This window comes from Carlito syrichta, unplaced genomic scaffold (assembly GCF_000164805.1).
Source record: "Carlito syrichta isolate Samal-C Ts95f unplaced genomic scaffold, Tarsius_syrichta-2.0.1 Scaffold314525, whole genome shotgun sequence".
Lineage (NCBI taxonomy): Eukaryota > Metazoa > Chordata > Mammalia > Primates > Tarsiidae > Carlito > Carlito syrichta.
The window spans coordinates 1,118,550-1,172,607 of NW_007258621.1; the positions used below are offsets into that span (position 1 = coordinate 1,118,550).

At 48.0% G+C, this 54,058-nt stretch overlaps 1 long non-coding RNA gene across 1 annotated transcript; it reads right to left on the minus strand.

The window, feature by feature from the left end:
- Positions 1-16,356: 16,356 nt before the first annotated feature.
- LOC110596824 lies at positions 16,357-40,182 on the minus strand. The gene is made up of 2 exons (XR_002482741.1): positions 39,843-40,182; positions 16,357-16,934 (listed from the first exon to the last, which is right to left on the minus strand). It is a non-coding gene; the product is annotated as an uncharacterized LOC110596824 (long non-coding RNA).
- Between the last annotated feature and the right edge of the window lie 13,876 nt (positions 40,183-54,058).

The following is a 54,058-nucleotide window of genomic DNA, read 5'->3' on the forward strand; positions in this document are numbered from 1 at the left end:
GGGCTCGGTGGCTCAGCCTGTAATCCCGCGCCTTTGGGAGGCTGAGGTGAGTGGTTTGCTGAGCCCGCGGGTTCGAGACCCGCCTGGGCAGGTGAGATTTCATCTCTACAATAAAATCAAAAAATTAGCCGGGCGTGGTAGTGCGTGCCTGTAATTCCGGCTCTCGGAAGGCTGAGGCGGAAGGATCGCTGGAGCCCAGCAGGTCGAGGCTGCAGTGGCCGGGAGCGGCCACCCACTGCACTCCAGTCTGGGCGACAGAGTGAGAATCCGACTCAAAAAAAAGAAAAAAAAGAAAGATGTCCATTATTTCCCATCCAAGTTCACAGCTCCTCTGAACTGTATCCATAGACTCCTTGTTTCGAGTGAAATAGTGTCAACTGCCTGCTCTATATGACTTTCTTTGCTATTGACTCCACATACTTACTTCTATTTGAATTTTCAGAATTATTTTTATCTATGAGCATGCACATGGTGAACAAATTAATCAAATCAGAGAGAAAGTTCTACAATAAGGTGTTCTCTCTCCACTCCTACTCCTTCCTTCCTTCCTTCTTTCTTTCTTTCTTTCTTTCTTTCTTTCTTTCTTTCTTTCTTTCTTTCTTTCTTTCTTTCTTTCTTTCTTTCTATCAAGTTCTCACTCTGTCACCCAGGCTGGAGTGCAGTGGCAGGATCACGGCTCAGCTCAGCCTCGAACTGCTGGGCTCAGGCAACCCTCCTGCTTCAGCCTCCTGAGTAGCTGGGACTACAGGCAGGCGCCACCATGCCCAGATAATTTTGTCTCTGTTTGTTTTGAAGAGGCAAGGTCTCACTATGTTGCCCAGAGTGCTCTCAAACTCCTGGGCTCAAGTGACCTGCCTGCCTAGGCCTCCCAGAGTACCAGGATTACAAGCATAAGCCCCATGCCCAGCCTCCTTCCTGCTTTTATTCTGCACCCCAGAGGCTGCTGTTCTTAAGTTTTCTAGTTGTTTCCTCTGTGATTTCTCCAAATTTCTAAATATCATGCTTATACGTGGTATTTATTGATTTACAGAACTTAGACCTTATCTCATGACATTCCTTACCCTGTCCTCCCAAGATAGGCTCATCCCTATTTTTAGTTCTTCTACATTGATTACCTTGGCAACTTTAAGGAATGCCTTTATGCTTCTATTTCTTATTTCATCCACTGTAGATAGTAAGTTTTGACTCCACACTATTTCAGGTGAGATGTTTTCAATTTCTTTTCCTCTCCCTGCTTCCTTGCGTTGTCAAAATGTTGACAACTGTGGTTTTTGATGCATAGGATCTGTAGACCTAAATAATCACAAGCTTCTGGAAAGCAAGGACCTGGTTTTGTTTCTTTTGTATCCCAGTGGTCCAGTGCCTGGCACTAGTAGTCTCGGAGGAAGCCTGTGTCCTGTGTTCTGTCCCTTAGTGATAGTTCGTACCCCCTAACCTGGCTGACTCTCTGGGAAATGAGCCCCTTCTCCACAGCCACCACTTGACCAGAGGAGGGAGTAGGGCTGACGCAGTTCCACTCATCCCCGCTGACTGACCAAAGCACAGACTGTTCTCACCCGTGAGCCATTCTCACCCATGACTATGCACTGCAGGTGTTTTCGCCAGGTCTTGGGGTCTGATTTTCCCATTAGAGCTTCAAGGATGTGTCTTCAGGGAGACTATTAATGACGGTCTGAATCATTAGCTTCCCTCCCACTGGCATCACTAGATTTTCACTCAGGCATAAAATGATTCTAGGAAAGGAAATAAGTTCAAATTTCAGAAGGCAGAAGGCTTTTTACTATCGCCAAGTTTGATGACTTGTCTTCAGGTGCTGTTCCCAGTTCCAAAAAAGAACCCATTTCCTCTGAGAGAAATCGCCAGGGAGAGAGAAGACACTAAAGCCTTTTCCCTTTGCTCAAGCCTCTTTGATGTGTCCAAGGCTCCCGGTACTGTAGGTTGAAGTCCAAACTCAAACTCAACCCAAGACCAGGGCCCTGGACCATACTCAACTCTCTGCTCCTTTCAGCTTCACCTTGCATAATCCAGCCAAACAACCATGTGCAATTCCTCCAGATCAGCATACTTTCTCTTGCTCTTGCTTTGCACATGCTGTTCCTTCTGCCTGGAAGACTCTTCCCACACAGCATCCTCTATTGGTCTTTTCTGCCTCAGCACAGATATCACTCTTGCCAGAAAGTCTTCCTGTCCCTCCCAGGTCTCGTGCCCTCCCAGCGCCTCTGGTACTCATAGTCCATGTCATGGATTGACATGATCTATTTACCTGCTGGTCTCACCCCTGGAATGTAAATTCCTTGAAAGCGGGCTCCATATGATATCTAGCATTAGGCCACAATAGTGCCTAGCATCATGCTTCAAAGTTAGAAGGTGTTTAATAAAGATGTTTGTGGTGGGTATATGAACAGCTAGATGTATTAGTAGATGGATGGATGGTTGGATGGATGGTTGGATGGATGGATGGATGGATGGATGGATGGTTGGATGGATGGATGGATGGATGGATGGATGGATGGATGGATGGATGGATAAGAAGATGTATCCATGTATGGATGGATGGATGAATGGTTGTTTGGATGGATGGATGGATGGATGGATGGATGGATGGATGGATGGATGGATGAATGATTGGATGATTGGATGGTTGTTTGGATGGATAGAATGTATGGGTGGATAAGAGGATAGATCAATTGTTGGATGAATGGATGGATGGTTGTTTGGATGAATGTATGGGTGAATAAGAGGGTAGATAGATGCTTGGATAAATAACTGGAAGGATGGGTTAAATACATAAATGGGTGAAAAGGTTAGTGGTTGGAAGGTTAGAAGATGTATGATCTTTTAGTCCCTGATAAAGTGGGTAAGTGCCATCAAAGCACATGCCATGGAATGACAATTGGACATGTGGCATGTAGCCCTGAAGTTAAATTCATGCCCCAACTTTTCCTAGCTGTCCCAGGAATCCATGGAGGGTCTTTCACTCAAAACTGTCTCTGATCCTTCCTGGAACTTGTACTTTTATGGAGTAGATTTGGAGCTCTGAATGTTGCATGTTTATTATCAATGGTATAAGCAGGACTTTCTTTGAATGTATTATTCAGCAACAAACATTTCCTATATTATGCTCCAGCAACTATGGCAGGTGCTACAGATATGGAGATGAAAAAATCACTGCCTTCCAGGAGCTTAGAGTCTGGGAAAAGTGGTGGGAATAAATGTACACTCAGCTAATAATAACTCAATGGCACTAGCAGTAATCACTGCTGCCATTTATTGAATTCTTACTAATAGTATAATATGTCTTAGCTGGAGAAAGAAGAGAGGATGTCCCTGAATGGAGAGAGTACAAAAAAAAAATAGCATAGCCTCTTGTGTGGGTAGGTACTATGAATTTCATTTCATAAATGTAGAAAGTGAGACTTAGAGGGGTTAAGTGAATAATTCAAGGCACATAACTGATAAGTGGCAGAGCCTGCCACCAAGACCCAGGTTTTAACCATTCCATGGCCTCTGATGTAGCATGCAGCAGACCATGAGAGAGGAACAAAGAGTGGTTTAAGCCATGTACTATAGGGAAACAGAAGGAAGAAAAGTTAACTCTTCCTGGAGGAGTGGTGGAGACTTTAGCCACAAGGGGACATTGGAGTTTGAGTGGGATATTCCATGTACTTTAGAGTTGTTGCTCACAGATTTAGAGACTCTAACGGTTGTCTAATGGTCTCTGAGACCTCAGTGCCTGGTTTGCAGAGGGCTCTGATTGAGGATAGGGAGTGCATTTCTTAGCTAGATTTCCTAGAGGAGATCATCTTGCTTGATTTCCCAGAGGCTGCATGGTGCCAAAGATGGGACCCAGCTTGGGATCAGATAGGCCCAAGCTGGAATCCCAACCCAGTGCCAGCTGTGGGGCAGGCAGGTGACAGAGCTCAGTGTTTGTCACCTAGTTTGAGCTCTATGAACCTCGGTGTCCTTATCTAGAAAATGGGAGTGATGATGCCTACTTAGGCCAGTTGCTGTAAGTACAAGGATACTGTGTGTCAGCCCGGCACATAGTAGGGTTCTGTAAATGGTAGGTCCCTTCTCCTGACCCCTAGATACAAGAATCTTGCTCAGATAATTCTCACAAGAGGATCCCTTTGAAAACAGGGAACCTCCCTGAGAATCTGATAACAGTGAGAGTCACCCTTACAGAAAAGTGCACACATATCCTGAATTGTGCACATCATCTCAGGAGGTTTGCAGACCTCTATGAGTCCAGACCAGATCTCTTGGTTTTAGGGTTAAGGTTTGCATCATGCAGTTGCTCACATTTGCATTTTAGTGATTTTGGAAGCCCAAGGGCAACAAGATTTGAAAGTCTCTGTATAGGTCAAGTGAGAAAATGCTCTAAAATGTTTGTGAAATGATAAAACAAACAAACAAAAAACCACTGTGTGGCCATTTCCCATGTTTCTGGCACTGTGCAAAGGCCTTTATGGGTATCAGCATTTTTTAACTCCTCTTCAATTTAAAAAAAATTAACTTTTTTGGGGGTTGAGTTCTTTGAGTTTCTTGTAGATTCTAGATATTAGCCCCCGTAGGATACATAGTTGGCAGTTATGTGCTCCCATTCGGCAGACTGTCTATTCACTCTGTTGATTGTTTCTTTTGCTGCGTAGAAGCTTTTTAGTTTAATTAAATCCTACTTATCTGTTTTTGTTTGTGTTGCCTGTACTTTTGAGACCTTAGTCATAAATTATTTGCCTAGACCAACGTCTAGAGGAGTTTTCCCTAGGTTTTCTTCTAGTATTTTTATTTTGGGTCTTACATTGATCATCCATCTTGAGTTGATTTTTGTACATGATGACAGATAGATATCCAGTTTCATTGTTCTGTATATGGCAATTTAATTTTCTCAGCACTATTTGTTGAAGGGGATATATAGGTGGCTTTGTTTCTGTGTTCTCTATTCTGTTCCATTGATCTATGTGTCTATGTTTACATCAGTGCCATGCTGTTTTGGTTACTATACTCTTGTAATATAATTTGAAGTCAGATAATGTGATGCCTCCAGTTTTGTTCTCCACGAATAGACACTTTTTCAAAAGAAGACATATAAATGGCCAACAGATATTTTTTTAAATGCTCAACATCATTAATCATAAGAAAAATGTAAATTAACACCACAATGAGATATCATCTTACCTCAATCAGAATGAATATTATTAAAAAGACAAAAAAACCTGGCTGGGTGTGGTAATCATGCCTTTAATCCCAGCACTTTGGGAGGCCAAGGTGGGAAGATCACTTGAGGCCAGGAGTTCAAGACCAGCCTGGACAACGAGTGAGACAGTGCCTCTACAAAAATAGAATTTAAAAGATTTAGCCATGCATGGTCGTGTATGCCTGGAATATCAGGAGACTGAGATTTAGCCATGCATGGTAGTGTATGCCTGGAATATCAGGAGGATGATCACGAGCACAGGAGTTTGAAGATGCGATGAACTATGATTTCATTATTGCAATCCAACCTGGGCAACAGAGTCAGACAATGTCTAAAAATAAAATAAAATAAAATAAAGACAGAAATAACAGATGGTGGCAAGGATTTGGAGAAAAAGAAACTCTTACATACTGTGGTGGGAATGTAACATAGTACAGTCTCTATGGGAAACTGTATGGAGATGCTCAATGAACTAAAAATTAATCTACCGTTAGATCTAGCAACCCCGCTACTGGGTATCTACTCAGAGGATAGCAAGTCAACATATCAAAAAGATGCTTACCCGTGTATGTTTGTTGCAGCACTATTCACAATAGCAAAGATATGAAATCAACCTAAATGTATACCAACAGATGATTGGACAAAGATGTGGTATTTATGTATACAATGGAATACTATTCAGTCATATAAAAAGAATGAAATCATGTGTTTTGCAGCAGCATGGAAGGAACTGGAGGCCATTATCATACGTAAAATAAGCTAAACAGAGACAGTCAAATATCACATGTTCTCACCACATAAGTGTTAAGAAATGTGTACACATGGACATAGAGAGTAGAATGACACACGATGAAGACTCGGAACGGGGATTGGGTGGGAGGGGGTGGATGATAAGAAATGACTTGGTGAGTACAATGTATGTTATTCATGTGATGGGTACCCTAAGAGCCCTGACTTAACCACTACACAATCTACGCATGTAACAAAATTGCACCCACAAATTTGTACTAATAAAAAATGGATTATATGTATTTAAAGTGTACAAGATGGAGTTTTTTAGGGTTTTTTGTTTTGTTTTGTTTTGCTTTTTTGAGACAGGTTCTGACTGTCGCCCAGGTTGGAGTGCATTGACGCAGTCATGACTCACCACAGTCTCAACCTCCTGGGCTCAGGCCATCCTTCGGTCTCAGCCTGCAGGGTAGCTGAAACTACAGACATGTGCCACCTTGCCTGGCTAATTTTTTTATTTTTTGTAGAGATGAGGTCTTGCCAAATTGTCCAGGCCAGTCTGAAGCCCCTGGACTCAAGCAATCCTCTCCTTGGTCTTCAAATGCTGGGGTTACAGGCATAAACCACTACGCCCGGCCTAACATGATGTTTTAATATATATATATATTGAAATGGCTACTATATTCAAGCAGATTAACAAATACATCGTCTCTCATAGTTACCTATTTGTGCGTATGTGGCAAAAGCACCAAATCTCTACTCTTTGAGCAACAGTTCCAAATATGCAACTCGATTAACCGCAGTCCTTGCATTGTTCATGAGGTCTCTAGGCTTCTTCATCCTCCATATGTGCTACTTTGTTTCCTTTGACCTACATCGCCCTATTTCCCACCCCACCTGCCCCTGTTTTATTCTCTATCTCTGCATATTTGACGCTTACTTTTTTTAGACTCCACAAGTAAGTGAGATCGTACAGTATTTGTCTTTCTGCATCTGGCTTATTTCACTTACCATAATGTCTTCCAGGTTCAGCTACATTTGCATTTTTTAACAATCAAGGCAATGCCCCCCATAATCCCCATTTTACAGATGAAGACACTGAGGTTCAGAGGAGTGAAATTTCTTGCCCCAGGATCATTCAGGAAGTGGCACAACCAGGATCAGAACCTGGGTCCATTTAATTCTAGAAGTCGTGTTCTTGATGTGAGGGGATTCAACTAGGGCCAGTTATCACTCACACCCCAGAGATAAATGTAGTAAGACGGCTCACAGGCCTGGATCAGAAGCAGAGTGAATGCAGTGGGTCTCCCCATTGAGGGCCCAGAGGTGGCCATGGTCTGCTCCAGTGTTTTTACACAGCCTGTGGGTGGCTGCTGAGCTGGACTTTCTTGAGTCCATCACTCTCAAAGTCCTTCACAGTTTCCAGAGCAGGACACTCCACGCTGGCAGTGTGTGAGTTGCTTTTCTCATAGCGGCAGAGAGAGGTGAGACAACACCCTTTGTGACAGCACTTGAGTATCCAATAATTGGATGGCTGGTCTCATTCCTAGAATTCTGAAACTGTCTAACAATGAGAGGAACCAGTGGGCTATGGAGTCATCACTAATTGGTTACCCAATGGCTTTGTCCCTTGGAAGGAATGCGACAGCGGGTTTTCTCCACTGTGACTTGATGGACAAAGAAGTGCCAGGCTGACAGCCCGGCGGTGATGTCCTCCCACACACAAAGCCAGAAGACCCACTGAAGTGGGTGGCCTCAGGCCAGGGCCCCTCCTGGGAGCTTGGCTGCCAGCCACAGGGTGTTCGCCTGAACAGTCAGCTCATGTCAATTAGTACCTTTGCCAATGGCCATCTCTACTGCCATCTCCTCCCATGGGGATATAGGGGACTCATCAAAGCAGAAAGGCAGAAGAGGTGGCTGTCCCTGCCCAGAAATGTCCCAAGCCTCCCCATCCTTCTCAGACCTGGAAGTGCTGTGTGACACCAGATAGGGGATTAGCATGTCTGGGTGCCCATGGCCTCACCCCTGAAATGAAAGGGCAGTGGAATGTGGGATACCTGCCATCTCGGATGAGAGACATAATAATTTCCTAGGACTGCCATGGCAAACTGCCAAAAACTATGTCAAAAGGCAGGCATTTTTTCTCTCACAGTTCTGGAGACTAGAAATTCACATTCAAGGTGTCCATAGGGCCAATTCCCTCTGAGGCCATGGGGAAGAATCTCCCCCATGCCTTTCTCTGCTTCTGCAGCATCGGGTGTTCCTCAATGCGTAGGGGACCCTCTCGCCATGTCTTCACACCATCTCCCCTCTGTGTGTGTTTGCCTCTCACATGATGGTCTTTTTATAAGGACACCAGTCAGATTAGATCAGCAGCCACCTACTCCAGTATGGCCTCATCTTAACTAATCGCATCTGCAAAGACCCTGTTTCCAAGGGAGGTCCCATTCTGAGGTAGTGGGGTAAGGGCTTCAACCATCGAAATGGGGGTGGGGAGCACAGCTCAACTCGTAACAGGAGGGGACATTCTAGCAGTTTAGGAATGTGTAAGAATGGCCTTGGAGTCTTGTCATCCCTTCTAGAAGTGGTCAAGAAATACTCTTCCTCCTCCTCTTCCTCCTTTTTCTCCTCTACTTCCTCCTCCTCCTCCTCCTCCTCCTCATCTTCCTCCACTTCTTCCTACCCGTCTTCCATCTCATCTTCCTCTCCTTCCTCCTCTCTTCAAATGGGTGGAGCATGAAGTGCTTGGGCATTTTGAGGCTGATTCCTTGGTATAAAAGAAGTCACCGTCCCACCCAGACCAGGGAATCGAATAACCAGAGACAGGTGAGCAAGAGGAAACTTCTGGGAGTTCTGGATAAAAAAGAATGTTTAATTTATTTTGTCTTTTTAAATAAGAGAATTCAAAGCCTTCTTTTTTGTCTACTTTAGTTTCCCCAGAGCAGCAGCTCTTAAATCTCTCCATGTGTCAGATTCACCCAGGGACTTAGTGAAAAAAAACGGAGCGCTGGGCTCCGCTTCAGAGATGCTAATCAGGACCAGCTACACAATTCCACACAAAATGTAAATGTGGAGCCCCTTGTTCAAAAACTAATAAGAATTTCAGAACAGGGACAGCAGAGGTCGGCCCTGCAAGGGATCTGTGAGCTCTGAGCAGCTGCACAGGGCACAGGCTCGTGATTTTGCTTCAGAAGGACTTGGTGGGGTCCTGGACTCTACATTTCACCAGGCTCTTGGGCGACTGTGAGGCAGGTAGCCACAGGCCATTCCTGGATATGCCTGGCTCCTTCCTCTCCTGCCTCTGGAGAGGGGTGTGGAGACATCCTCAGGACACATATTTGTGCCCTGGCCTCTCAGCCCTTCACAACCCACAAGACCTGTGGGTGGGTTTGACCTATGGCCACTCCAAAGGGATGTCAGGAAGGTCCAGCTTTTTAGTGAAATTTTGCTGTGTAGGGGGATGGGTAACAGCTGGCGTCCCCCATAAAATCAAGTCAAGCAGGCGTCACAGGTGGCAGGTGGCATCACAGGTGCCATTTTTAGAGGGATACCCACCCCCTACAGAATGCCTTGAGAAGAGAAGAGTTCCCCAAAATGCCAAGAGAACCCATGCCTGAGATGGAGTCTTTAAATGGCCAGTCCTTCTGAAGCCTGTGGCTGCTATCAGATCCTGGCACATGGAGAGGTAGAAAATTAACATGGAACACGAAAGAAGAAAGAAAAAGTGCAAACATGCCAGGCACAATGGCTCCCACTTATAATCCCAGTACTTTGGGAAGCTGAGGCAGGAGAATCACTCGAGCTCAAGAGTTTGAGACCAGCTTGGGCAACAAACAAAAAGAAAAGAAAAATTAGCCAGGTTAGGTGCTGCATGCCTATAGTCCCAGGTACTCAGGAGGCTGAGGCAGGAGGATCACTTGATCCCAAGAATTCAAAGCTGTGATGAGCTGAGATTGTGCTACTGCACTCCAGCCCAGGCCACTGAGTGAAACTCTATCTCAAAAGAAGAGAGAGGAGACAGGGAAAGAGAGAAAGAGGGAGGGGTGGGGAAAGAGAGAGGAGAGGAGATCCGGGCCTCAGGAAATAAGGGGATGTGGAAATAGAGGCAGAGATTGGAGTGATACTTTTACAAGCTGAGGCATGCCCAGGATTGCTGGCAGCCACCAGAAGCTGGGAGGAGGCATGGGATGGCTTCTGCAGTGCCTCAGAGAGAGAAAGTCCCTGCCGACACCTTGGTTTAGGACTTCTGGCCTCCAAACTGTGAGAGAATAAATATTTTAAGCCCACAGGCTTGCGGTGATGTGTCAGGGCAGTCCTGGGAAACTAGTTAGGAGGTGCTGGCTGGGCCTGGTCCATAGTAAGTTCTCAATAAATATGTGTTGATTTTAGGGAATTGCTTCTCCTTACACACACTTTTTTAATTTTTTTGAGTTGGAGTCTTACTCTGTTTCCCAGGCTAGAGTGCAGTGTCATGCTCAGGTGATCCTTCCACTTCAACCTTCCAAGTAGCTGGAACTGCAGATGTACGCTACCATGGCTGGCTAATTTATTTTTGATTTATTGTAGAGACAAGGCCTTGTCAAGTTGCCCAGGCTGATCTCAAACCCCTGGTCTCAGACAATTCTCTCGTCTCAGCTTTCCAGAGTGCTGGGATTATGGGCTTGAGTCATCATGCCTGGCCCCTCCTTACACACACTTTTGAAGATTACCAGGAATTTTTTTTTTTTTTTTTTTGAGTTGGAGTCTCACTCTGTCACCCAGACTGGAGTGCAGTGGCCGCTCCCGGCCACCGCAGCCTCGACCTGCTGGGCTCTGGCGATCCTTCCGCCTCAGCCTTCCGAGTAGCTGGAACTACAGGCACGCGCTACCACGCCCGGCTGATTTTTGATTTATTGTAGAGATGAGGTCTCGCCAAGTTGCCCAGCGCAGGCTCAGGCAATCTACTCATCTCAGCCTCCCAAGGCGCAGGATTACAGGCTGAGCCACCGAGCCCAGTTTACCAGGAATCTTAAGATCAGAGTAACTGGCATTCCTCAGAAACTTAGGACAAAGACCGCATGTGCAAAGCGGGACTCCACAGCTGCGTTTGAAACACTTTGCTCTTAGCTCTTGCCTTGCCCTTGAAATGAGACCCATCGCTGCGACCCAGAGGGTTGGTTAGAAATGCACAACTCTGCATTTTCAAGACCCCTGGATCCTACATCAGTTTGAGAATATCCCGGTTCAAATCCTGGTCCTGGAGGAACGTGTGGTGTGGCCTTGGGCAAAATGCTTAAGCTCTCTGAGTCTTGCTTTCCCCAGCTCTAATCTAGACCCAGAGAGCTGTTGTCCCCATGGTGTATAGTCAGGCGATATCAAACCCCAGATTGGGGCTACAGTTTAATAATGAGCACCAGACCGTCCTTTCCAAGAGAAACCAGGCGGCATCCACAAGCAGAGAGAGACAGTGAAATGCTGGGGGCTGTGAGCCTGGAAGAGGAGGAAGAAGGAGGGAGACGCCCAACTCACAGGGATTAAGGGTGTGGGCTTGCAGTAGCATTTGTAGGAGTTTGGGGCAGGGATAGGAGAGATGGAAGGGACTGAACTGAGCTGCCCGAACTCACTCACCCTGTCTCCACTGCCTGGCCCCATGCCCAGGAGTTTAATTTTTTACTTAGTCATTCACCAAATATTAGTTGAATACCTACTACGTGCCAGGGCCCATGAGGGTGACATCTAGCTTTTAGGAGCCCCTGGGATAATACCAGATAATGTGATTCGTGCTGGTTTTGAGGTTTGGGGAGCACCACATCAGTCTAGGGGAGACCAGGGAAGGGTTTCTTAGAGGAAAACTCACTAAGCTGAGATCTGAGGGTTGAGTCAGCAAATGGACAAAGAGAGGGATGGAAGAGTGCTCCAGGCAGGGGAACAGCATGTGCAAAGTCTCTGAAGTGGGGGTGTAGGAGACATAACCACAGAACTGAAGGCGGCCTGGTGTGGCTGGACAGGGAGGGTAGAGGGGCCAGTGAGGAGAGACGAACCAGCAGACAAAGGCAAGTCTGGATCAGAGAAGTTCTGTCAGCCATGTTAAGGAGCTTGGGCCATAGGGCTGTGGGTGGAATTTGAGCAAGGGGAAGAGGGAGATGCATTCAGATCTCTACTTCGGAGAGGTCATGCTGACTGCTGTGAGGAACTCGGCTGGGGTCACAAGGACAGGTGGGAAGCCAACCGGGAGGCATTCACAGCAGTCCTGGTTGGAGATGGTGACAAGAATGTGGGCTATTGATTAAGGCTAAGGAATTGGGACTCACCTCACCTCTGAACTCCCAAAATTCACCTAAACAGGTGACAGGGGCTTGAGAGGGTCACCAGTAGAGATCAGGCACACCCTGGTTCAAATCCTGGCCGTGGAGGTACTGCTGTGTGACCTTGGGCAAATGCTTAAGCTCTCTGAGTCATAAAATAAGGACTATTACCTATCTCACAGGAATAGTAATGGCTCAGAAGGCCTTCTACTCCTGAGGATTAAATGAGAAAATGCACATAAATTATGGTGCAAGGGCTCAACCCAGAGTAGCTGTAATCACTTCATTGAGAGGTTGTTAATCCTCCAGTGACGCAGGGCCTACATTGACCCGAGTCCTGGGGACCCAGTGAGCAAGACGCTGTCCCTACCCTATCACAGGCTAGCAGGAGAGATAGATTCTTGTAGGTATGGAAGAGAAGAATCAACCATGCCTGGTGCAGCTCCCAGGCCTGGGTGATGGCCAAGGATGCTTTGGGGGCGAGGAAGAGCTGTGGGTGTAGACAGGCAGTGGGAACAGCCCCTGGGATCCCCAACCCCAGCTGCCAGCCCCAGGAACACAGAGCAGGGTAATATGATCAGGCCTGGAAATCACTTGTTGGCACAGAGGGAATCAGAGACAGGGTGCATGTGCGCACATGTGCACGCTGGGGTGGGGAGTAGTTCCCTAAATAGCCCGATCACAGGGCTCGTAGTGCAGGGTTTGTGACAGCCACATGTGAGGGTCATGGGCTCCGTGCAGGAGGTGCCACCAAAGTTGAGAAAGGCATCTGGGGCCTGGCCTGGCCTCGGGCCATCCTGGGAAAGGGCAGGGGTGAAAATAACCCCAGACTGTCAGAAGCCACAGACTGGCATGGGCACCTGATGGGATCTGTTCACTGAAAACAACGCCTGTGTCTGACCTTTTCATATGCAGAGGAAGACCAGCCTAGGGGCATGTTATAAGAGTGAAAAACTGGAAACAGTCTAAATGCCCATCCCTAGAGGAGTGAGTGAAATGTGGTCTCTTTCAAGGACACAACAATTTAAAAGAAGTAACTAGATCTAGAAGCAATCCATGACCCGATCTCAAACATGTCCTGTAGAGTGAGAAAAGAAAGTTTAGAATAAGATGAAAGGGTGATAATATTTAGTCCATTTGAGCATTTGTATGTACTGGCATAAATATTCGTACATATCAGTAGAAAACTGGGTTGGAAAGACACACAGGAAATTCATAGGTGACCTCTGGGAAGCAGTGACACTGGAAGATAGTTGACACCTGGGAGATCTTAACACTCTCTTCCTCTCGATGACAAAATTATTTTCAACAATAATCCCGGAACAATAGTAATAGGTATTACTTTCACAGTCAGGTCTTCCATTTCAAACCAATCATTTTAAAAGAATAAATGTCTGTGTTAAAGATATATTCAAAGTCAGTAAAACAGAATGTGTATAAACTATGCATTTGTGCTTAACAAAAACCAAAAAATATACCTTTCAGCTCATGTTCCATTTTACCGTTTTAAGTTTCCAACACAGATCAGTTTTAAACACCACTCCCAGGGTGGCGAGGAATGACAGAATGAATTCAAGCATTGTTCCTTTGTGTCCATAATCACTACTGATTTTGAATTGACTGTTTAAACACAGGAGGATATATTATCCCAGAGGCTGACGACACAGACTGAACCCTCAGTGACTCTCAACACTCCCGAACTATTCTGAGCTTTCTAACTTTTGAAACCATCACGTGGGGCTGAGACTGCCTTTTTATAACTGAGAGGTTCTCTGAATTCGCCTCATTAGAATAATGAACTGTGTTCATTAAAGAATAAGTTATAAAAATGTAATAATGAAGCAACACCGATAAAACTGGAGGTCATTATGGTAAGTGAAATAAGCCAGGCACAGAAAGACAAATGCAGCATGTTCTCGCTCAAATGTAGAAGAAAAAAAAATGGATCCCAGCCGGGCACGGTGGCTCAAACATGTAATCCCAGCACTTTGGGAGACCGAGGAGAGACGATTGCCTGAGCCCAGGGGTTCGAGACTCACCTGGGCAACTTGACAATACTCTGTCTCTACAATAAATAAAAAATTAGCTGGGAGTAGTAGCATGTGCCTGTAGTTCCGGCTACTTGGAAGGCTGAGGTGGAAGGATCGCCGGAGCCCAGCAGGTCAACACTGGGGTGGCTGTGAGCATGTCACTGCACTCCAGCCTGGGTGATGGAATGAGACTGAGACTCTAACTCAAAAAAAAAGGGGGGAGGGGATCCCATGGGGGTAAAGAACAGAATAGTGATTACATGAGGCTAAAAATTGATATACCATATCTATACATTCAGTCATAGGGCGGCACATGGTATTCTGTCACATGCATAGACTGTGTAACGGTCAAGTTAGGGTATCTGGAATGTTCACCACCACTTCGAATACTTATCACTTCTGCATGTCGGGAGCATTCCAAGTCCTCTCCTGGAGCTATTTTGAAACCTACAATGATGCTCATTATTATCTCTAACCATCCTTTCCTGTTATGGAACACGAGGACTTGTTCCTTCTACCTGACTGTGTTCATGTGCCCATTTATCAGCCTCTCTTTGTCCACCGCTCCTGACACTTCTCAACCCGTCCAGCTGGCAGCCCGGGCCAGCCCCCGGGGTTCCTTTCCACAAGAGGCTCCTCCCCAGAACTCTCCTTCACTGTCACCCGACTCGCTCAGTCATGAGAATCATGGGTACACCTGTTAAACATACAGATTCCAGAGCCCTCCTAGAAAGACACACGCCGGACCGGGAGCCTGCGACGGGCAGACAGCCCAGGGGTGAGCAAACCGTGTCTCACTCCACTTTCTCCCGGAAGCCTCCTGTGCAGCCCAGGATCATGGGGACAGCCTGGGAGGCTGGGCCCCAGGACGCACCTGGGTGAGTTCTCACGGTCCAGAGCCCAAGCGGGGGAGGGTTCACTGAGGCCTGGGGGTCAGAACTGCTCAGTGCAAGGCTGTCAGGAGCCCCAGGAGGCCAGATCTCTCAGAAAGGATCTGGATCTCAGGATCTGTCAACTCGTGAGGAGGCAGAGGGGAAGAAGGAGGAGGAGCCTTGGAGGGGACTCAGCAGTCGAAGCCAGGTACGAGGCCTGGGCTGGGAAGAGCTTGGTCATTCTGCCCGGCAGAGAGGAGCTGACTGCCAAGACCGTGCAGCCCGCACCCTCAGTGAGACCCACCCTTTCAGTCCCAGGTCAGGTCTGGCTTTTGGCTAAGGAAAACGCCCATTTGGGGCACTGGATGGATTGAGGGCTTCTTCTGTGGGAGGCATGGAAAGGGGTGGGTTTGAATGAATGACAGAGAGGAATTGGAAAGGAATATTCCGAATGAGGCAGCAACCAAGAACAGGGCTTATCTGAGTCTGAGAGCAATCCAGACCGCCCTCATTTCCTGAGGCCCCAGTGTACGAAAAAATGAGGGAATTTCAAAACAGAGTTTTTAAAAGGCGCCGCTCTGTGTTTAACCTTCGCAATGCGCTTGTGAGACTTCACTGCACAGTCACTCCCAACAGTGCAGCACGAGGATGCTGGTCATCCTCAAGGAGAGGATGGGATTCGTCTCTAATGTTAATTCCTGGTGCATCACAGGCTGCGGGGTCTGGCATGGGGCAGATGCTAGAAGTTGTTTGATGAATATCAGCTGCTTGGGACCCTGCCACTGTATCTCGGAATGACCACACTGGGAGATCTTGTCAGGTGTCTGGGTCTGAGGCCCCTGCCCTTGGCAGAGGCAAGACCTGTGGGCGGGTCATGGGAAGACATGAGGGACTTCTGGCGGTAGGGAGGGGGCTGGGAGATATGACTGGATGAGGCAGGACACTGTGGAGCATGGAGGAGGCGTTTCACCAGCCCGAGAAAGCCAGGGAGGGCTTCCTGAAGGAGGAGTATCTAACCTAGGACATAAAGGATGAATAAGTATAAGCCAGGTGAGGGAAGGCAGGAAGGTTTCCAGGAGGAAAGAATAGCAGAAAATGGTCAGTGGATATCGGCACCTTGCTATGAAGGCTGTGGATGGAGAGGAAGGTAGGTAGATGCAGAGAAGGAAGGACTCTTAGGTGTTTTTAGGGGTTGGAACTTTATTTCCTAAAGTCAGTTCAGCCCGACTTCCTTTACTTGAAGATACTGTCAAGGTAGGTTTTTATTTTTATAAAAATTCAGACGTATTTTTTTGTAGACAAATTAGGAAATACAGGAAAGCTAAATGATCAGGGGTATTTGTCATCAGGAGGCTGAAGTAGCCCAAGGGCTGAGGAATATTGGGCAACCTGGGAGTATCTCCTTCCCTCCAGAGACGATAATGTTAACAATCATGGCTACTGTTGATTGAAAGTGAAATGGGTTGCCAGGCACTGTACTAAGCGCTTTATACATTTGTCTCCTTCAGAGCTGGATGAGTTCTCTATGGTTGCATAAACAAACTGTCACAAATTTAGTGACTTAGGACAATACACAGCTATGATCTCCCAGTTTCTGTGGACCAGGAATCCAGGCACATGTTCCCGTGCTCAGGGCCCCCTGAGGCTGCAATCAGGGTTTCAGCCAGGACTGGGGTCTCATCTGAAGGCTTGACTGGGGAAGGATCTGTTTCCAAGCGCTGGGTTGGTTGGCAGAAGTGAGTTCTTTGAAGGTTGATGGACTGAGGGTCTCAGTTCCTTGCCACATAGGAGTCAGCTCTACAGCTGTTGCCTTCCTCAAACCCTGCAAACAGAGAAGGTGAGAAAGAAGGTCTAACAGGATGGAGTTGCCATCTTTTTTTAACTTTTAAATTTTTTATTTTAAAATTGTGGGGTACAATTCAGGGTTAGGTATACAAATATTCATTATGCAGGTACCCTTGTTGATGAGGTGTGCCCCCCTTCCCCAGGCAGATTCCCACTATTGCCAATCCCACCTCCCCACCCCCCTGCAGTTTCCTGCTACTTTCAGAAACAAAATCATGAACTTTGCAGCAACCTGGATGGACTTAGAGTCTATAATACTGAGTGATCTTTCACAGAATTGTCATCTTTTATAACCTAATCACAGATATGGCAATCCATCACCTTTGCCAGAGTCTATTGATTAGAAGCAAGTCACTAGGCTAGCCCACACTTGAAGGAGAGGTGTGAATACCAGGAGGTGGGAACTATTGGAGGCCTCCTTAAAGCTTGTCCACCACAAATTCCCACACAGTCTCAAGGGGTCTCTGTCAATATCCCCACCGTGCAGATGAGAAAATTGAGTCACAGAGAAGTTGGAGGAGAAGTATCAGGATAACCTTTAATGTGCATCCAAATCTTATTCATTATCAACAGGGTCCAAAAAGCAGTTGAACAGACACTGGTTAGCACCTATAAGGTGCCAAGCACAATACTAGGTACTAGGAGGTACAGTAATTAAATCATGGTGCCCATATTCAAGGATCCACCCATGTAGTGAAAAAGACTAGCATCAAAGCTGTAAGTTTCAGCCAGGCATGGTGACTTATACCTGTAATCCAGGAACTTTGGGAAGCCAAGATGGGAAAAGTGCTTAAGCCCAGGAGTTCAAGATCAGCCTGGGTGAGACTTTGTCTCTACAAAAATAAAAATAAAAATATAGCTGGGCATGGTGGCACACACTCAGGAGACTGAGGCAAGAGGACCAGTTGAGTCCAGGAGATTAAGGCTACAATAAGCTGTGATCGTGCCACTGCACTCCAGCCTGGGCAACAGAGTAAGACAGACTCAAAAAAACAAAAACCACATGAGCTTCCATTCAGCTTGATAGATGATCAGTAGAAATATGCCCAAGTGCAAGATCTTATAAAGAAGGAAACAATACGTTTGAGCCTGTGGAACTGTGGAAGATCAAGGAAACCTTCCTAGAGGAGGTGGCACCTGAGTGAAGTTCTGAGCCCTTTTCTAACCAGATTAGAAGATGTGGCCTTGAAAGCATGGATGGCTTGCTCTGCTTAGAGGGGGGCACCAACATTTCTTCCCTCTTCCACTCCTTCCTTCATTCATGCAACATACATTTATCAAGCAGCTGCTCTGTGCCAGGCCCTGGGTGTGGTACTTTTAGATGTCACATGCCAGCAAATTCCCACCAGCAGACTTGTTGAGGAAGAAGTATGCAGAAGGTGCCTACTGTGTGCAGAGGGTTGCACTGAGTGCACCTCCCATCTGCATGGAGCTTGCACACTTGACGGCCTACAAGACAGGGGCTCTTGCAAAGTCTCTTCCAACCATAGGCGACATGTGGGACATGCCAAGCTCGGCAAAGAAAAGCCAGCATTTATGGAGTACCCACCGCTGTCTTCTTGGCCTCTCCACATCTCTGGAGCCTCCGACTGGCCTCTTCTTCCCACCTCCTCCACTCCCCAATTCAGAACTGTGTCTTCTGGCCAGCCATGTTCCAGCATGGAAGAGCAGGTTACATGTCATGGCCCCCTTGAGCGCTGTACCCGTCACCTTTGCCCATGTTACTCTGAGTACTGGGGGCTTTGACCCTCAACAGAGGGCATGTGATTGGCTGGCTAGATTTTTAGTGTTGGCCCCCATCACAAGTCCCAGGCTCATTCAAGATTTTGGCCAGCCTGACCTAGTCCCAACCATGAAACAGGAAATGAAACCCTGGCGAGGTGTGATGGCTCACACCTATAATCCCACACTTTAGGAGGCCAAGGTGGGAGGATTGCTTGAGGCCAGGAGTTTAAGACTGTCCTGGACAACACAGTGAGACTCTGTCTCTGCAAAAAAAAATTTTTAAATCAGCCAGGCATGGTGATGTACACCTGTAGTCCCAGCTACTCAGGAGACTGAGGCAGGAGGACTGCTTGAGCCCACAAGGTCGAAGCTGCAATGAGCTGGGATTGTGCCACTGCACTCCAGCCTGGGCGACAGAGTGAGACCCTTTCTCCAAAAACAGAAAAGAAAAGAAATTAAGCCCTCACCTTGGTCTTGTAAACAATAGGATTAGTCACTGCGTCAATCAGCCATGGGAAGCCACCCCAAGGTGAATGCAGTTCATTCATTCATTCATTCATTCCGTTTATACATGTTTGGTGCACACCTCCTCTGTGGCAGGCAAGATACTGTTCCCGTCCTTCTGGATCTAATTTTGGGGAAAATAGGGGGGGTGTAAGTCCATTAAACAGCAGGTGACGATCACGAGAGTGATGTTCTATATTAGAGGTGGTGTGGCCTGGCCTAACCCTGCCTGGTGTAAGTCTAGAGAAATTAACCCTTGTGTTCCTCCTCTAGAGTGAATAGAAGCTGAGCCAGAGGAGAAGAGGGTGAGGGAAGGCATTTCAGGCAGGGGGAACAGCATATACAAAGGCACAGAGGAGTAAAATGGAAATGTGTATTTGGGGCAGGGTGAAAAGGTCGCCGCATTCAAAGTTTTGGTGAAAGAGAGTGGCAGGGTTGGCATAAGGTAGGGTGGTGAGAAGAAGGAGGGGTGGAAAAGAGAAAGAGGCTCTGGTTTTTTCCAAGTTAGGGTCCTATAAAGTAAGGCTTACCTTGATGGTCTCACCATTTCCACAGCATGCTTCCATCCCCTCACCCCAATTAGCCAATTGTCACATATAAGCAGCTTTCAGATGGACACGTTCTATTTGGATGGCAGTGTTTTGTCCCGTTGAGTTTTCTTTTGGAGGTTAGCTGTCAAGATTTATAAATCAGAGTCTGGGCACCGTGGCTTATGCCTGCAATCCCAGCGCTTTGGGAGGCCGAGACGGGAAGACTCCTTGAGGCCTGGAGTTCAAGACCAGCCTGGGCAACACAACAAGCCCTTGTCTCTACAAAAAAATTTTAAAGCTTAGCCAGGTGTGGTGGCACATGCCTGTAGTCCTGCCTACTTGGGAGGCTGAGGCAAGACAATCACCTGAGTTCAGGAATTCAAGGCTGCAGTGAGCTATGATTGCGCCACTGTACTCCAGCCTGGGTGACAGAATGACATCCTATCTCAAAAAAAAAAAAAACCAATCAGGAGATTTCACATTTAAAAAAATAATCTAGATTTCCAGATTCTTGTGAAAAATCAAATAATCTGGCAACACATGTCTACACGTGGGGACAATTGGTCAAAGTTGTGGCAGTAATGGTTGCCTCCGTAGAGAGGGCCATGGACTCTCCGGTTCAGTCTAGACCCTCAGCCCCCATCCTGATTTATTTACCCCCAAGCCTATCCCTCAGAGGCATTCAGGTCTGGGGTCTCTGCCTTGGGGCCTCCATGTCAGGGTTCCAACATGCCCCACAAGTCACCTTATTCTAACTACATCTAGAATCACCCTGGGTCCTAACCCTGGGGACTGGCAGAGCCAGGCTCCACCACCAGTTACAACCCCCACCCCCCCCTCACCCCCACCTAGAGGAGCTGAACTGGCCAAGACTGGGTCAAGGCAGCTCTCATTGGGCCAGACAGAAAGAGGCATGGGAAGAAGGGGCGGGAGGGAAGGCTGGGACCCCAGCAACCCTGGCCCCCCCTTCTGTGCCTCATCCGAGACATACCCAGCTCCCACCTCCTCATCTGTATCTCTCTTCATCTTTCTCATAGTCTAGATAGCCAGAATTCAGTGCCAAGAAGAGCTGAGTCCAAATCATGCTCTGACACTCCACTGAGGTGTGACTTGCGCGGTCACCTCCCCTTACGTCCATTTGTAAACAGGAACAACGTCTATTGGCTCAGCGGATTATCATAGACATGAGCTGGCATCCTATGCATCAAGTGCAGGCATGGGACTGGCACTTAGTTCACAAAAGAGGATGCATGTGTGTTACGGTTTATTCAACCTAACTCTTCTGCCAGAGGTCTGTAGGGGACCTTGGTCATTACCCGGTGCCCATCCACTGGGATTTCTGTGAGCATCTGTAGGGGCGCTGTCATTACCCTGTGCCCATCCCCTGGGATTTCTCCAAGCATCTTTAGGTGGCACTGTCCCTACCTGTCCACATCCACTAAAATGTCTTCGCCATGTCTGCACACCCAGCTCCAGGAGAGCTGTCACTTCCCACAGCAGGCACCAGTATCTCCGTGTCAGCGAACTGTCCTCAGACTTTGACTGAGAGAGATCCCGAGTTCCTGCAAATTTACTTTCTCCCAGGGCAGCGACCTCTAACCAGTGACTGAGGGGTGCAGCTCCCTCCCCACTACTGGGGACAGCTCTGGGGTTTTGTCTACACTGCCTACAGTCTTTCCCTCCAGTACCGAGCCTCCAGGGGACTTTGCAGATACGGCATCCTTGTTGACCCTCTTCCCTTCGTGGTTCTGCTCCCCCTCCTCGCCTTCCCCACCGTGTTTCCTGAGGATATTTCTCAGTAAATCACGCCACGTGAATCCTCATCTCTGAGTCTGCCCCAGGGGAAGCCGACCAAAGACAGTATCCCTTTTCATCTCAACCCTCAAAACTCCCCTCCCTCCTACTCAAGTTCCCCTTCTTCCTCATCTTCCCCCTGTCTCTCCCCCCTCCGGTCTGCCTTCCCCTCCAGGCTGGCTTACTCGTGGCCTCCACCACCGATGTGGAAACAGATGGCATCATCCGGGTGAGAGAGCTCCCTTTGCGGTGATTTATGATCCTTGATTGGGCAGTGTTATTTTTAGCTGTCTCTCTCCACCTTCGGCTGTCCTCAGCCATGGAGGAAGATCTGCCCTGTTTCTTGGGCATCTGAATGTGGCTCTGGTAGTGGTTTTTAACCAGAGACAGTTGTGTCCTCCTGCAAGGGACATCTGGCAATGTCTGGACACATTTTTGGTTGTCACAGCCGGGGTGAAGGGTGCTACTGGCATCTGGTGGGTAAAGACCAGGCATGCTGCTAAGCAGCTGTTCATTGTGCAAGATGGCATTTGTGGTTCAAACTTTGGAAGCAGATTGGGGTTGGTCTCCAAGAGAACTGACCACACGACAGCACATATTGAGGTTCTGACTTCATAAGAGAGGAAGGTCCTGCCTCTATGGATGCTTCTAGGCTGACAGATGTTGGATCAGTGATGGTCCTTTGAAACTGTCTCTCCTCATGATGTATCAGTCAGCTTTTGCTATGTAACAATCCACCCCAAAATGTAAATGCTTATCATTGAAGAATTGATTGAAGTTCACAAATTCAAGTTGGCAGTTTGAGCTGGGTCAGATGAGTCGTACCTCTGGTCTTAGGTTGGCTCACTCACACACATCTGTGGTCAGCTACCAGGTGGGCTGGAGGCTAGCTGATCTAGACGGTTCTCGGCTGAGATGGATCCTCTCTCTCCACCTGGTGTCTCATGTTCCAGCAGTCTGGTCTGAGCTTGTACATGTGGCAGTAGCCACATTTTAAGAGTGAAAAAACAGCTATGGGGAGTCTGAAGCCTACAATGGGAACTGGGAAATGTCACCTCTGCTGTATGCTACTGGTCAAAGCAAGTTACAAGCCCAGATGTGAGGGGTAGGGAAAGAGACTCCACCTCTTAGTGGGAGGAGTCACAACGCATTCTCATCATTCTTGCAATCTACCACAATGGCATGTTCCCTCCAGGCTGAGATTATACATTTATTAGACTCCACATGGTGAGTGGCACCAGCATGCAATTTGGCTCTAAGAAGTTGTCAATTACTTAGCTATGTGGCCTTGGGCAGTTGCTTAACTTCGCAACTGGCCTTCGGTTTCCTTGCTAATATTATAGGCAAATTATGCCTAACCTGCCTGTCTCATAGGTTGTCAGAAAGCTCAAATAAATAGTCGCAGCAGAAGGGGCTATTGCTTTATGATCAGTCCTTGAGACAGAAGGGGGCCCTGCTGCTCCTGCTGGGCACGTGTTTCTCTCCCCCGCAAGCCCAGTCCTCTGTAATTTATTAGTAGTCAAGGCCTGACAAGCCCCTGGTGGATCCTCCATCAATCCTCCTGTCTATTTTCCAAGGAAAAACCCAAGTGGCTTTGCCAGAAACTCTCAGGATCCTTTTCACTCACGTCCAAATACTGAGCACCGCCAAGAGCCCCTTTGATGATTTTGTAATTTGGTCTTCTCAATTCCCTGGCCTCAGCCACTATCCCTGAACCCTGTGTCCTCGGCAGAGGCTTACTCCCGTTCAATAAACACAGCCTGCATGCCCGAGTTGTCTCAGAAGCCACAGATTCTAAGAAAGAAGAAGAGAGCTGTGTCCTTCCCAGATGGGGCGGGTCTGCGGAGGGGTCTCAGGCAGCTCAGTGCATGGCGACCGGCCTTCAAGCCTCCCCAGGGATCAGCCAGCAAGCATCCCACTAGCTTGGGGAAACTGAGACCAGAGGGATGAAAAGAAGAGCATGACCATCCCAGCCCTTGGGACTTTGCGTTGTTTGAGTCTGGTGTGAGAGAAGAAACACTGCCAATTAGTTATCATGACTCATTGATCTAGTTACTGAATGCTGACAGTGACAGTGTCCCCCGCACAAGACCAGGGACCATCCCTGTCCTGTTCACAGGTGTTCTTCTGTGCCTCACATCGGGCTGGTTCACAGGAGGTGCAGAAAGTGTGGAACGATTTCATTCAATCCTTCACCAACACATCAGGCAGTTATTATTATCATTCCCATTCTACAGATGAGAAAACTGAATCCCAGAGGGATGGGAGGATTTGTCCAAGTCACACACAGGGGAGACAGCAGAGTCAAGACTCAAAGCAGGTCAGTCTAGTGGTGAGGTTCATAGTCTCCATGGCTACACGTGTGGCCCCTTCAGCTCTGCAGGATACATAAGGCGCTAGGCCTGTGGCGGGGTGTGGGAGAGACACGAACAGAAATGCTCAAAGCAAACTGAATCACAAAGAAGTGAGTACCCAAAGAACGCACAGGGATTAAATGGCAGAGCTAGGATTCGAACCCAGGGCTGGCTAGGTCCAGAGTCCATGGTCATCCCCAGTGTGCTCTCCCATTTCCCCTGTGGGAGGTGGGCCTGTTGAATTTGCCCATTAGATGGCACTGAGTGAATGAATGAATGAATAAATGAATGAAGGGGTTACTTCTGGGCACCCCTCAACACCCATCCCCAAGCATGGCAAGAGGAGTAATGAGGCTCAGTTAAAGAAGTCTTAGCTCTAAAGCAGCTGGGCTTCAGAGGCTGAAGAATTGGATGGGTCTCTCAGAGAATCCCCAAGGGATGTTTTGTGACAAAAGCATCCTCTTCTTACGAAGCCCCCAGGAGGGACCCTGACTGGCCAGTGCTCCTGAGACATGGACGCCTTTCCTGGTGAGGCAGGGAAGAGCAGGGGACCTTGGGGAGGTGTCATAACCCTCTGCCTGCAGACAGGCCATCACATGCTATGTGAGTGAGAACTTGGCAATGGCCCCTCTATCCATTTCTACCAGTGGGGTTGCACAGAACTTGATAGAAGACACACAGGGCAAATCAGGCTGTGTCCATCGGGGCTTGGAAACAGCTCCAGCATAGCCAGAGCCCTGTCTGAGAGCACAACTGGAAAAAAAAATGTACCAGCCAGGTGTGGTGGCTCATGCCTGTAATCCCAACAATTTAGGTGGCCAAAGTAGGAGGATTGCTTGAGCCCAGGAGTTTGAGATCAGCCTAGGAAACATAGTGAGACCTTGTTTCTACAAAAAAAAAATTAGCTGGGCATGGTGACATGTGCCTGTAGTCCCAGCTACCCGGGAGGCTGAGGCTGAAGATCGCCTGAGCCCAGGAGGTTGAGGCTGCAGTGAGCTGTGATTATGCCACTGCACTCCAGCCTTTGTGACAGCAGGAGACCCCACCTCAATAAAAAAAAAAGGACCTAGTCAAGGTTTGAGTTGCCCTACCCCCATTCCTTATGACAGAAAGAGCTCTACTTTCTGCTGGGTGCAAGTGGAGGATAGTGATGGCTGTGTGCCAAACTCTGTCAGTGCTTTAACCCACTCTTGTCCATTGGATCCTTTCAGTAACCTATATTTATGCGCCACGTAGAGGGAGTCTGTTAAAATGTGCATCAGATGACATCACTCCCCTCCTGGAAGCCTTCCAGGGACTCTCCAGGAACCACAAAATTAGGTCCAAAGTCCTCTCAATGGTCCACAAGGCCTTTCTCCCACCCCTGTTATCTCTGGGGTCTTTTCTCCTACCACCCTGCCCCCACACTGATTCTCTTCCGGCTACTCTGATCTTTCGCCAACCCACTGAGCATTCATGTGCCTTAGGGCCTTTACACTGGCTGTTTCCTTCCCCCAAGTATGCACAAGTCTCATTCTTTCATCTCCATCAGGTCTCTGATTAAATGACCCCTCTTCAAAGAGGTCTTTGCTGACCATCCCTGCATTCCCTGTCCCCTTCTGTCTTTCTGTCCTAGTTTTCATCACAGTACCATTACCTCCTGATACTACAATGTCAGCTTCATGAATGCAGAGCCCTGGTATGTTCATTCTGTGTCCCCAGGACCTGGCATGGTGGCACTTAGTAGGTACTCAATAAACTTGCTGAATGAACGAGTGAATGACCCTGTCAGATTGAAATGAATGACCCTATTTTACAGATGAGAAATCTGAGGTTCTTAAAGAAAAGCCCAGATGAGACAGAGGTCATAATTGTGGGGACTGCATATGATTCTGTCAAATGAGAGGGCCCCCCCAAACCAGAATGTATTTTTAAAAGATTGTGTATTTATTTCTCCCATGTTTAAGCTTCAGTCACTTTCAAAGTACTTTCTGTTTGATGCCTACGCCTATCAAGACACTTTTTTAAATGTTCAAAATGGTTTTTGAACTCATCAATTTTGATGCCTTTTAGTGCATCTGCCATTTTTTGTCATCAGCAAAACATTTCCCTTTGAAGAGTCTTTTCATCTGGGGAAACAAATTGCTCGCAGCAGGATCAAGCAAACAGGGAGGGTGGGGCCCAGGGGTTGTGCCATTTGGGGGGCAAAAACTGCTGAGCACTCAGTGTGGTGTGGACAGGTTGTTCATGTAACATGAAATGGGCAAACACGTTGAAAGAATCTCCAAAAAAATTCCCTGAAGCTGAACGCAGCCTCTCACAACGACGCTAGCTGCTACACTGATGCCGGTGGGTTCCTAGAACACTCATCTGGTCATTGAAGCCTGTCCTACAAGGGGCCCACCCCCTAAACGATAATTCCGGGTTTGGGGGTCTTCCCTCGTATGGTCCTCTATTACTGGAAATTTAGATCATTTCTTCTGCCTGGTCAACAGCTCCATGACCCTCCTTGTACGTTCTCGTGTTTCCATAGATCTGTATATTTTCTTAAGACTTTATTACTCTCCTTTCCCTATTTCCTAGTTTCTTTTGTTATATTCTGGGGACTTGGATTCACATGATTATTATTAATAAAATTGTTGGCTTTAATAAAGCCCACTTTAAATGATTATTTTATATTTGCCTTTTCAGTAACTAATGACACAAAAATACAGAACAATTTATTTTTTTCTTTCTGGTTTTGTTGCTCAATATCAGTATTTATTTTGATTTACCATTTGGTCAATGGGGGTCAGTATTTGAGTTGTTTTGCTTTGTTTGAGGACACACAGTGGCAGTCTTTCTAAGTCTCCTTGGAAGAATATATTTCTGGCATGTGAAAGGTGGTCAGAAGGGTGGAGAATTCTTGGGCCACAATCTGTTACCCAGGATTGAGTATGTTTACAGACATTGATCCATTGCCTGGCCTGTGAGTGTGAGTGTGTGTGTGTGTGTGTGTGTGTGTGTGTGTGTGTGTGTGTGTGTGTGAGAGAGACACAGAGAGAGAGAGACAGAGACAGACAGAGAGAGAGAGAAATAAGTTTACTGAGCTATCATAAACACAGTAAAATTCAGGAACCTTCAGTGTATAGCTCAATAAAATTTTAAAAATTATGTATCCATCAGCCAGAACAAAATATAAAATATTGAGCCAGGCACAGTGACTCACACCTGTAATCCCAACACTTTGGGAGGCCAAGGTGAAAGGAATGCCTGAGCCCAAGAGTTCAAGATCAACCTGGGCAACATGGTGAGACCTGGTCTCTACAATAAAATTTAAAAATTAGCCTGTAGTCCCACTACTTGAGAGACTGAGACAGAAGGATTGCCTGAGCCTAGCAGGTCGAGGCTGCAGTTAGCCGTGATCATGCCACTGCACTCCAACCTGGGCGACCGAGTGAAACTCTGACCCAAAAAATAAAATGAAATATTTGCATTGCCCCAGAATGTTCCCTGATATTCCTTTCCATTCCTCCATGCCACTCTTCCAATAATACCGTGGTTTAGTTTTGTCTGTTCTTGAACTTCAGATAAATGGAATCACACAGTCTAGACTCTTATGTCTAGCTTATTCCAATCAGCATTTTAAAAATTGATCCATAATAGATGCACATATTTTGGAGGTACATAGAATGTGATGCATTCATATGATGTGTCAGGATCAAATCAAGGTAATCAGGATATCATCAACTTAAATATTTACATTTTCTTTATGCTAGGAACATTTGTATTATGCTCGTCTAGTGATCTAAAATGTACAAAAAGAAAAAATTCTACAGGTATTTAAGAAAAAAATGAAGCAAAACAAACTTAAAAAAACTCTAAACCACCACCATCACCCAGGAACAGAATCTTCATAAAGGAACAGAATCAGATTATTGAAATAGATTAATGTTGACTAAAGTCACCGTACTGATCCATTGAACACCAGGTTATGTTTCTTCTAGATTCAACATAGATTCTTCCACATTGTTATGTGTATCACGAGTTCACCCTTTTAAAATATTTTTTTCCATCTGAGGAGTACTCCCTGAATGAATTTACCACAGTATGTTTATCCATTTTCCTTGTGATAGACATATGGGTGGCTTCTAGTTTGGGATTACTGTTATTATCCAGGTCATTTTGTAGATACTGAGTTCCTCTCCCTGGGAATGGACATTGGCATGGAATTGCTCAACAGACAATAGGTGAGTGCTGGGAGAACTTGCCAGAAGCTTCCCAGTGTGGTTGCATTGCATCCATACACAAAAGTTCTCCTTGCTCCACATCCTTTTCAGTACTTGGAGTTGCCAGGGTTTTTTAAAAATTCTTATTTTTTTTTTTTAGCCATTCTGGGTGCCTAGAGACACCTTACTGTGTAGTCTTCATGTGCATTTCTCTGATGACTTATAACATCAAACATCTTTTCATGTGCTTATTGGTCATTTGAGTATATATTTTTTTGCAAAGTACCTGTTCAACTCTTATGCGCATTTACTTCTTTGGCTTTTAGTATTGAGCATTAGAAATCTAGGGCAAGGCCGGGTGCAGTGGCTCACGCCTGCAGTCCCAGCAATTTGGGAGGCTGAGACGCGAGAATTGCTTGAGGCCAGAAGTTCAAGGCCAGCCTGGATCACATAGAGAGACTCTGTTCCTATTATTTAAAAAGGAAAAAAAAAATCAGTGGCGAGCCTGATTCTGTTCCTTTATAAAGATTACCTAAGTGGTGGTGATGGTGGTGGTGGGTTAAGATTTTTTAGTTTGTTTGTAGTGTTTGGCTGTTTAGTTGGGATTGTTTTTGTTTGTAGTGTTTGGTTGGGTTAGAATTTTTTAGTTTGTTTGTAGTATTTGGTTGTTTAGTTGGGATATTTTTAGTTTGTTTGTAGTGTTTGGTTGGGTCAGAATTTTTTAGTTTGTTTGTAGTGTTTGGTTGTTTAGTTGGGATTTTTTTAGTTTGTTTGTAGTGTTTGCTTGGGTTAGGATTTTTTAGTTTGTTTGTAGTGTTTGGTTGTTTAGTTGGGATTTTTTAGTTTGTTTGTAGTGTTTGGTTGGGTTAGAATTTTTTAGTTTGCTTATAGTGTTTGGTTGTTTAGTTGTTTAGTTTAGTTTGTAGTGTTTGGCTTCATTTTTTTCTTAAATACTTGTAGAATTTTTTTTCTTATCTAGAAAATATCTCAACATTGATTGTTGTTGGGTTTGTCTGGTACTCACTCAGCTCAGTCAATGATAGACAGAAAACCTCAAGACAGTTTTTTATTATTTTTTCATTACTTTTCTGTCTTTGTTCTGCTCCCTCTTCCGCAATTTCTGGATTTATCCTCTATGTTTCTAAGATGACATGAGCGCTGTGGCTCCTTTCAAGCCCAGCAGAAGGAAGGAGGGGCTAAGTGAGGTTGTTGAGGTAAACACTTCTGGCTGCGGAGTCCAGCCTCCTGGGAGAGCAGGGTGGGGAGCACTGCCATGGGAAGCCTCACTGGGGACCCAGCCTTGGGTCCAACACTACCTTTTCTCTGGTGATCACTGAATCAGAGAAATAGCAATGTCCTTACTCTCTACCAAGCCTGGCTTCCTTCAGTGGCCGACAGCCAAGTATTAACACCAACCTGGGATTTTCCACAACATGGCAGCCAAACTGTGTCGCTCCAAGTACTTGGGGCAGCCCATACTATATTCTTCCAAGCACTTAGAAGTCCCCATAGCACGGCAGCCCATATTACATCCCTCCAGGCACTTGGGATTCCCCAAAACATGGCAGCTCATACGACAAAGTATGGCACTTGAGGTGTCTTACAACAGGACAGCCTACACTAGGTTCCTCCAAGCACTTGGGATTTCTTACAGCATGGTGGTCCACACTGTGTCCTTCCCAGAAGCACCAAATGGATTTGAAGGAGCCTGTTTACTCCTCAGTCCTAAAGTTTGTATGCTCTGGGGTCTCTTCCACTGACTTGAAGGTGACTTATTCTTTCCCACACGACCTTCCACAAATCTGTTCCAGCCTTCTGTCAATCTACTTCCATCCACACTCTATTTTGCATGAATTATATGAATTTATGTGGATGCCAATCTTCTTCAGTTGTGATAAAAGCTTTCCCTGGTTTTTATATTCCTTTGGTGGGGTTTCAAGAGATATTCAGGAGAGGGACATAGATAATCCTGGTGCAAAAGTCACCCTCTAACCCATAAGTCCTTTTCCACTCCCTGAGGCCACACAAAGCTGGTATCTAATCCAATAAAGATGAGACCTCATTTGGCAACATGCTCCTTGTATTTTATTATACAATCCGGGAGCCCTCTTATTAAATCTAGATTTACACACATAACTAAGTGTATTGTAGATGTTTAATCGTGACCTAGGGCCTATTTTTCTGCCAGAAACCAGGCAAGTCCAGGTTTGGAGAAAAAGGAAGAAGAGTTAGGTAGAGGTCCCTGTAGCCTTGAAAGGCTTTTACTTATAAATGCTAAAAGGCCCTGGGGCTGACTCTTGCCTTAGAAATAGCTTCCTCCTTCCCTAAGCACCTTGTGGTTAATGCTGCCAGGGCCTGGTCCGTTGGCTCCTCCACAGAATCCCCCACCTCACAGCCTTCCCCAGCAGCCTCAAAACCTGTAAGTCTTCTGCCCACGCTCCTTGTACGCCTGTCAGGCTGAACGTGCCAGTCCTAGAACCTGAGTTGCTCCTTCATCCCTCCGTGCCTTTACACACTGCTCCCATGACCTAGCAAGACTCTTTCCCTTCCTCATCTTAGTAAACATCAATTCATCCTTCACATTTCATCCGAGAAGTCTCCACTGGAATTCTCATCCCTTTCCCTAGACTCCCCAGCTGCAAGCACAGGGCTTTGTTTTCCCTGACCCTGATACTTTTCACAGTGCATCACAGAAATGGAGTTGGGTTCTGTCTCCTGTATTGAGCTGAGAGAGGAAGAGGATGGTGATTTCTTCGTCGTTACATACCCTAAGTTGGATGCATGCCTGCCATATTGTAGGAGACCATTACTGGTTTCTGAATGAACAAAAGATGGTTGGATGGATGGATGGATGGAGGGAGGGATGGAAGAAGAAAGTATAAATGAATGAATTAAGAGTGGATGGCCTGAGCCCGCAGGTTCGAGACTCGCCTGAGCAACTTGGCGAGACCTCATCTCTACAATAAATCCAAAAAAACATTAGCCGGACGTCGTAGCACGCGGCTGTAGTTCCAGCTACTTGGAAGGCTGAGGCGAAAGGATCGCCAGAGCCCAGCAGGTCGAGACTGTGGTGGCCGGGAGCGGCCACTGCACTCCAGTCTGGGCGACAGAGTGAGACTCCAACTCAAAAAAAATACAAATAAAAATAATGCATTAATTATAAATGGAAGGACGGATGGGTAGACCAAAAGGTAAATGAATGGATAGAAAGGAGGAAAGATGGATGCATGGGTAAATAAATAGATGTTGGATAAATGGATGGGTGGATGGTTGGATGGATGATGAAAAGATGGATAGATCAATGAAAGAAAGGATAAGTGAATGGATAGGTGGATGAATGAATGGTGGATGGAAGTATGGATGGATGAATGGGTGGACCAAAAGACAAATTAGTGGGAGGAAAGAAGGAAGGATTAATGGATGGATGAATAAACAGTGGATAGATGGGTGGGTGGATGGATGATGGAAAGACGTATGGATGGATGAAAGGTGGATAAATAGTGGATAGATGGATGGGTGGATAAGTTGATGAATGAATGGTGGATGGAAGAATGAATAAATGTTTGGATGGATGGCTAGAAGAAAAAATACTAACTGGCGACAGTGGGCAGTAAGGGGTGTTCTTACAGGAATGTTGACCTGAGGCTTAGCTTCCTTCTCAGGGTCTCACTTCATCCCCTCTTGACTTGAAGGCCAGGCTATGCCCATTTCACAGATGGGAAAAGTAAAGCCCTGAGTTCAGCTCCCTGAATGTTGAGGGACAGTGGAAGAAACAAGGATAGGACTCAGACCCCTAAACGTACATGATATCCTCCTGACAGGCTCCCTTCACCAGCGGCCCTTGTACGAGGCTCCAGTGACAAGGCCCCCAAAATTGTAAGCAAAGTCGTCTGGATTTGGGAGATTTCCTGGGGAGAATTTCCATGGTTCTCCCCTTATTTCCCAAGGAGTCCAAGACCCCCAGGAGGTGAGGCGTGACCTCGCCATTGTGAAAGGCTGAAGCAGGCTCCTCTCGCCCGAGCCAGCTTAGCTTGGCGCATCCTCTCCGAGGGCCACTGACTCCAGCAGGCGGCAGCTGTTTATTACTCCATGGCCTCTGCTTACTCCATGGCCTCGCTACCCGGGTCTTCCCTTTGTTTCTTCCTTGTCCATTCCTACAACACGTGTTCAGTGGACACTCCCGCTGAATCATCTACAAGGTCCCTCCGAAGCTGCTTATCCTGACCTCCCTCCATTCTCTTGCTCTCCTGCGGTCCTCCCAGCCAAGTGAAGACCCAGAGACCAGCCAACATCACCTGTGGCCAGGCACTGCTAAGCGCACCCAACTGCTCCACGAAGGATGTGCACTTGAGCCCCCACTCTACGGCTGAGCTCAGAATGGTCCAGCGAGGGCCACACAGCTAGTGTGAGGCAGAGCTGGGTTTGAATCTGTATTTCATCTCCTCCTTGAATTCTCAGAACGACCTGATGAAATAGGTGGCACAACCTCCAGATTAAGGTAAGAAAACTGAAGCCCAGAGAAGAAAGCCCAATGCCAGACTCACCCGGCTTGGGTGGACGGAGCCAAGACGTGGCCTGGACGGTGGACAGGGGATGTCCAGGTGGACCTGCAGGCAGCTCAAGATGGAGGAGTGCTCTGATAGGAGGGTCTGGGGACATCAAAGAAGGTCTTCGGAGTTGCATCATTAAAAGTGCCTAGGGGCCAGGCACGGTGGCTCACACCTATAATTCCAGGTGCTTTTGGAGGCCGTGGTGGGAAGATCACTTGAGGCCACAAGTTAGAGACCAACTGGGGGACATAGAAAGACCTCGTCTCTACAAAAAAATTTTCAGCCATGCGTGGTGGCGCACACCTGTAGTTCCAGCTACTGGGAAGGCTGAGATGAGAGAAGTGCTTGAGCCCAAGAGTTCAAGGCTGAAGTGAGCTATGATAGCCCCACTTCACTCCAACCTGGGTGACAGAGCTAGACCCTGTCAAAAACAAAGCAAAACAAAAAACCCTAGGATTTCTTTTAGGTAGTGACGAGGCCAGCTTTGCTCATGGGGAAAGCATGGGATTCAAAACCCCTGATGGTCTAGCCTCAACTTGACTCACACCTGAGCTGTCCTCTGGGGAGGCTGAGGCCTGAGGCCTGGAGGTTGGGCTCAGCGATAAATGCCCCCAGAAGCACTAAAGGCTGGAGGGATGAGGTTGCTCGGCGGGGCTGCGGAAGAAACCCACAAGGCAGGCGAGCAGCCAGTAGCATCAGTGCCCGCAAAAGAGATCAGAAGGGATGTCAAAAAAGTGTCATTTTTCCTCCCCAGTTATTTTGAAGAGGAAGAAAGAGAGTGAGAGAGAGAGTAAGGAGGAACGGGGGGGCTGTGGGCCTAGTTATAAATGAAGAGTGGCATGAAGTTAATGATGACTCATTTTTTAAATTGATGTTTGACAAGAACAAGAGAGGACTGAGACCAGGACAATTAGGGAGTAATGATGAGCTTCAGCCCAGAGAGCAGAGCAGGAAAGGACATCATCCTGGAGGGCCGGGACTGGACAGGACTGTCTCGGGGCCAGGCTGGGGGTGGGTGTCCCACGGGTGTCTAGGAGGAGGAGTCTGAGGGGTAGGAGCAGACGCTAGGGACGTTCTGCTGGACGGCACATCTCGCCTCTGCCTTCTCTCCTGGCCCATCGTTGACCCGCAAATCCACTCCACTGTCTTCTCTCCTCTGGAGCCCCGGAATGCCTTCCTCATGGGTCCCTTTACTTCCTCTTTCATCCTCTCCCCCAGTTCATTTGCATCGGGCAGGCAGAAAAATCTGCTAGAGACAAAGTGAGTGCCATTCCTCGTTCTAGATGCTTCTAGGTCACCTCAGATAAAATCTAAATGCCGCACCTTGGTCTCCAAGATCTAGGTTGAGGCGTGAGCCAACATTTGCCTGTCCAGCCTCCTTTCTTTTTTTTTTTTTTTTTTGAGTTGGAGTCTCACTCTGTCACCCAGACTGGAGTGCAGTGACCGCTCCCGGCCACCGCAGCCTCGACCTGCTGGGCTCCAGCGATCCTTCCGCCTCAGCCTTCCGAGTAGCCGGAATTACAGGCATGCGCTACCCCGCCCGGCTGATTTTTTGATTTAATGTAGAGATGAGGTCTCACTGCCCAGGCGGGTCTCGAACCCGCAGGCTCAGGCAATCCACTCACCTCAGCCTCCCAAAGGCGTGGGATTACAGGCTGAGCCACCGAGCCCGACTCAGCTTCCTTTCAAGCCGGGTGGCTCCTCACTCTGTACATGTCAGGATTCTGGCATCCTCAAATGTACTAAACTCATTCCCACTGCAGGGTCTTTGCACATGCTGTTTTCTCTGCCTGGAACACTCTGTCTTCATATAACGGGCAGAGGTACTCCTTGGCCTTCAAGTTTAAGCAAGTCAGAGCCAGTGTTTCAGAACACCTACCTGAAGTAAATCTCTTCTGCCATTCTCTCTCATTGCATTCTCTGGCATTTCTATAGACCTTACCATGATTCAAAATTACAGTTTTGTTTATGTATGTACTTTTATGCTGTCTAGTTTCTCCTCTAGACTATGAAAGCAGGAGGGACCGTGGGCTTTTAAAAATTTGGCAAAGTATTATTCAACACCTAAGATAGTGAATTACACATAGTAGAATAAACGAGGAACCTGCTATCTAATGCAGTGGTTCCAGTTTAGCTTCAGGCACAGCTGGATCCAGGTGATCAGCATCATCAGGGATCTTTCTCTGTTTACTTCTCAATCTGCTGTCCTCTGTGCCATTTTCATGCTCACGCAGGCTCTCTACAGGGCACACTTCTGTTCTGCCAGTTTATCAACTCCAGTAAAAAGAGAGGCTCTCTTTTCTAATCCTTTCAGACAAAGTCAAGTCATCATTTATTCACTTGGCAAGTCTTTACTTATTATGTATACTTAACTATGTTCCAGGCACTGTTCTAAGAATTAAGGAGTCCTCAGTAAACAAAGTGGAAGGATCTTTACCATTTTGGAGCTTACATTCTAGTGGGTGAGACAGACAGTAAACAATAAGAGGTTAATAAGTACTCTGAAACACTTATACCTGGGACGGAGTTGGAGAGTATTGGAAGGGGCGGGCAGAACCCAGTCAGTACGCCTGAAAGGATGTCACTTGGAAGCGCCAACAAACTCTCATGAGCAGGAAGGAAGGGCCTGGACTCTCATGGGGTCTGCACCCACCATTCCTGTTTCAGCCACACCAAGCCTGACGCTGGGAAGCCATCTCTGGTGGGAGTGGGCAGTCCTCTTGGTTATCAGCTCCCACATGACTTTGCTTCTCTGCAAAAATGTTTTCCCGACCTTGAAATCTAGGAGCGCCCATGAGGATGCACCTTGCGGGTCTCCGAAGAGTCAAAGTTGAGAATTGTAGTTTAGTAGCACTGCAGTAATATTTACTCCAGAAAGGGCCACATTGGGTTGGGCTTGGCTTCAGCAATATTGGAAGGGCTTGGGGGTTCCCCCATGTTATTGTGAGGCCATCTGAGGCCCTGAGGTCAGAGACTAAGGCATCAGGTGATGCTGTCTTGTCCTCAAGATGACCATCTGAACAAGAGTGGCCATGGTGTCCGTCTCAGATGCCATCTCAAAGGGTTTGGTAATGACTGCCTAGAACACAGTGTTAAGTGCAGATCCAAGCTCAGCAGGAGCATGTGCTGGGATCCACTAGTAATGTCTGCTGGGATGTGGGAATAGTGGGTTGTGCATACATTCTAGAGATTTGCCACACCTGATCAAATGGCTAACATTGCGAAAAATGACCAGCTGGAAATAGATGCAAAGCAACAGCAGAGTGATTGTCCTAAAGCCGTGTGTCACAATGAAAATGGATTCTGGGATCAGGCCACTCCTGGCTCCACCACTTGCATACTGTGTAACTTTGGGCTAGTCAAATACCTCTGAGCTTCAGTTTTCTCTCTCTCTCTCTCTCTCTCTCTCTCTCTCTCTCTCTCTCTCTAATTGATATCTCTGTTGCCCAGGCTGGAGTGCAGTGGCATGATCACTGCTCACCACGGCCTTGATCTCCTGGGCTCAGGAGATCCTTCTGCCTCAGCCTCTCTAGTAACTGGGACTACAGGCATGCACCACCACACCCAGCTAATTTTTTTTTTTTTGTAGACACCAGGTCTCACTATGTTGCCTAAGTTATCCTCAAACTCCTAGGCTCAAGCAATCCTCCTGCCTCAGCCTCCAAAAGTACTGGGATTACAAGCATGGGCCACTGTACCTGGCTATCTCATTATTATAGTGATAAGACTATGCAGGATTTCTGAAAGATTAAATGAGGTCATGTATACAAAATTATTCATATAATAGTAGAAACTCAGTAAATCCTACTTCCCATCCTCTCCTCCTATATCCATTCAACCTGAGAAGGTAAGAAGTTGGGAAGGAGAGGGAGAAGACCCTAAAATAAGTAGAATAGGGGGAGCACAGAGGGACTGACCTAGAAATAAATGGAAAGTAGAACAATTGGAAGGTAATGGAGAATTTTTAAAAGCCAACCCTGAAGCTTCCAGAACAGGAGATACAAGCTGAACTGGCTAGTGCACAGCCTTCCAAAGAGACTCTTGGTGTGGTGGTTAAGAGTGTGTGGAACAGGGTCAGACAATGTAGGTTGAAAACCCAGCTCCACCACATGCCGACTATGTGATGTCACCTGTCTGTGCCTCAGTCTTCACATTTGTAAAATGGGAGTGGTGACAGCATCTTCCCCATAGAGTTGATGCACTGGTTAAATGAGAGCTGTGGACAGCACCAGCACAGCCCCTCGCACATAGTAGGACTATAATAACGTAGTGGTTGTAATCACCATGGCAACCTGATGAACACCTGCTCCCTCTGTGGCCTGGAAATACACCATCAGGTCCCGTTCTTTCTATCACTCCATCATCACAGGATAATGGGGGACATTGACGACATCGCCCCAGAAAAGAATTCCCCCTGCTCCATCCAGGGGATGGGCCCCTCTCATGCCCAGGGCTTAGGGGGCGTCCAGGCCTGCAGGGTGACCACACCATGCAGAGGTCTCTCTGAGCCCCATCCGAGCAGATGGTATCTCTGGGGTCCATCCTTAACAATCACAGTAGCAGGACCTTGTCACATCCCTGGAATTCACCAAGAAGCCTTGCAATTCGCTATTTGGAAACAATTTGCCTGGTTCTTGGCCTCTGAGCATCAATTAATGGGGACGAGACCATAAATGACAAGAAAGCAGGAAGAGACACAGAGGATGAGGTCACAGCAATCACAGGCTCAGAGGAGGTTCCCTGGAAAGGGGGCTGGCAGCGGGGTGTCCTTCACCTCCAATTGCACAGGTGGGGACTGCTTTCCGCCAGGAGCCTCCAGGGAACCACAGCCAGAAGCCTGTGGCCAGGGCCTCCAAGCGCGGGACCAGAAGGCTGTGCGGAGGCCACCCTGAGTGTCCAGAATGCAGGCAGGCCAACTTGGTTATCCCCTACCTCCACTCAGGCCTGTCCCGTGGCCCTACTGGACCCACTGTCTCTGAGCCTGTCCTGAACAGTCTCAGCTTTGTGGGACCTGTGGTGCAAAGCAACTCTGTCATCCCCACCAGCCCTGCTGCAGGCTGCAAGTACTCCCTGGAGATGCGAAGGACTCCTTGGGGCCCTTTTCCAAGAAGGTCTGACCGACACCTGTCGGGAGGTGGGCACTCAGAGTCCAGGCCGACTCCAGTGTGGGTCTACGTGCTGGTTGTGTGACCATGTGAACCCCTCCAAGCTTTGGTTTTCACATCTGTAAAATGTGAATTTGTTTTAAGGAGACAAATGGGCTTCACACGGTGCCTGTCCCATAGAGAGGGCTTGAGCAGTGGAGCTTGCTGGTGCAGTTGCCGGAGTAACTGCTCATAGGAAAATAGCACAGATCTTCTGGAACTTGCATAAGGCCGTCTCCTAAGGATGTAGAAGAGGAAGCAGTTGTCTCACTCTGCCTCCAGGCTCGCTCATGGGGCTCTTGGCAAGCCTCGGGTCTGTCCCTGCTGGCTGGCTGTAGGTCAGAGTCACCAGCTTCCAGTCACAAGGCCCCTCCACAGGGCAACTCACAACCTGGTCTCTAGCTTTTCTTTTTTCTCATTTTATTTTTTTAATGTAAAGATGGGGTCTTGTTATGTTGCTCAGGTTGGTTTCAAACTCCTGGGTTCAAGCAATCCTCCCTCCTCAGCCTCCCAAAGTGCAAGAATTACAGGTGTGAGCCACTGCACCCAGCCACCTCTTGCAACGGCAAGAAGATTCGAGAAAGGGGAAGCCACTGCCTTTCTGTCACCTGATCTCAGAAGTGACAGCCTCTTATTTTTGCAAGTCACGAGGTCCCACCCACACTCAAAGGGAAGGGAGTCACAAGAAGTCCAGATATGAACACCTGGAGGCAGGAAGGAGGGGAGGCTAGGAATCTAGGTAGGAACCTTGAAGGCTGACTACCCTTCAGTTTGCATGCTTACTGAGTGCCAGACCCTGTGTCAATGCTTTTCAAAACAGCGACAAGAGAGGTTTTTGAATAGTATCATCACTGGTGTCAGTCTGTTTAACCCTCTCTATGACCCAGTGGGACAAGTAGGACCTGCCTCTTGATTGGGAAGAGCAGAACACGTGACTTTCCAACAGCGAATATGGTGAATTCTCTCCTTAAAAGCATGGGCAGAGCACAGTGGTGCATGCCTGTAATCCCAGCACTTTGAGAGGCCAAGGAGATAGGATTGCTTGAGCCCAGGAGTTTGAGACCAGCTTGGGCAGCATAGTGAGACCTCATCTCTATAAAAAAAAAATCAAAAAATTAACTGGGCATAGTAGCATGCACCTGTGTTCCCAGTTACTCCAGAGGCTGAGGTGGGCGATTGAGGCTGCAATGAGCCATGATCGTGCCACTGCACTCCAGCCTGGGCAACAGAGTGAGAGCCTGACTCAAAAAACAAAAACAAAATCCTGAAGGAAAGGGGCTGGCAAAAGATAAAATGGATACTAAGAGGCCCTCAAAAAAGAGAGAAAATCCTACCAAATACTACGACTGTCGCTATTGTATAGGCAAGAAAGTCGAGGCTCAGAGAAGTCAGGGAATTGCCTAGAGATCAGGAGGAGGGACTGGAATACGAACCGTGTTTTCAGTTTTCACATGCCACTCCGCAAAGGTCAGACTGCTGTCCTTGGAATCCAGTTGTGGACGGTCTGGGCCACCCTGAGCTCGTAAGGTTGACCCTCTGACTAATGGGGTCAGGAAGCCAGCAACATGGTAGTCAGGGGAGCCTTGCAAATGAGCCATAATGTGGTAATGTGATTTCCTTGCCCGGGGCAGGCTGAGCATTCTGGGCCAGGGGAGCAAACGCCTTGGCCTGTCTGGCTGGGTCTCGCTGGAGGCTGGAGGGCCCCTTGATCATTGTAGCCAGCACCATCCATGGGGGTTAAAATCGAAGGGCAGAGCTAATCCCATTGGGAGGAAACTTCCTTGAGTCCTCAAAATTAGCAAAGCATACCCAGGAGGCACAGGGAGAGAGGGCTGACCCCATCCTGGGGTCCCTATCCTGACCCCAACAAGCTCAGAGCAGAGCAGCCTTCAGACGTGGGCAGAGTCATAGCCAGAGGGAATGGGTACTCATCCCCAGCCAGGTCTGGTTCCCTGTCCCACATCTGCCACCATCTGTCTGTGGGACCCAGCACAAACCACAAAACCCTTCCAAGCCCGTCACCTGCCCTGTGAAATACAAGTGTCCCCACAGGGACACCATGAGGACAAGAAAACATAGGGTCTGCAGAGCACTCACCGGTAGATGCTGCATCAACAGTCGCTCTGCTGGGTGTATGGGACGTGCCAGGCAGAGAGCCACTGCTTTCACACTGTGTCCCTCATGCCAGGCTCAAACTCGGCCCCTAGTCACATTTAGTGAATCCGTGAAAGGATCGAGGAAGGATTCAATTCTGAACAGGATAAAGGTTTGGAAGACGCGAGTCCAAAAGCTCAAATCATCCACAGATGTAGCGTCCACACGAAGTGGGCTGTGATCCTATTTCTAAAGACAGCTTTAGCCGACGAATCCATGTTGTCCCCCCCATGCCTGGCAGTGGGGTGCGTTTTACCCACTTCAAAGAGCAGCTGTCCCCAACACCCAAGAGGTAGCCAGGTGTGAGGCTGGTTATGTGCGACTCTTGTCTCCTGCTGAAAACTGAAAAGGGGCTCCCCAAAACCTCCTAGGGATGTGGGTGGATCTGGGAACAGTCCCAGCTCAGCTACATCCCCCAGGCAGACATTACTAATGGATCACAGCACACTCCTCTGCCATGCCTGGATTGGCCACATGCCCTATTCTGGACCCTTCTGTGTGATCTGCAGCAATTCTCAACTTGCTAGAAAGCCCGGAAGCCTTGGGAGAAAGGCTTCACCTCTCTAAACGTCAGAAAATGGGCTTCCCATCGGCATCTGTCAGAGCTGTAATAAGATCTCGGAGAGGGCATGTGTACCACAGTGCTTGGTTACTGACATTAACCCTCAATGAAAGGCGGTTCCCACTGTTCCTAAGTTCTGTGCTTCTTAGGATAATTCTGTGACTCGTAGGGACTCTCTGGGGTCCCCAGAGGTGACCGTATTTCCCTAGAAGAGACCCAGGAGAGGCAGCTGATGGGGGGGGAGGGAACTGGGTCTTTCTGGAAGCTTAGGGTGGGCAAGGACAGGTGAAGTGACCCTTCTCCTGGCAGTCCTCTTAAATGTCTTATGCCACTGCCCAAGGCAGTCTTGGTGTTTTCTCTTTTGCTTGGCACAGGGTTCCAAGAGACCATCCATCGTAGCTCAGCACCCACCATTTCCTAGGAGATGCACTAAGACAGGGGCAGGCATGTGGCAGAGAGAAGACATGCTGGCAGTCACAGCTCCAATGGTCTCCTGTCCGTCGGGGCTCCTGGCCCCAGGGATGCGTGCCGTGTGCAGGCATGTGTGTATGCGCACAACCCTGTGTGTGTCTATTGCATGGGAGATGTTCTATCCTCCGCAGCCCCGTCCTCCTGGACCCGTGGCGAACCCAGCACACAGGGTTGCCGGAAGAGCCTTCACATCCGCCAGGAGGGGCTGACTGCCCGTCTTCGGGGGCTGCTGGCTGCAGATGGGCAGATATTAAATTCTGCTCAGCCTCCCATCTGGCAGCCATTCTGGCTGGCCAGGAAAATTCCCCACAGGCTGGCTCTGGGCTCTGGACAAGTCGTTTTGCCCCAACCCAACCCTCCGGTGACCCTCAGAACTGTGTTCAGCTCATCAGAGGATCTGCACCCCAAGCCGAGTGCCTCCCCTGCTCCCCATTCAAGACAGCCTGCCTACCCTCACCTCCTAGTCTGCTTCCCGACAGCAGGGGCTAAGAGCACAGGATTTGGCATCTGATTAACCAGGGATCATGTCCTGGCTCTATTGGGCATTTTCCTGAACTTCTCTGAGTCTCAGTTTCCTCCTCTGTGACCCTGTCATGGCAGGATGAAGTAGGAGATAACACACGTAGGGTAGGCTCTCTCCACCCCGGCACTGCTGACACGTTGGTCTAGATGGTTCTTTGGGGTGGGGCTGTCCTGGGCACTGGAGGTTGGTAAGCAGCGTTCCTTGCCTCTACCCATTAGAGACCAACAGCACTTTCCCCCCAGTTGTGACAACCAAAATGTCTCCAGGCACTGTCCAATGTTGCCTGGGGGGCAGAGTCACCCCATGGAGAATCACTGGTGTGGAATGTTTCCTGCTGTGCCTGCTGTGTGGTCAGCACTTGATGGATGGAGGCTCTGGCTGGAGCTGGCAACTGTTTTCTGATCTAAAGAAGACAACACTGTGATGGGTGGTTAGGGCACAGTAGGGTATTCCACCAATATTCGTTATTACAATTGTCATTGTGCCACCCAAGGACCTTGGTTGTCTGGTCCCCCCAGAATGGAAAATCAAAGGAGGCTTTGAAATCTGTGCGTGGTTCAACGTTCATTCATCAAACACATATGGAGAGTTACACCCCGGGATACATACACGTATGGGTCCAATCCTTAAGTAGGTAAGAGAAAGGGGCAGGGGATGGGTGATGCCTGTGGTTGGAAGAGTGCCCACTTTCTTTTTTTTTTTTTTTTTTGAGTTGGAGTCTCACTCTGTCGCCCAGACTGGAGTGCAGCACCTCCACCTGCTGGGCTCCGGCGATCCTTCCACCTCAGCCTTCCAAGTAGCTGGAACTACAGGCGGGTGCTACCATGCCCGGCTAATTTTTGATTTATTGTACAGATGAGGTCTTGCCAACTTGCCCTGGCAGATCTCGAACCCGCGGGCTCAGGCAATTCACTCACCTCAGCCTCCCAAAGCGAGGGATTACACGCTGAGCCACCGAGCCCGGCTGAGTGCTCACTTTCATCTCACAGGGCAGTTGACATTTTGGGGGAAAAGTGCAGAAGCAGCAGCCCTCCCCCCGTCCCCCACCTTCTCCTTGGCTGGGACCATGTCCCTCCAACATCCCCCAACCAGTAGTGCCACAGCCTGGGTGGCCCTTCCCTGGCCTCCGGTTCTCTTCTCAACCTTGTTATCCCCAGAAGCGCTATAATCCTTCTCACTGGCCATCTGCTGTGCCCGAGACGGAGACGGTGCCCAGGGCACGGAGCTTTCAATGCTGAAACCAGGGGCATTCCGGGTACACCAGCAAGGCTCTGGACACACCACCTGTGGCCTCTCAGCTTGCAAGCCCATTACCCATGTCCTCCTGGACTTGTGTGGACAAGTCACCCCAGGGTGAGGCAGGCCCACCATGCATCCTGCCAGCCTTCTAATCCCCCCGAAAAGGCAGGCTCGGGGTCAGATGGCTCAACAACTGCCTCACAGCTGCCCAGCCAAGCCTACCCGCCTGAGGCTCTGAGGCGAGAGAATCCTGGAACAGATGGGAAGACCCAGAGAGGGGAAGGGATTCGTCCAGGACCACCCTCAGGGTTAGTAGTAAAACTGGGACCAGAGGCCAGCACGTCTGGATAAAGAGGAACAAAAATTTAAAGCAGAATAATGATAACAGCTGAGGTTTATCAGGTTCTTACCGTATCCCAGCACTGGCATCATGTCACTGAACACCCCCATCCTGACTCCAAAAGTTAGTACTTTTATTGTCAGTACCATGTTGCAGAGGGGGAAACTGAGGCATCAATCTGTTCAACGACTTGCCCTAAGGAACCCATCTGGGAAATGGTAAAGTCAGGATTCAAGCCCAGGAAGTCAACACCACAGTTAGAGAAGGTAACCTTTGTGCCACACGGCCCCCTGTAATCAGCCTCTCACCCCGGCCCCTGGTGGCACTGCTATGGGCACGTCCGAGTTGGGGACCCTTGCCAATTCATGTAGTGAGGAATACACATACACACACTTTCACTTATTGTGGGTCTCTACCTGAGGGTCCTACAGAAGAGGACAATGCTGACCTTAGATAATGACTTGCTAATGGTGGTGTTTTGGGCACTGTGGTAGCTAGAACTGTGGCAGACTGGGGCTCCTCCCAGAGTTCTTCACTCCTTACCGTGTTGGAGAACCACTAACTCCATCATTCCCTGAGTCCTGAGGAACAGAAGTGACAAGAGGCAGAGTGAAAGGAGGGATGGTATTCAATCCATCTTCATTATTGAGGCCAAGCATGATGGTTCATGTTTATTTTTTATTTTTTTGAGTTGGAGTCTCACTCTGTCACCCAGACTGGAGTGCAGTGGCCGCTCCCGGCCACCGCAGCCTCGACCTGCTGGGTTCTGACGATCCTTCCGCCTCAGCCTTCCGAGTAGCTGGAACTACAGGCACGCGCTACCACACCCGGCTCATTTTTTATTTATTGTGGAGATGAGGTGTCGCCAAGTTGCCCAGGCGGGTCTTGAACCCACGGGATCAGGCAATTCACTCACCTCAGCCTCCCAAGGCGCAGGATTACAGGCTGAGCCACCGAGCCCGGCTGGTTCATGTTTATAATCCTAGTGCTTTGGGAGGCCAAGGTGGAAGGATCACTTAAGCCAGGAGTCAGAGACCAGCTTGAGCAAAATATCAAGATGCTGTCTCTACAAAAACTTTTTTTTTAATTAGCCAGGCATAGTGGTATGTGCCTGTAGTCCCAGCTACTCAAGAAGCCAAGGACAGAGGATTGCTTGAGCCCAGGAGTTGAGGCTGCAGGGTACCATGAGCATGTCACTGCACTCCAGCTGAATGACAGAGCAAAGACCCTATCACTAAAAATAAGTAAATAGGTCTGTAATCCCAGCACTTTGGGAGGCCGAGGCGAGTGGATTGCCTGAGCCCGCGGGTTCGAGACCCACCCGGGCAACTTGGCGAGACCTCATCTCTACAATAAATAAAAAATTAGCTGGGCATGGTAGTTTGCGCCTGTAGTTCCAGCTACTTGGAAGGCTGAGGCGAAAGGATCGCCAGAGCCCATTAGGTCGAGCCTGCGCTGGCCGGGAGCGTGCCACTGCACTCCAGTCTGGACGACCGAGTGAGACTCCAACTCAAATAAGTAAACAAATAAATAAATAATTTAAAACTCTCATTGAAACTCTATTAGGTGTTGGAGAACCAGTCATGAGCCCAGCCAAGACAGACAGACAAGCAAGGCCAAGGGCAGTGTGATCTATGTTGGGCTGGAGGTGAGCCCAGAGGACTCTGGAAACAGAGAGGCCACTTTACCCCATCTTAGAAGGTAGGAGAGGCTTCCTGGAAGAGGTGAACTTTCTATCAACATCTGAAGGATGAGTAGGATTTAGCCAAGTGAAGAGCAGTAGGAAGGGATCCCCGGCATAAAGAAGAGCTTGTGCAAAGGACCAGACCAGGAGTGGAAGACAGTGGCCCATTCTGGCAACTGGGAGCCACTCTTCAGCTGAAGTATAGGTCACGAGGTACGGAGAAGGAAGGCAAGGCTGGGAAGGTGGGCAGGGGCCAGGTCACACTGGAGCCGGTAGATCATCCTGTCTTGGGACAATGGATGGCCGTGGATGGGCTTGAGTAAGGAGGCCACAGGATTCTATTTGGGTTTTAGAAAATCTCTCTGTCTGCCAGGTAGAGAATGGATTGGATAGGTGGGGTAGAGCCAGTGTGGACATGGACTGTCTTATTAATTCTCCAGTTATCTTCCGTGTTTATCATGGTGGATGGATGAGTGAAATGAAAGATGGAAGGAAAGAAGGCGGGAGGGAGGGAGGATAGACAGATGGAACCCATGACATGAAACAGAACCCATGAGCACTAGTTCGAGAAGGAAATAGGACAACTTGGAATGCGAAAAAAGGTTTGTCATGATCAAAATGGTCCAAAGATGACAAGCACTGGCCTGGGAGCTGGCAAGCTCTCGGTATTGGGGGCCTTGAAGCACAGACTAAGACAGGGCTTAAGCATCATCAGGGTGAAAAATAGTATGAGCACCTACATTTGTACAGGGTTTTACATTTCTAAAACATTGCTAGTTTCAGGTACTTCATCTCCTTTAATTATCATAACCATCCTGCTTGTTGGGTATTACTCACTTTTCACAGGTAAGAAAACTCAAATTTAGAAACATTAAGACTTCCCCAGCTAGTAACAAGCAGAGCTCACCCTAGAAACCTCCCGATGCCGAGTTCCCTGCTCTTTGCAAAGAGTCCCAGTTGACTTCTGAAGTGCCTTCTGACCCTGAAATGACAAATGTCTTGGTTGGAGACATTCCTAGCCCACAGGAGCGTGCACTAATAACACAAAATATTATGTAAGCTCCGGCCCAGACAGCTGGCTCCTCAGGAAAGGCAGAGCAACACAATGGAAACAGAACAGGTCTACAATCATCAGGTCAGCCTCTTACTGGGCTGTGTGGCCTTGGGCAAGTCACTTCACTTCTCTGAGCCTTAGTTTTCTTATCTAAAAAGGGGGTTATTAATATCAACTTTGCAGAGTTGTTAAGAGAGTTCAGTGTGACAAAATATATAACGGGCTGTATCAGTAGGATTCTTTTGGTTGTAAGTGACAGAAACCCAGCTCCAGATAGATGAAGGAATGCATTGCATTCTAGTTCCTTCTGTTCTCTGCTTGTCTCTTCTTTGAGTTGTAGACCTCAGTTGTTGAGCCTTTTCCAAGTGGAAGGAACAATACCATCCATAGCCTCAGTTGGAAGACAGCTTCTTTCACCCAGCAACAGTGTATTGATTCCAGGGCAGTGGCCTGATTGGTCCTGCTTGAGTCACATACTCACCTTTCAGACCAATGACTTTGAGGAAAGAATATGAAGCACTATGACTGGCCAGGCCTTAGTCGTGTATTTATCACTATGGTCATGTGTCCTAATGGTCGCTAAAACCCATTACAAACATTGAGGACAGTGTCTGGCATGCAGTAACTTTTCATTAAATAGGAATATTATTGCTGCTATTATTGTCTGGGAGGGTCAGTTACGGCTTCATTTGTAGTGAAATCTGGAGCTGCAGCTTAAAGGCTTGAGAGAATTCTAGCATGGCGAGAAGATGGTAAACAAAAACAAAAACGCTGGGTCAGGTACAAAGACCAGGGTTATGCAAAGTTCATGTTCCTCAGTGGAGACCATTAGACATTGTACCAGCATCCCATGAATGTCCTCTTCAGAGAAAAATTTAGATGTAAAAGAGCTAGAAGGTGGAACTTGGGGGACCATGGGGCACTCTCCTATACCCCGAAACATGGGAATTTGGCTTTGTAGTAGTTTCTTCTTTTATTCACCCATTTCCTTTCATTCATTAGTTTATTCAACAATATTTTGTATATCTATTCAGCTCTTGGTTTCAGCTGTGGACAAGATATGCACAGCCCTCATGCTCAACTTCTGGATCTTTTTCCATCACAGCTTATCTTTTTTTTTTCACTTGCTGAAAAACTTAAAATGTTTACCTCACCAAAGGGGGGATTAAGAGAATCATAATTATGGTTCACACTTTATGTGGCTGAGTCCATGAGCATGTGTTGGCTCCATCACAATTCCAAGATGACTTTCCCTTTGGACACCTGCTTGGGAAGGAGGTACATTTCCACACCAGAGCTCCCTGGGGGTTTCAAACTGGTTTCAAGCCCAGGCATCGCTGGCACCCAGCACATGTCCTTTGTTTGGCCCCTATAGCACTTTTTAAACATAACCTGTTACCAGCATTTAAAACCCAAAACATTTAATATCAAATCTGAATGTGGGGTTTCTCTTGAGAATTCAGAAAACCTCCCAATACCAGATTTGTGTTGCACATGGCAACAATCAACTGGAGTCATGTTGTACCCACCCCTTTACCCATGACTGTGATAATAGCTGAGGTTTATCAGGTTCTTACTATACCCCAGCACTGGCAGGGTGTCACTGAACACCCCCATCCTGACCCCAAAAGTTAGTACTTTTGTTGCCAAGACCCTTTTGCCGAGGGGGAAACTGAGGCATCGAGCTGTTCAACGACTTGCCCTAAGGAACCCATCTGGGAAATGGTAAAGTCAGGATTCAAGCCCAAGAAGTCAACACCATAGTTAGAGGAGGCAACCTTTGTACCACCACAGCCTCCTATGATCATAAACGTGAACCATAATGACAAGGGCTCTCTGGTTCTCAGGGAGCCCATTTCTCTGATTCATTAACTTGTTGACTCCTGCAAGCATCTGAGTTTGTTACCCCAGGATTATAGGCCACTGGGTGACAACGTCAGCTTTGCCTGGTTTCTTCCTAGCCCTGCTGCCTACCCAGAATCCCACCAAAAGCCCTGTAGAGTCAAATACCTCTAGCCAGCATGGAGACAAGAGGCCTCATCCAGAGGCAGGTGAAGCCCAGCCTTGCCTTCTTGACACTCTGTTTTCAAACCCCAGCCCATCAGGTGAAGCTGTTTGTAGGAATAAAAGGCAGACATTCAAGTGGTTTTCATTGCATCAAAGACGAGTGGGTGTTTTACCCAATGAAGCAGGAAGGCGGTTTTAAGCATCATCAGAATTACCTTCATTCAGCTTTTGAATAGCCCGATTCTTGGGCCGCTCTGAGCTCAGAGAGGCTCTTCAATGGGCATATAAGAACAAGACAAAGAACGAATGGGTCTTCAGTTTGGAGGGGGAGGCTTTTAAATCACTTGTGGATGATTCTTGCCTACCTACTTCCAAAGACCGGGTAGAAGTGAGGGAGACATGATTCACGTTGTGACTTTCAGAATGTTTACTGAGTACCCACTACTCACCTTAAATACCATATACCAGACCACAAGTCCCTAAATCATATCACCAACCCAGTCCTCTTTTGAATCCTTATGTCTTTCTACTCGACATATCCACTCAAATGTCTTCCAGACATTGCAAACATCCTCCATGTCCTAAACTCAATTCTTTACTTCTCCTCCCCTCAAAAAGAAAAAAGAGCTCTCTAATATCATCTTCGACTCAGTAAACATCAACTCTAATCAACTGCATCTTGAACTAAAACTTAGAAGTTCTTTTTTGTTTTGTTGGGTCTCACTCGGTCACTCAAACTGGAGTGCAGTGACACAATCATGGCTTATCATCACAGCCTCAGATTCCGGGGCTCAAGTGATCCTCCTGCCTCAGTATCCCAAGTAGCTAGGACTGCAGGCATGTGCCACCATGCCTGGCTAATTTTTTTTATTTTTGTGGAGACAAGGTCTCACTATATTGCCCAGGCTGGTCTCAAACTCCTGAGCTCAAGCAATCCTCTTGCCTCAGCCTCTCAAAGTGCTGGAATTACAGGCATGAGCCACCACTTCTGTATAGAAGTTATTCTTGACCTTGCCATTCATCCACAACAGTCAGTCCATCACCAAGTCCTGCTGGTTCCACCTGTCCAAGTGATCTGCCCATAGGTTAGTTAAGGTAGTGCTGGCTCCTCTAACAGACAGACCCTGTAATCTCAGTGACTCAGTATGATAAAGGCTTATTCTATAGTCAAATAAGTATAAAAAGGGTTCAGGTGGTGATTCAGGGACCCAGGGGGCTCCCATCTTATGACTCTATCATCCCCTAGTCCCCTTGTTTCCAGCAGACAAAAAGAGAAGACAGGAAAGACACACCTACTCTTAACTACTTCAGTCCAGAAATGAAGCCATGACTTCTGCTCTCGTTTCATTGGTGAGAACCAGTCATATGACCTCATCCAGATGCAAAGGACACTGGGAAATGTAGTTTCTGACTGGGCAGCTACCTCCCCGCCATAACTATAAACCTTTAGAGGACACAGCCATCTCTGCCTCCGTTCATTTCCTCCACCTTCACTGCCACTACCCATTTCATTCGGTCTTACTTGGGTGATTTCCACAGTCCCTCTGGTCTCCTTGACTCCATTCCTAGCCCTTCTTTAGTCTGTTCTTTGCTTACCAGTCAAACAACTCAGACTGTCACTCCCTGCACTCAAAATAAAATACAGATCCTGTACTGAGGCATAAGAGGCCCTGGCTGGCCTGGCCCCTCCCACCTCGTCTTCTGCTGTCCCATCACTCGTGGTTCCTCCAGCCACCTCCTCCACCCTGACACGTCCTATTGTCTACACTTGGTCCAACCTTCTTACCTGCCTGACCTTCCTCATCCTCCAAGACTCGGCTCAAACCTATGTCACTTCCTTGGTTCAAATGGGGCTCCTCATCAGAGCTTTTTCACAGTGAATAACTGGATATTTATTTGTATGGCTCCTAGTTATATCTCCTTCCCAGCATCGGCTGTAAATTCCTCGAAGGTAGGCGCTGCATCTGCTATCTTCACAGTTGTGTCCTCAGCGCATTCTGAGGCACATAGTAGGAGCTCAGTACATACATGCTGAAGGAAGGAAGGAAGGAAGGAAGGAAGGAAGGAAGGAAGGAAGGAAGGAAGGAAGGAAGGAAGGAATGACATGATGTCATTGACGCCTCAGCACAACTCGATGCGGTGGACTCTATAATCATTCCCATTTTAGAAATGAGACGATGAGGGCAACCCCCTTGGGTCTCCTTCCAGTGTGGGGGCTTTTTCTGCCTCTCCATAAATCCTACTTCCTCACTTAAAAAAAAAAAAAGATGAAGCCCAGAGATAGGAAGTGGTTTTCCCCAAGCTCGCACAACCCAGAAGTATCAGATCCTAGTCCTTTGAACTACAGCTTTGAGTGCTTTCTAGTGAATCTCTTCTGGGGGTTTTGGGCGTATTTTAAGACTTTTTTTTTTGTCTTCTCCCAAACCTTCCTTTTCTCTACTTCCCAGGAGCCTGGGAGACTCACCAGAGTTCCCCATCTCCTCTGAACTCTAAGCAGGCCCAGATCATGGCAGAGACCTCCCCGGTATCCATCAGGGCCCTGACAGGAAAGGGATGCACACTCAAACTGTGTCATTGAGGTCAGGTGTGGTGGTTCACACTTGTAATCCCAGCACTTTGGGAGGCCAAGGTGGGAGAATCACTTGAGCCCAGGAGGTCAAGGCTGCGGTGAACCATGATTGTGCCACTGTACACCAGCCTGGGTAACAGAGCAAACAAAAAACTGTGTTAACTGAAGAGAGATTAATGAAGGGCATGTTTACAGAGGTATGGCCAGGGTCGAGGGAAACTGACAAGGAATAGTTCAAGACCCAGGACCAAGGGGAGCCTCAGAAAGCAAGAGGCGGGGAGCAGCCAGCAGGACCCAGGAAGGAACTCTGTGGAAGGAGCTGCCTTCACAGAGGACCCAAGCACTGCCCTCCCCAGCCCCAGGAAGGGACCCAGCGGGGAACAAGCCCAAGCGCCCTCTCCTCCTGTTTGGCATCATCTTGCTGGTGTCTCCTATGGGCTGAATCCAGCTGGAAGGGTGGTCTGTTGACTGGGCCAGCTCCAAGGGTGCTGGGCAGGATGTAGAAGCAGTGCAAATGGACCTGGAGGGGCAAACAGATGATAGCTCATGTCCCTTTTGAACTGAAAGATGAGAGGTGGCCCCATCCATTAGGGCTTCTTTGGTTTCAAGCATCACAAGCTTGACTCTGGCAAAACTCAGCCACATAAGGAATGTGTGCCGAAGGGATTTGGGATGCCTCCAAGATTTTAAGAAAAAGCTCAAAAGCTGAGCCTCAGGACAGGGATCAGAGTCCCAAGACTGCCTGTAAGAAGGGAGGGGAGCTCCCCAAAGAAAATTGGGATGGAGTTGCAAGATGAAGGGATGCGTACGCTTGAGCCCACAAAAACAAAAGCTGTCCTTAGGAGACTCACTCTGACCCAAAAGAAAGGAGACAAAGGCAGTTGAGATGTTCATGCCTCATCAGACCTGATAAGGATCATCTCTTGGTACTCAATCAACATTTGTGGGTTGGAGGAATAAATGAACCAAGGACTGTAGAGAATTTGGGCTTTATCCAGAGGGCGTTGGGACCTCTGCAGTGCTTCAAGCTCTGGAGGCGACATGGACAGCTCTGCACCGTGGAAAGATTCTCTCTGACTTGGGTGTGGAGACTTTAGGGGTGGGGAAGCTTGCTTGGGCTGGTGGCACGTCCCAGGTGGAAAAGATGGCATCACAGACGGCAGAGCGGTCACAGAGAAGGAAAGATGGAGTGGCGGGGGAGCAATCTGGGGTTGGAAGGAACAATCAGTGGATTTGGGATTGTCTACGTATGACAGTGGATCAAGCCTCTAACACAGCTCAGACTCTGAGCCCAGGCCTGGGTGGGAGGCTACAGCCCTGGAGGGGGTGGTTGCCAGGCGTTCTAGATGCCAGCACCAGCGTCAGTGTGTGCTAGCAACGGGTCAAGTGCCACAGCCACCCTGTACACATCACAGCTGTTGACTCCAAGACCTCAGATACCCGAGGGGTCCGAGCCAACCCTACAAGCTGATACAAAGATCCCTCTAGCTGCCAGGGTGATGGAAGTTTAGACCCTAGAGATCATCCATTCTAGTGGTGCTGGGATAACCTTGCATGAAGAAGAAACAGGCAGGCACCTAGGAGATGCCCACCACCTCCACACGGCATTCCTGGGGGGCACAGGGAAGCCCAGATCTAAATCACAGCTCCAGAAATGTGACTTCTCTCCAGCCAAGCCCTGAGTTACACGAACCCACCCTTAGACGAGGGGTTCATTCCACCATCAACAAAATGTAAACTCTCCAAGGGTTCCTGAATAGGCCCTCATTCCCACTCCTAGGTCTTTGCATATTTCTGGAAGGATCTCCTCTCCCTCCTCCCTGCCCACCTCCCTGGGCCAACTCAAATCCTTTTCCAACCTGTAGCTCTTGGGAGGAAAGAGCTCGTTGGCCCCGGGCTGGGTGGAGGACATACCTGTGCTCCCCCCACCTCCCACTGTCATCCTTAACACGACTGAATGGCCATCCTGTGGCCTTGAGCAAGTTATGAATCTTCTCTGAGGCCCGCATCCTCCCCCTGGAAATGGGGCTATTGTGAGCCTTCATGGTGTGGCCCTTACAAGGTCCTTAGCGAGGTGTCGCTGGCGAGGAGGAAGATGTAAGCATCGGAGGACGCTGGCCTTGGCCACTTGGCGGTCCTGAGAATGCAGAACCCGCTGCAGACCCAGCGACTACCCGAGACCTCAGATGGCATCTCATTGATTCTGGCAGCTCTCCTACTTGTATCGATTAATTACCAATGTCGCCTTCCTCTGGAGGGGGTTATTGATTAGCCCAAGAGCTATGTGCCTTGGGGACCTGACAGATTTCTGAATGAAGTCATTGATATCTTTCCCCGCTGCTGTCAACTCAGAGAGAGATCAGCAGTTCTTGAAATGCTTGGAAAAGTCTAGGCAGTCTTTTCTTTCTCATACTGAAGGTGTTATTTTTACCTGTGGTGTTATTCACTGACTGGACAGTTAAAGATCTTACTTTCTGCATTTAACAACCCTTTATTAGGCCCTGAGTGTATGCATTCCCCAAGAGGTGGTCCCTGCCAATTAGTCCCAGTCTGGTCCCCTCTCTGCTCCCTTGTCCTGCTGCTTTTGTCATAGTTCTCATCACAATTCAACATTATATCATCTGTTTACTTGTAGACTTTTGTGCTATGGACATTTTTGTTTGGGTATGGTCTGCCTCCCTGACAGACTATCATCTCCATGAGGGCTGGACGAGCTCTGTAAGCTCACCACTGTCTCCCCATGGCCTAGATGTTACAGTAGATGCTCCATACATGTTTATCAGATGAATAAATACAAAGCAATGGGCCAAGCATTTTGCAGGGAAAAAGAAATATGAACCGTAAAAAGTGATTCTGGCATCAATATGCTTATTCATTGGTGGTCAATAAAAGACTTGGGGAAATAATTACAATTCTGGAAAGAACTAGACACGTTCTAAGAGAGAGGCCTTAACATTCTCAAAGAGGAGAGGGAGGAGACAGGCCTCATATACCATGTTAATTCCCTGTGGGCTTTTTTGTTTACCATCTGTCTCTTCTGACAGCCTGAGTCTCGGTGTCCTGACAGCAGGGACCATGGTGTCTGTTGGTTCACCTAGGCACAAGATGGAATCCAGTGTGTGGCAGATAGTAGGAGTTCAGTAGATGTCTTAGCTTGGCTTTCGTTTGGGTTCCCCAGAAGCAGACCCTGCGATGAGGGTTGAGATGGAAGGGATTTCTTTGGGGGGGGGGGTGATCCTGGGAAACAGTGGGTACGACAAGGAGCCAGTGGAAGGTGTGTTATCCGCAAGTTCCCGCTGTGGACAGTGGAGTTTGATCTTGCCTAGGAACCAGTGTAGAACATTCCACTCAAGGGTCAAGGGAGAATCGGGGTACTTATGCCCCACCTCTTGTCTGTCATTGGTTAACTGCCCTCTGGGGCTGGACATTAATTCTTCAGCAAAAGAGCTGCAAGTGCGGACAGCTGGAAGCAGGGTCAGCACGCCAGGGATTGGCAGGTGCCGGGCGACATGGGTGGGGCACCGGCTGAAGGTGCCGTGATAAAAACTTATTGGATGAATGAGTAGAAGAGGAAGGGACGGTGGCCCCAAAGCTGTTAGTCCGTGTGATTTTCAAAGTCTTTTGAACTCAGCCTGCAATCCCGCGCCTTCGGGAGGCTGAGGTGAGTGGATGGCCTGAGCCCGCGGGGTCGAGACCCGCCTGGGCAGCGA